The 69964-nt window shown below is 47.3% G+C and overlaps 3 protein-coding genes across 5 annotated transcripts in view; all 3 read left to right on the top strand.

Moving 5' to 3' along the window:
- The window catches only part of DMBX1 (diencephalon/mesencephalon homeobox 1), a 22378-nt gene extending 11963 nt beyond the window's left edge, over positions 1 to 10415 (top strand). Inside the window, 4 exon segments of the mRNA XM_051795965.1 lie at positions 2704 to 2869; positions 6961 to 7139; positions 8315 to 8669; positions 9131 to 10415. Of these exon segments, the coding sequence (XP_051651925.1) occupies positions 2704 to 2869; positions 6961 to 7139; positions 8315 to 8669; positions 9131 to 9531 (1101 nt within the window). The 3' untranslated portion in view covers positions 9532 to 10415.
- A 30404-nt stretch (positions 10416 to 40819) lies between these two features.
- On the top strand, positions 40820 to 49588 carry LOC127474654 (fatty-acid amide hydrolase 1-like). The gene is made up of 15 exons (XM_051795777.1): positions 40820 to 41066; positions 42191 to 42304; positions 43008 to 43151; positions 43481 to 43614; positions 44605 to 44811; positions 45214 to 45254; positions 45802 to 45926; positions 46111 to 46236; positions 46504 to 46601; positions 46983 to 47082; positions 47369 to 47409; positions 47984 to 48023; positions 48588 to 48696; positions 49013 to 49158; positions 49250 to 49588. Exons 1-15 carry the CDS (start codon positions 40899 to 40901, stop codon positions 49376 to 49378), a joined length of 1722 nt encoding a protein of 573 aa, XP_051651737.1. The 5' UTR covers positions 40820 to 40898; the 3' UTR covers positions 49379 to 49588.
- A 2360-nt stretch (positions 49589 to 51948) lies between these two features.
- On the top strand, positions 51949 to 63007 carry LOC127474631 (vitamin D3 hydroxylase-associated protein). Of its 3 annotated transcripts, XM_051795709.1 has the most exons (16): positions 51951 to 52520; positions 53524 to 53637; positions 53974 to 54117; positions 54459 to 54592; positions 54913 to 55119; positions 55653 to 55693; positions 56284 to 56408; positions 56774 to 56899; positions 57619 to 57716; positions 58176 to 58275; positions 58499 to 58542; positions 59139 to 59178; positions 60761 to 60856; positions 61289 to 61397; positions 62287 to 62432; positions 62727 to 63007. In XM_051795709.1, the coding sequence occupies exons 1-16, from the start codon at positions 52311 to 52313 to the stop codon at positions 62853 to 62855; spliced, it is 1863 nt and encodes a 620-aa protein (XP_051651669.1). In that variant the 5' UTR covers positions 51951 to 52310; the 3' UTR covers positions 62856 to 63007. The 3 variants fall into 3 exon arrangements, with proteins under 3 accessions (XP_051651688.1, XP_051651669.1, XP_051651679.1); XM_051795728.1 differs by lacking the exon at positions 62287 to 62432 and having other exon boundaries at positions 51949 to 52520; XM_051795719.1 differs by lacking the exon at positions 60761 to 60856 and having other exon boundaries at positions 51953 to 52520.
- Positions 63008 to 69964: the final 6957 nt, after the last annotated feature.

The raw sequence follows: 69964 nt of genomic DNA, 5'->3' as shown, positions 1-69964 counted from the left end.
GACGGCATGCAAGGAGGATTAGAAAAGAAAAACAGGCGTTTCTGTGAGTTGGGAGTCAAAGACACTTGGCCTCCCACGTATCTTCTGGCAAGGCTGAGCCCCGGTGTGGATTCTCCTGCATCTATTAAGGACAGAGGTCTGGCAGCAGCCCAGGGCAGTTAATAGGTTCTGTGTCCTCGAACGGTTTTCACGAAACACGCAGGAACTTAATAAGCTTTGAGACCTCCACCCCGCTGGCCAAAGCTGGTGGAACCAGCCAGCTGGTTCACAAGTTAGGGGGTGGGAGGGGAGGAGGCAAAACGAAGTTGCAAATCTCTGTTTTGCTGCCTGTGTTGGCCAGAAAAGGCAGTCCTGCTCTTGTCTGTGAGAGGCAGGGAACAACTTTCCACCCGGCTGCGGCGGACTTGCCGATGAGCAGGACTGGCTGAGCACTGCTGCCCTCTGAGCCAGCTCGGTGTGTGCTGGCACTGCCCTGCTGCAGGCTGGGGTGGGATGATGCTCTCTGGAAATAAACCACACCAAGGATGGGTGAGGCTGTGCCACAGATGTCACTGAAACCACCCAGAACAGTGTCTGAGTCAGAGACCTGCAGGTATTCATTCCCCAGGTGATGGGAGATGTCCTCTGTGGCCACGTTAAGGGGACATGTCACTGGGACACGCTCCTGTCCCTTAAGACATGCCACCAGCAGCAAAGCTGTGCAGTCCAGGAAAGCAATATCACAGATATAATTTCACTGTGAACCCAGTGTGGTTTATGGGAAAAATAAATATAAATGCTGAAAATCTGTTGGCGGGTAAAGTCCCTCACCTTGATCAGAGAACCAGCAAACAATTTTGGCATTGCTTAGGTCTTCCCTAGGCTGTGTTAGAGCAGAGCTATGGCATTTTTGTGTGAGGTTGGCATCTGAACAAAAAATGCCCATTTTCACATCTTAGGGTAAGGGGAGTGAATCCAGAGTGGGTGAATAGGTAGATACAAAGCAGATGAAGGGCATCAGGGTGTGTATTACATCTTTGTGGTGTCACCACACCTCGATCTGTCACCCTCCATCAGCGCTCTCAGTGCTGAAATGATGCAGTGGTGAAGCACAAGGGACTTGGGGAAACAGGAATTAGGTTGAGTGCTAGATTCCCAAATTAGGGATTACTGCAGCCTCTTTGAGAAGACAATCCCAAAAGCAGAACTCACGCTGCTTCCCCAAAATCCCTCAGTCAAAACAAACCCCAAACATCCTAGAGCAACAATGGTCATCCCTGAGCTGGCAGAGCATTTTACCCAACTCCAGCTGCATGGCTTCCCTCCTCCGATCCTGAGTGCCGTGACAGAGAGATGCTTGTGAGGGGGAGGTCACAAGATGCCCCAGGTCACTACCAGACCCTATAGTAAAAAATTCAACTGCTTTTCCGAGCAGCTACAGCTTGATCTCTGGATGTTAAACAGGGTCACTCCAAGTCTGTGCTTCCTATGTCAAGATGGAGAGAATGGGAGTTCGGAGCAGGAGGGGTAGTGGGACCAACTCATTTCCATCTCTCTCTCTTCACTCAGAGTCTGTCCTCCATGGTATAAATCATGGGCAAAAATGAAGGTGTTTTCTCAGTACAGAAAATACAACAGATTATTGTTCTTCCAGATTTTTGCTGTTCAACGCATCAGGTTTCTCCTGAAACCCAACCCTGGGTGTTGAACCACCTCCCCCCTCAGCGTTTTAATTGTTTTCTAAGAGGTTGCCTAAAAAAGACGTCTGCTTTCCTTAAGTTAGTCCAGCTGCCCCTCTTTCTCTGAACGTTCATTCATTGCGCTGACTTTCCAGATGATGACTTGCTGATGTAAAAGGCGGTTTAAAAAATTTATTTTGTGGCTAATGTTTCACAACTTCCTCTCTGATGTCTTACAAACTGCAGAAACGGCATCCTGGAGGCCCTCAGTCATTTACAGCGGGGATGAATGAAGCATCGCTTGGCTTTTGAGATCAATATTAGCTCAGTTTTACAGATGGTCTGTAAGGAAAAAGAGCTTGAAGTTTCATGCAGAGCCCACACTAGAAAAAAAAAAAAGCCATTAGTTTTCTGAAATAATTTCCTTGCTATTGAGCTATGAAATGTCAGTATTTATTGCAAACCTTATTCCCTCTTTAACCATAACATTTTTGGTGTGCTATTACGCTACAGATTTATTTTCTTTTACACCACATGCCTTTTTTTTTTCTTTTTCTTTTCTGTATCATTTGTGTTTTCTTAAGAAGAACCTTAAGAAAAATGAATGGGAACAAATTACACATGAGTGGGTTCAGATAGGGAAGATTATTTGATATTACAGCAATGGGATTATGAAACAGTCCACTGTAAGCAATGATAGGGACAAAATCCCAGCTAGTCCTGGGATAGAGCTAGGTCAGTTCATTAGAAGTCACAGTAACATGCTGAATTTTATTGTGGCGTGTGAAAAAACTTTCCCATCTTTTGATAAGCATATCTTGAGTGGGATTTAGTCAGGTGCCAGGCTTTAAGCTTGGAAGCCAGACTAGTGTTGGTATAGGAATTGATTCCCGTCCCAGAACCTGTTGGAGTTAAGAGGTTGGACATGAGCTTTGCACGCAGCAGCTTAATTTTGAGCTCAGTATTTCCAGGGCTCTGCTGAGACACCAGGATGCTGGGACAGCACATCCCTAAGCCCCTTTCTCCTCCGGCTGATGTTTTTCAGGTTTATGTCACCATGCAGCACTATGGAGTGAACGGCTACTCCCTGCACGCCATGAACTCGCTGAGTGCCATGTACAACCTGCACCAGCAGGCAGCTCAGCAAGCCCAGCACGCCCCCGACTACCGGCCCTCGGTGCACGCCCTCACCTTGGCAGAGAGACTGGCTGGTAAGAACAACTCATGGCTTTTGCTGTTCCCTGGGGGAAGAAAAAAAAAAAGAAACAAACCAGAGCCACAAAACCCTTGTTGCTTGCATTGAGGGAAACTCTTCTTTGTGAGTTGGTGTGTGACACAGACAGCTGGTACGGTGTGCTCCTCTGCACTGGCCATGTGGCCAAGCTCTGCAGGGGACACTTGCCCTGCACTGCTGGCTGTCAGAGGGCCACTGCACCTTGCTGCAGACCGGCCTCTGATGGCTGGGAGGCTCAGGGGTCAGGTGGGTGCAGCCCCACTATATGGGACTGAAAAGAGAGAATTAAAAAGACACTGAAATATGTTTTAAAAAGGGGACAGAAAATAGCAGAAAATTTTACTTTCTTGTTAGCAAATAAGAGCACAATGAACATGAACAAACAGTGAATTGTACTCCCCCACCAAGGGTCCAGATCTTGCCATCTGACAGCCATCTCTGGCCATCCCAGGCAATAGGTTGTTTTTCCATGTTGTCCTTTCAAGCAGGTATTTTCCACTTCTGTCCTACAAACCACTCTTTCCCTCTGGCAAACAGTCTTCATTTGGATCTTTTTTAGGTTTAACCTTGATCTATTTTTTCCTGGGGAATCCCAGACCTTGACTAGGGTGACATTTTCATGCAAGTCCTGCTGCCTTCCGTAAAAGAGCCTTTTAGGCTCCAATCAAGTCTGTGTGACTTTGCCCAGACTGTGTTATTAACACAGCACTGTCGATGGTGGGACAGTGGGACAGGAGCTGCTGGTCCAGAGCATCTGAGCTGTTTTTCTGTGTTCAGCCATGATTGTAACTGTCCTGCATCAATGCTGTCTTTAGAAGGAAGTGCAAAGTCCAAGTTGTATTTTATGATTTGGAAGGGGGAATTTTTCAAAAGTAATAGATGGAGACCTGAGAATATTTGGTATGGTAGGGCACATGTATCTGCTCTAAATTTCAACCTGTCACAAAACATCCAGACCTGGCTGAGATCATCAGAGGCTCCTGTAATGCAAGTGAGCAGCAGCTGCAACATCACTGTTTTGGTCAGGACTTGGATGCAGTGAGGTAGAGCAGACCTGACAACCAGGACACGGAAGCCAGAGCAAAAAGTCACTATAGATGTGATTCTAGAAACCACCTCAGAATGGAATAATCTTCCCTGACTGACTGAAAATATGCCTCTGTTCCAAGATAGCTTTCTAGTTGTCTGATATCAAAGAGAAAAGAAAAATGTAGGAAAAAAAAAGATGTAGAGTGAATCCTAGCCTAGAGTAGGTGAAATAAATTATCTATCCAGAAAACTTGTGGCCTAAATTTAACAGATAAGGGCCTACACCAAAATAAGGATGCACAAGTTTCAGGAAGGTCCTCCCAGGTGTGTAGTCCACAAAGACATGATGATAAAGGTCTCGGACTCTTCGGATCAGTGAACCACAGCTGACTGTCAAATCTTCATGCCAACAATGTTCCCTTATCCAGCTGTCAGTAGTGACCTCCTCAGACCACTGATTCCTCAGACCACTCCGTGGCTGTGGGATCTCTGTGGCAGCATAGGGGAGGGAAGGGAGTCATTGTCCTCATCGATAAACAACCAAAGAGGAATTAAGGAGACCTGGACTCTAATTCTGGCTCTACTGCTGGGCTGCAGAATGATGACAGGTGGGCACTTTCCTTGTCCTGGTCGTCCATCCCTTTATTCCCTCACCTTTTCAGTATGTAGGTGGTCAGGTGGGAGCAGAAGGCCCTGAACTCTGCAATGTGCCTTGCAGACCACGGATCTCAAGGTGCCCCTTTCCTGCTGCAAGGATCCCTTGAAAGGTTTTTGTGATCACCTGTGTCTTTTAGAGTAGAGCATGGAGGACTTAATGTCTTTGACCCTAACTAGGATAAAGCAGAGGAAGATAAAAAAAAGAATAAAAAAATCTATTCTCATATTCTTGACTGGGAGATTCAATTGGTTTCCTGACCTCTTATCTTTAAAATTAATAACCCACTTGGAAGACTTTCCAAATTAAATCCCACAGTCCCCTTGTCTGCTTATCATAGGCAGGGTAGGCATTATATACCTACGAGCTGTTTCCTTTGCAGTTGCCTCACATTCTGTTACTTCTGAATATCTTTCAGTGCAGGTTATAGATCTCATTTGCCTTCCAGGGACAGTCAGAATAAAGCAGCACAAAAGCAAATGACCTTAAGTCAGAAAACAGAGGTTTCTGATTGTAACTGCAGAGCCTCACCTGCAATTTATATTCTCCTTCTCGCACAAAGCCTGAAAACATAGTTAAAACATTAAAATAATTGCTGGTTGGCTCTCGTTGGAGTGGCCAAACTTAATGCATGAGCTGCTGCCTCTGGGGAGCTGGTAAGTCTAACCTCTACTCTAGAAATTCGGGAATATTCCAGCCTGCAGGTAGGGTGTTTAACCAGTGCCCTTTCTCCTGTTTTCATGCACTTGAAACACAAATGTTAGCTTTTTAAAATGTTTTGGGGCAGCTTCAGTTTCATTTCTTGTCTTGCAACATCCCCTCTCCTTGCCTGGCTGCACTGTGAGCTGTGCCTGGATGCATCAAGGATGGTCCCTTTGCCTCCAAAAGGGGCAGCTACCACCGGCGTTTGAACTCCCCGAGCTGCTCTGATACTTCGAGCACAAAAGTCCCTTGTATGCAACCAGCACTATATTGTTGAAGACCTTTAGCCTGATCACATCTTTGCCAGGTTGCCAAAACCACACGGCTTTGGCAATCCCCCAGAAAGGCACTGCAAATGCTGACCTAGAATGAAACAGCTGGAAATTTTGGAAGAGGAATGTTTGAGTGGTGCAAAGCTGATTTGCTACGCTCGTTAGCCAGCATATCTGGAACCTGGCTGTGTGGTGCTGGGGCTGGCCTGACAGCAGGTTTTGTTTTATTGTTTAGATTCATGTCACGATGCTCGTGACAAAAGCACAAGTAAACAGCAGCCAGAGCCTTCATCTGGCCCTGTGTTTGATAATGCCAACTTTTCTCCCTGTTAGGTTGTTTTCTTGTATGCTCATTCCTCTCCTCTACTGGAAGTCACATTCTTAACTGAATTAAAAATGATACCAGACACTGCTCTTTCTGCATTTCCTTTTTGAGAGCAAACCTCTCGCCAGACTGTTTCATTCCAAGGCTGTAGCACAGCATGTCCCAACTTGCATAATAAAGGGTGGGTTTTTTTCATTTTCAAGTAACTTATTTTCATTGATTTAAGATCTTTCTACTCCCACTAACTGTTGTGCAATAATAACGCCTCTGGTAAAATAATAAGCCCTTTACTCTTGGCCTCAGATTTTCCCCAGTCTGAATTTCTTCTCTGCCCTCAATTTTCCGAGCACAGTTTGCAAAGTCAGGCCTTGTGAGTAGATGCTCTACTGAGAAGAGCTCAGCACATGAGCTCTGGGCTTGCAATCAGTGGGGCTGGACGTGGTTCTGGCTGTTGTTTCCACCCCAGATGCTGGAGAGTGTTTGTGCTCAGCAAAGCTTTCAAGCTAAACGAACATAAGCACATGAGCTTAAATGCTTTGCTGAACTGGAGACCAAAACAGCTGTCCAGTATCATGCCTTGAATACTACAGTGAACTACATGTGAGTCACTACAGAAGTACAATGGGGGATCTTCCCACGTTGTTTTTAATTGTGTTTCTTAATGAAAGATGCTTAGGCCATGGTAGGGTCGGGGCATCTGTGTGTCCTGCCCCACTGATGTTGGAGCAGATTGACTTGCTTCAACCAAATTTAGCACCACAGTCTCAGCAGTTTCCACAGCTGTCATAGAAAGAGGTTCCCTCTCCAGAACAGACTTCCAGAATCACAGACTCATAAAATGGTTTGGGTCAGAAGGGACCTCAAACACCATCTAGTTCCAACCCCCCTACCATGGTTTTGCCTCCTCAGACACCTCAATTATCCAGCAAAATGTGTGTATGTGTCTTTTTAGCTCTAAAGCAAGAAAAAAAACCATTTTGTAGTTTCGTCTGATGTTAGCCAGTGCTTTATTCAACTGTCAACATACAAATTCCAATAATTAAATTGGCCACTTTTCTTGTCTTCCAACGGCTGTACATTTCAAGACATCATTTTGGAGGCACGTTATGGATCCCAGCACCGCAAACAAAGGCGAAGTCGCACGGCTTTCACTGCCCAGCAGCTGGAGGCACTGGAGAAGACCTTCCAGAAGACTCACTACCCAGACGTGGTGATGAGAGAGCGGCTGGCTATGTGCACAAACCTACCTGAAGCCAGAGTCCAGGTACTGCTATTTCGTGGGTTTGTGAGTGGGGATGTTTAAAAGAATATAGTGGGGTTCCCAGAGGGTTGACAGCTCCCTTGACCTTTCAGGGTTCTTCCAGTGCAACCTAAGATTTTGGGCAGTAAAGCTGTCGAAGGTGGGGGCAGGGAGGCTAAAATCATCCAAATTCATACATCTGTTAAAGAAACTTTTAATCCACATACACATTTTTTAAATTTAGGATTGTCTGAAGTGTACACTGGTTTTCATTTGTTCTTTCACATTTCTTTGGGGGAAATTTTAGAAACAGCAATAGAAGTCTACTAATTTATTTGCAAGGCTTTTCTGGCTTTCTCAGAAGAGTAGAGACCCAAGTAATTCCAGCTGCTCTTTTCCACCAGTGTCAATATTTGTAACATCTCAGGCCAAGGTTTGGGTTTAGTTTTCGGTTTTTGTTTGGTTTTGTTTTTTTTTTAGTTTCAACTAGTGAAATGTGCTAGTTCATAACCTGCTGGTGGGGAGGTTCTTGCATTGCTGAGCTTTAAAAGACAAATAGCAAGTTCTTCACTGTAAAGAGAAAAAATAGTGGGAAAAAATAGTTCTTTTATATAAATATCAAGACATTTTGATCTAAAAAATGTTTATTTCCTTATCTAACTAACCAAACAACACTAACAAGATTTGCAAATATATTTCTTCTAATCCTGTCTACTGATTTAGGCTGAAAAATGTAAGGATTCTCTCCTCCTTCCCTAAATTCAGTTCCCAGATAACAGCCTACACCAGTGACTTACTTTAAGTGTTGGCACCACCTATAACCAAATGGTTTTAGAAACTAACAGAGTGTAAGCCAATGTAATGTCATCAAACATTACAGCTACAAGACATTCTGTTTGGGTGCAACTGCCTAACAAATTCAGGAAGAAAAAAAATAACAAAACCAAAAAACCCACCAGCAATGGAGTGTCTTAAAGAATCAACACAGAGGCTGGATATTTTTTTTAAATGTGTTTGATGTGTTACTGGTAGGTGCACTGAAAACAGTAGGTGCAGCAAAGTGGAATGACCTTCGGGCACAGTGGGCTTGCAGTACATCATTGCTTGGGGTTCCTGAGCTCCCAGGCTGAATGATGCTGAATTTGGCACTAAGCAGGATTCTCACTGTTTTTTCTCACTTACTGTTTGTGGCACCGAAGGTCTGGTTCAAGAACCGGAGAGCCAAATTCCGGAAGAAGCAGCGGAGCCTGCAGAAAGAGCAGCTGCAGAAGCAGAAGGACTGTGAAGGGAGCCACAGTGAGGGCAAGACGGAGCCGCCTGTGCTGGAGACCCAGGCCACCACCCCGGACACCGAGAAGGTCCAGAGCCTCCCCAGCGAGGTTGGCACAGACCTCAACCTAACCCTGTCGGAGCAGTCGGCCAGCGAGTCGGCACCAGAGGACCAGACCGACAGAGAGGAGGAGTTTAAGAGCACCTTGGATGAGGCTAAAGTGGACAAGAGCCCTGGTGTGGACAGCAAGGCTTTGAACTGCAAGAGAGCGAGCCCAAAAGCAGGTGAGGGGGCAGCATCTTCGTGGGGGTTGGTGTCAGGACCTGGCGTTTCCAAGGGGGGTGTTGGTGGCTGGGTATAGTCCCACATTCCCTGTGGTGTGGGTGCTCACAGGTAGGCTGCCCACAGTTGTCTTCTTGTCCTCAGCACGAAACAGAGCCATCGTACTCACAGAGGGTATGATGATGTCTGTTGCAGAAAGAGCAAAGACCTTCTGCTCAGGTGAGATCTTGGGGAGAACAGTGCCCAGCAGCATCGGGAAAGGCAGAGCAAAGAGCTCAGCCTCATTTCTATACTGTAAGGTCCCAAGTATGGAACAGACACATGTTTAGCTCTCATGAGCTGTCACAACCCCTCTCGCTTGCCCACCAATACAAGAGAGCTGTCCCAGCTGTAATGGGGTGCAAATCAGCACCTGCATCCAGCCTGTAGGAATAACCCCCATCCCCTCTGTCTCCTGCTACAGAGTCCCCTATCAGCGCAACTGTGACGCCTTCATCCAGCAGTGGCTTGGCTCAGACTCACTCCTACTCCTCCTCTCCCCTGAGCCTCTTCCGCCTGCAGGAGCAATTCCGCCAGCACATGGCAGCCACCAACAACCTGGTCCATTACTCCTCCTTTGAAATGGGGACACCGTCTGCCATGCCCTACTTGGGCATGAACGTCAACATGGCACCACTGAGCTCTCTGCACTGTCAGTCCTATTACCAGTCGCTCTCCCACGCTCAGCAGGTCTGGTCCTCACCCATCCTGCAGGCCTCCAGCTCCCTTCCAAGCCTGAACAGTAAAACGACGAGTATTGAGAACCTAAGGCTCCGGGCAAAGCAGCACGCCGCGTCCCTCGGGCTCGACACCCTGCCCAACTGACTGCCAGAGGAGCTACCATTGCCCACGAGAAGATGCACCAGAGGTTGGCACTAGACATGTCACTCCTTGAATCCCCACGCACCCCCATCTCTTCCTGGAGTAAGGTGCTCCCTTTCAGGGAAGACTTTGCCTTTATTAACGTCTTACTAGAACCACGATTGCATCAGACATTGCTACCGGCCTGGTCTTCCCTAACTATTTAAGGAGGAAGGGGGAGAGGATTTATGTTCAGACAGATGAGCTGTCCTCTGGACTGCCATGAGTTAAGCCTGTAACGTTCAGGAGGAGCCCCCTCTCCTCATCCCCAAGATAAGGTGCCAACTGTGTTATATTCACCTTTTTTTGTTGTTGTTGCGTTCTTTGGGGAAAGAAAGAGCCCTGCTTTGTCTTGTATATAGTTTATAATGTTGACAGCACCCATCACCTGTGTGTTACTGTCAGTGTTACAGAACTGTGACCTCTTTTGCTTTTATTCCCCCTTCCTTCTCAGTTTTAGTAGCTAGTATCAAAGTTACAATCAGCCACCCTCCCAACCTCAGCTGGCAGCTAGTTGCTCTTCTTGGGTCAGCATCCTAAAGGTGTTTCTAAGGAAGAGAAATGATTGTGCACTTCACCACTCCACTTCTCCCTTCTCTGCTAAAGCTACTTTTCTGACAGCTGGGAAATGATCTGAAGGTGAATTTCCTGTTTAAGCACTTCCTACAAGGCAAGCATTTTTCGTTTACTTTTTAATAGCACTTGTTTAAAGAGGACAACATATTGGCTAAATGCTGCTGGCTGGGAGAAAATAAAGGCCAAATTCACAGGATTATTTTTGATCTATATTGTTTCCTCATTGATCTGCAGTGAAGTGTAAACTCTATTTACAAATTTCGGAGTTTTCTTTTTGGAGAGCATTTTGGTCTAACTTTGACAGTGGAGAATAATAAAAACTTTGTATGAACTCCTGGTGTGTTCATACGCCATGAATTACATGGATCTTTGACAAAAACTTGATTAACACAAGCTGTGTGTAGAAAAAAATCTCTGATCACCAAGTTCTATCCTCAATCCCTCAGCTCAAAACTGGTTATCAAGTGAGAATGTAACAAGTGAAAAATGCCGAACTGCTGGAGGCAGAGCAGGTGTAAACAGGGGCTTTATATTCTCTTTGGACCCGAGGGGGGATAGATGAACTTGCCAAAAATGCAGGGTTTGCAAGTAACCAAAATTCACCAGCTTCAAAATTACTGCATTGAACAGTTTCGATCTTATTGAAATGGCCCATCATTCACCCTTTGGTGATTTTCCTTGGGTTCTTTTACCTTAAATCACCTTTTTTTTTTTTTTTCCCCAAACCAAATAAATCTTTTGGACCCACTGCTATCATCCTGAGCATTAGGGAGGGATGATATCCAGATCTAATCTCTAATATTGCCTAGGACCAAAAAATCCAGACAGACTCTGGGGTAGGTGATAGGTTTGTATCCCAAGAGTGTCGACTGGGTCTGTCACCGCCAGACTGGGCAGAGCTGTGCTGTCCATGCAGATGATTTAACCTGAAGTGTAGACCCATAGCCTCTGGCTCCTCTTGCTCCCACCTTGCTTCATACCGGGGCAGCAGCCAGGGGTCAAATTACCTCTTTAAAACATGGAGGGAAAGAATGTTTTCAGCTACACTAATGCCTCTTGAAAAAGCATTTAACTCCTGCAAATAGAGGTGTAAGAAAAGCCAAGTTTCATGGGAAACAGTGTTTTATCCCTCATAAAGTTGTAGCAAGAGCAGACCTCCGGAGGGGGCAGCTCATCAGTTGCATCAGCTTCCAAGGAAAGTGGAGCATCTTCCTTAAATATTTCTGTTGTGCCAGACACTTCAGTTTGGGGCTTTTCTCTCATGCTTCAGTTTTCCTGACTGTGTCAAATCAGCCCCTGTGACCAGCAGAATTCTTCACTTTGCCAAAACCAAATGTATTTGTAGGAAGCAGATTTTTGGCTGCCGCTTTCAAAGGAGCCTGAATAAATTAAAACCACCAAAGCACATTTGCTCTGTCCAAAAACATCCTTTGAAAGTCCCAGCTTTCATTTTTTGTAGCCTGTCACCCAAACCAGGGGCACCCGAACAAAGCTTTAATTTTTCTCCTCCTTCCTGAAAAGGCTCTATTTACCTATATTTTTTCTGTCCCCTGCTAATTCCTGCACCTCTGTGGAGTTGCTTTACCAGAGCAGAGCAAATACAAATTTAATTTAACACCCCTTCTGATGTTGTTCATTGGTGCCAGCGAACAAACGGGGTAATTGGGTGTGAGACCAAATGTGGACTTCAGCTCTCATGAAAGTAATAAAAGATGTTCATGAAACTGCAGTTCATGTCAGGGGGTATTTCAGGCAGACAACAGAGTGTGGTAGTTGCTCTTGTACCACCCCAGGTGAGACAGGCATCTCTCCTTTGCCCATGGGGATGGAAAGGTGATGTCAGCTCAGACCAGGGCAGATACAGCCTTACCAAAAGCTCATGATGGATACCACAGAATCTGCCATAGGAAGGTCAAAACATGTGGATTTATGGCCTGCTTCTCCAAGGTGAGGACAGGGAGCACAGGAGATAAGCTTGCTTGATCCAGCATTAGATTTGCCATGATCCCCTGGAGGGAGACAAGACCTTCCCTACTGAGCCATGGAGGGGAACTTTCCCGTGCCACAGTGCAAAAATTCACTTAAACATTCACCATCTTCACACATCTCGACTGACCCTGGTGCCTGACCCTCTTCATCCCCTGTGTTACTGCTGATATCCTCACAGAGGCTTGGATCAGCTACTGGGATCTTCCCTGATGGAGCATCTGTCACACCATTAAAACCATGGACATCAGCTCAGAAAGCAAAGTAGGAGAGGAGACACCTGAATCTCCACCAGTCCATAGGGGTATCTCTTCAGTGCCATCCTCATCTGCCTTGTGAGGTGCAGCAGCTCACTGAGGTACAGCTGGTCCTGGACCAGGGCATGTGAATATTTCTCACCTGGAGAGTTTTTCTCCCACTCTGAATCAGGATGAAAATATCTAAAATTTAAAAATAAACAAAAGAAAAAAAAATTATTGCCTCAAATATATATGAGCCCCTGAGGTATTTTATGCAAAGTTTGGGGTTTATCTTCTTATAGTCAAACTTGCATGTCAGTGAGGGGAGTATTCTGACATTTAAAGCCAAAATTAATTTGCAAATGGACAAAAAGGCTTCCATCTTGCAAAAGTTTAATAATTATTTGTCAAAACTGACTTTGTCTTGCATATTGTTTTAGTGCCTCTGAGCTTTTGGGCTATTTTGGACCAAAAAAAAAAAACACACAAAAAACCCTAGGGAGAAACTCCCCATCCAATTTAATCCTGTGTATGTAGTGGAAAGACTGAAGGGAGTGATTCTGCATCATTCCTCTTTGAACTTTGCAAACCTGAATGTTTTTTCAGGTGAGAAGAACTCCTGTGAATCTCCCAGTTTGCAGTGTGAGGTCTGCTTGTTCCCTGTCCTTCCACCAGCCTCAGCTATTTAGGAAAATGAGGTCACTGATGGAGTCTCAGAACCAAAATGGATTGAGGTTCCCCTCCCCTCACTGTCCAGGCAGAGGTCTGACACATTTTAACAAGCATTGCAGTTGGATATAACGCAGTTTCTTCCATCAAAGGCATAACATTCTTGGAGCATCACCAGACAGAAGAACTATTATCAGGAAGAAAAAGAGATACCTCTCTTCTCTGGATGCTGTGCCAACCTGGTGCCAGGGTAGGGCATCCCTGTGACAGTTTCAGCCACGGGGAGGTAAATGTGAAAAGAGAAGCAGCATTCTGTGTTCCGTAATGCAGATGATCAAGTTGATTTTTTAATACATGAAGAGAATGCCAAACAAATGCACAGCGTAGCAGAGAAGCTGGAAAAATAATATGCCCAGTACTTTAAAAACAGTGGAGAGATTGGAAAAATTCTCCCTAATTCCTATTTGCAAACAGGTTATGTGTCTGGAGATTTCCTCTGCTGGTCTTTTCCCCTTCTTATGGCTTTTCTTACTTTGCCTCTCCTTGGTGAACCAGCTACAGCTCCAAACCCTGCTTACTGAATTTTTAAAGGTTTTATGTATGGTCCTTGTAGGATTAAGGCCCAGGAGAAAACCATTTACAATATTCAGGGTAAGAGTTTTCAGTTAAATTTCTTCCACTCTGCAAGAGAAGTCTGATAGGTATTAATAATAATAATAATAATAATAAAATAAAAAAATAAAATAAATTTTAAAGGGCATTTAAACAGTGCAGGAGAAATACTAAATGCTACCATTGAGAAAATATCCAGTAATGATGCTGGGAGGCTGAATGGAGACATCTTTTTTCCCTTTTCTTGTCTTTTTTACTTCTTGGCTAACAAAGGGAAATGTCCACGATGGTGAACATGGGAATAAAGAGAGAGAGATTTTTTTTTTCTGATATTTCCTCCATGAAAAATCACCATTTGCTGTGTAGGAAACACAAAAAAATGCTCCCAAATATGAAAATAACAATCAGCAAGCAGATCCCCCCCCACGTCTCATTTCTCATTTAGATATTCCACCATGTGAAGAACTTTAACCAGCTCTAGGTGTGTGTTGTCACTGCAGCCAGCCAAAGAGATGCTCATCTTTGCTGAAGAGACACCAAAGTAGGTGGACATAGAGGAGGGAACTGTAGTTATTTGTGTCCCTGTGTGCCACGTGTGGTAATTCCATTGACATGACAGTTTTGAATTACGTCAGGTCATTTCTGAAGAGTTCACACATAAAGGATTAAATAAACCTCTGTAGAAAAGAAATGCAAATTCAAATCCACCATATTCTATTAGTTTAATTACAGTAGCTATGAGACATAACTCAATTAAGCTTGAAAAAAGTCAATTACAGAACTTTCCTGCTGGTTTTTACAGGCTGTGTTGATTTTTCTTTTCCTCCCTGCTTATTCCTCCATGTGCCCCTTGCTGATTTTTTATGATCTGTTCTAGAGCAGCGTAATACATCTCCATTTTCTTTTTTTCAATTGACTGAGAAACAGCTATTTTTCTGCATAGATCTGCTCTCAGCCCAAATCCACAGTGGAAAGATAAGAAAAGCAAAAACCCAAACAAATTTTCAGCGGTGCAGGAACAAACAAACCAAAAAAAAATCCCCCGCTCTGGTGCGCGGCTGCGACTTTCCCCCCACGACGTTACAAAACAGCCCAGTAATGATTAACGTTCCCTGTTTTCCACAGGCTTTGCAGACACTCAGCTTGGTTCCCAGCTGCACAGATGACAGCATCCTCATTGTCCCCGGCTCCCTCTCTCGGGTTGCCTGGGGAAGAGATGCGAAAGCTGAGGTGCCTCCTCTGCCTGTGGGTGTCCCCACTAGCGAAGGCTCTCGTTGGTGCCAGTGCTGAGCACGGCCTCAGCACCTTGTGCAAAGTTCAGGGCGTGTCCCAGGTCATGCAGTCTGTGTGATTTGTAGAGTAAGACCCAGACACTACAAGAAGTAAGACCCTCATCACTGCCGTGGCGCCAGAGTGGAATAATTGCACCAACTTCAGAGGAACAAAGGACAACATTTAAGTCACAAATTGAGTTGTGAAGAATATATGATTTATCATATACTAACAAAAACATACAGTTATATTTTTAATAGTCTGGGTTTCTGGAAGTCCTCTGCAAAATCTAAGACACATATTAAATCCAAAGCAAGTTAAATGGTGCACACGGTGCCCTACGAGTGGCCAAAGCCCTTTCTAGCTGCTCTGGCAATTGAGAGGGTCCATCCCATACAGCAGAACTTCAGATGTGTCTGTGCGATGGAAAATAAGTTTTTGGTTTATTTTCTCATGCCAGGAGGAAACCAATTTATTCTTTTTTCCCAGGTTCTGACCCAAGGCATACAGTTAGCTCCAAAGTGTATCCGTGTTTGTGTGTCAAACCCATCTTGCAAAGGAACAAAGGCTTTTAAAGAACACAAAGGAAATCAAAGTAATATACTGTACAGATCGCTGTAAAATTGAGCTGTAGTGTAAGACCTTGTGCTTTAGAATTCACTACTGAGAAACTCAAATGTGTATCATATTTATTTATTCTGGTAGGTAAAAGAAGAAGAAGAAGAAAAAAAAAGAGTTTATATTCATTTCTGAAAAGCTGCAGCATGATGCTATGTACCGATTGTGCCAGTCCTGCTTTCTGTAAAATTATTGCCTGTTTTCATACTCCGCTAATAAAAAAGAAAAAAAAAAATCAAGGAAAATTTATTTTGCGAATCAGTCATTAAACACCACCTGGGGCTGGGACCTCATGGAAAAGGCTGCATGAAAAGGTGCAGAATAACAGCTTCTTGCTCCTGGGGTTGATGTCTCCAGCTGGAGTGGCAGCTGAAAAGTTCCCCTTGGCCACAAGACACTAAAGCAGTGGCTGCAGCACCTTGTGCAAGGCAAGCACAGGGGCTCTACTCTCTCATCACCTTCCAGCACAAGCCAGAAAAAAAATTCATGTGTGATGAGGTGATGATGGGAAAGACCTGACCAGAGAGTGCATCTTTAAACAGTGGTGCAGGATAAATTTGACCATTCTCAAATGACTAAGACTTCCCTGTGATTTTGAGAATGTTTCTGTTCTTTAGATGGAAGACCTGTCCCCTTTCGTAGGTCTAGCCATGGTGGGCTGTGCTGCAGAAGACGGCAGAGAAGCTTCTACAAAACTTGTTCCTCTACCTTGCTGCTCCCTCAGAGTTAGTTTGAACTTCTCCTGGAAGGTGAAACTGCTGCTTGGGCAAGAAGTTTCTAGCAATGTCAAGGGCTTTTCATCTTGGCTACAGGCCCAATCTGATGCCTGATGAAGCTGATGGAAAAAAAATTTTTGAGTTTATCAATATTTTCCTGAAGTCATAGGATAATGAAACTCTTGAAAAAAAAAAATGGTCAAATTATTCAATTTCAAAATATAATCCCACATCAATATGATTCCCTAATTTCTTTTCCCAAGTGCAGAAACATTGTAGAGGAAAAAACATAGAAGGGAAAAAAAGCATCTGGAAGGAAATGCAAGTGCATTTGTAACAATGATTAATAACTTTTCAGGCATTCTCAATAAAAGTGACTTTTTCCTAAACCAGGCAGAGAACCAGAACAGTGGGAACGTGGGCAGAGCCTGGGAACACCCCTGCCTGCAAGAATTTTGGTGCTAATGTGTTTGACCCAGTTCCATCAGTGTCTTTGAAGACTGTTTGATCACATGCACCCAAAATATCAGCCAGCCATTTGTCCCAGACTGCAACCACTGCTTTTTTCTTTCCACAATAAGGGGAATATTAATCATTAGATCTCCTTTTTCACTGCAGTTACAGGTCTGCTTTGAATATAAAAAAACCATGTGGGTAAGGAGTGTCTGTGACCTTCAAGGCCACCAAACAGCTCAGTAAATTCTTTCCTTCACAAAGAGGGAAACAAATGGATGAGCTGTGTTCATGTCCCTGCATGTGCTTATTTTCAATTAATAAGTCAATTTTCCCCTTTTACAAAGTTGATGAGGTAAAGTCAGCCACCTGCTAAAACTGGAACCCAAACCTGCAGGAAGTTTAAGGTGGTGTTTTGGCCCTGAAGACCATGTCTTAAAGTTATCAGGAGGTTTGTTCCAGAAAAATACAATGTGAGGGGAAAAATAAGATTTGAAAGAGCTCCACAGCTCAGTATTAACTGCACATGTGGCATTTTGATCCATTTCCATAAAGCATAACATAATATTTGCTAAAGAAGGAGGAGGAGGAAGGGGAAAAAAAAGGCCACAGTTAATATTCTCCTTCGGATTCCCCATTTGCTGATTACTCTGCAAGCTGTGTAATTGGGTGTCTCTGGCAATATGATGAAATGTGCCACAAACATCAAAAAACGGTGCTATATTAAATCTGCTTTTCATAATCTCTTCTCATTTCCCAGACCTGAGACATTTTATTCAATTTTTCCTGACTAAGTTGATATGTAAAGCCATATAAACATATCAATGCAAATAAATACATATATATTTTTCAAACGCTCATCGAAATGCACTCATTACAAAGATTTGCATCAAGGCTCTCTCACATGACTGGTAGCCAAAGAAACCAATTTTTTCTTAACATTGCATTATTTTTAAGAATAGTTTATGAAGCTACAGGCTACTTCTTTGTATTTCATTAACAAGCCGAACTCTATCTATCATGTTTCAGCCTTATCTTACCTGATTAGAAAATCATTTCCCTATTTGCATTAAGGGCAAAAAATCTATGCAAAGTCACCATAATGTTATTCAAGCCCCACAGCAGCGGTGAAGATCCTATTATACACTGGGGCTGCCTCTGTTTTCAGGAGCTGCAAGTCCAGCAGGGACCACGCTGGTCTTTTATTTTAACCCACTGCAAGGCACATGTCAGAGAAACCTATCTGTTAATAGTGCCTAAGTGACTTAAATACCTGCAGCTTCTGCCTGTATGTCACTTGTGGCTTTTGCATACATTTTACTTGGTGTCTTCATGATTTGTAGCCCCTTTCTGGATGAAAGCTGGCTTTTAGCTCAGCCCTGGGAAATTCTTCAGCACCCTTCCTCTATTCTCTCCCACTGCCAGGGACTGTCAGACCAGCATCCCCAGGTGAGTGTGACTCCCAGTGGGGTGAATCCCAGCCTCCCCACCATCAGACTGCAGTCTGTCCTTTGTCTTTTGCAGATGATGAAGGAGAATATTTTCATTCCTGTGGTGGCAGGATAGAAATGGTAGGATTGCATCTCACTTGCACTAGGCTCACCAGATTAGACACAGAGCCTGCAAGGTGTTTGACTGTCTGACTTCCACTGAAATCAACAGATGTCAGGGAAACAGTTTTCTCCAAGCCCTGATTTACCAAATACTCATCCAGGCAGCTCAGCCAAGACCAGTTAGGGCCAGACTCACATCCATGTTGCAGGACTAGGAGCAGGGTGACTGTATTGCACCCTTGCACCCCTAATCCTACTTCTGTTTCACAAACCTGCATCCCAATTGTTTTCCTCCTGGGAGCAGGACAGTGCTGGGACAAGCCAAGTCCATTTCAGCTGTGCTTTTCTGGAAGCCACGAGGCCAGAGACCATGCTCACTGACTTTGAGCTTCCAGCAGCATCCCCTCCCCATGGTTTTCCAAATCACTTTCCTGACAAGTGCCGAGCAGGGAATGCAGTGGCCTAAAGCGAAGTTAGTTCGCTCACACACAGAGGCAAAAAGCATATCCAGTCCACCAGCAAGGTACAGATTTCCTTCAGCTTGGCTTTCTTTCAAACACATTCTCTCTGCATTAGTAAGGCAAAATATCAGTGTTGGACTGCACCGTATCCACAAGAAAACACATGGACAAACTGATACACAGCAGTGTGAGGTTATTTCAACATAACTAAAGCTCCAATAAAAGGTGGTGTTGGTAGGACTTTTCATCTCCCTGGAGATCAAACTTCCTGCTTATGTTTTTTTTTATAGGCTTTGCAGTGGAAAAACATATCTCATAATGACGGGTCCACTGTAGGACTGGACTGAGAAACCTGGGTAGGGTTATAACAGCCAGCCTAAAATGATGTAAACTGACCTAAAGTGCTCCGTGTTGGTGACACTGTCTGTGCAGCACTGTTTTCCACTCCAACACACACTGTGACTGTCCACCTCCCAGCACTGCCCATGTGAGGTTTGCAAAGCCCCCCAAACCACGGGGTTGTTCCTCTTGCAATGGGGAGAACAAGGGCAGTGAATGAACAAACCCAAGGTCACGCCACCACCTGCAAAACAAACTAGGGAAGTCCCATTTACAGAGGGCATCCTTAGGTGAGAGAACTCCTTGCTACAGGACACTGGGAGGCTAGAAGTTACATGGTATTGGGCATGGAGATGAAATCTGATGGGGATGGAGCTCTTCCATATGGGAAGATGCCCATGAGGTGACCCAAGGGGTCACACTACCATCAAGAAGCTCGTTTGAGGCACCTGCTATTTCCAGACTGACTTTTTAGCTCTCATTGTTGTACAGTAAACTACACCATCCCTTACTGCAAAGGCAGCTGCAAGCACAGTTTAATCTGACATGCAATATTTCCGCTAATTTCTTCATTATTTCTTATGGAGTCAATTAATAGGTCACGAGCATCACAAAGGCTCTGTGAGTTAAGCCAAGTGTCCATCTCAGTGGTTTGGTGGCCATGGCTGGGGTGGCTGTTGGGGACAGGAGACCATCTCTCCAATGACACTGCAAAAAGAAGCAGAGAAACACAAAGCAGTTCCAAAGCCGGCTTAAAATCTCCATGCAGGTCCCCACAGCTGCCCTGGGAAACATATGAGAAAAACTGAAATCCACTGTGTTACCCTGGAAAAACCTTTGCTGATGGATTTTCATGTGTACAGTCTCGTTCTTTAGTTAAAAAATGAACTTTCCTCTAACAAGATAAATCACTCGCCTGGTGGAAGCAGCTCAGCTCCCTTCAGCTTGGGCTTGTTGAAAGGAAAAAAATACTCCAAAGTTGTGCCAGCTTCAGTTTTTCTTCGTGTCACCAAAAGAAAATCTCGTCTGATACTTTACAGAGTCCAGCCTCTCCTCTTCTCCAGGTAGAACTGGGAACCATCTAGTAAAAACTTCTTGTGGTTGCCCAGTGGAGACCACCAAAGATGAAACTCTGCCCCCAGGAGATTATCTGCTGCAGAGAGACCCGCATGTGGAATTAAGGACATATGTATTGCTGTGTCAAGAGAAGAGAGAAGCATCACAGCCTCCTGAAGATCAGCCCTGCTCCACCCCAGCCCTCCCACCCCAGCTAAGCTATCCAACGTATTTCCCTCACCTCCCCACAAGAGGCACCTTAAAGGAGAAAAAAATAGGCCTTCTGATCCAGCCTGAAACATGAGATATCTCTCAAACCCTCAATAACATCTTAATTTCCTCTCCTCACTCTCTGTGCTGGAGACAATTACTCAGGCAGGAATGTTTCTCAAGTAAGACAAAAAAAAATTACATTAGTGGGGAACAATGGAGGAGAGACCTGATTGAGCAGAAGAAGTGAATTAGTTTTGCCTTTGGAGACACCCACGGAGAAAAGGAAGGTGTCTGAGTTGCCTCAAAGTAATTCCTCTTTGCACAGAGCTCCTTTAAACAGCTTAAACAAAGAGAGACGAGAGATGGGCTTTTGAGTTCAGCCCCATTTCCCCAATTTTGTTTGTTTGCTTTGCTTCCACCTGCGTTTTTAAGTCCCTCCACCTCCCAGGACGTTTGCAGGGCTGTGTTACCTGCAGGAATGTGTCGTGTCTCCCCCAGGTCTCAGCACCAGTCAGGGATGGGAGGGGGCTTCACATCTGCCCATGTTCCTGAAGCTTTCTGCAAGGATAAGGAGAAGGAAGAGAAAGGAAAGTGTCAACTGAGACAGAACTGTTGTGTTTTCCAAATCAAAAATTTAAGAACAAATTGACCTGGGGCACCCAAAAGAAGCAGAGGAGGCTGCAGGGTAAGCAAGGGAAAACAGGAAAGCAAGGAAAGAAGAATAGTTTTTCACGTAGGGAGTCTGAAAGGGCTGAAATTCCAAATAGAATTTTATCTAAGTGCTCTTTAGGTCCAAGCAGATGATCACATATTTTTCCTCATTTCAGTTCATTTTTAACTGAAAAAACATATATTTCTTCTTGGCACTAAACAGAACATTTCTAGTAGACCAATCTTTTTTCTTTTCATTTCCCACCAGTACCTGAAAAAAATCTCTGAGGGAAAAAAACCAACAACAACAACAAAACCAAAAAACAAAACAAACCAACCAACCAAACAAAATACAAAAACAAACAAACAAAAAAATTGCTTTTCACTCATCTTTACTTGAAAAACTGTTGAGGTTAAGACCTCAAAGCTTGAATCGGGACCTCAGCTCGGCCCTTCCAATTGGCCTTTAAAACACCTCTTTTTGGCACATCTCTAGGGGCACGAGGGGCTCCCATGTCTGAACTTTCAGACTGTCAGGCCAAACAAAAGTGAGCGGGGCTCTCTTTTTCTTGGGGATGAAGTGGAACACGCACCAGCCAGGATGCCTGGTACACTGAAAAATTCCTGTGCTGTCACGCTTAACTAATAAATCGTTGAGCTATGTAAACAGGGCTGGGGATGCTATTTATTTATTTATTTGTTTAAAAGGGAGGGAAAAAAAGCAGCTTGTCCATAGGTTGCTTGCCAAATGCTTGTCAAGCGGTGGGGGAAGGAAAAATCAACAACAAAGGAGTTTAAAGACAAAATATTAAGAACCCCAAATTGGGTGAAAATTGCTTTCTGACAGATATCACCTATTGCAAATGAGACAGAAATACAAGTAATCTTGTAAAATGAAAGCCAAGGACAGACTTGTACCTGCCTTAGATGAATAAGTATCCCATTATCTTGAAGAATGAGGGCCCCAGGCTGTGATTATGCCACTATTGTATTCTAAACAGCGTGGTTTGTCAAATGGAATAAATCCTAGCAAAATCAAATAAAAAAAAAAAAAGGGGGGGATCCAATTTGAAGCCCAGCACACGATTTATTATTTTGTTTAATGTCGCCCTCTCGACGTTACCGATTATCGGGCAGATAGCGCCGTGTTTAAGCATGTGTTTAGAGTCACCCGTCCCCTGCGCGGGCTCCCCGCTGTCCCCTCGGCTGTCACCCAGTGCCAGCGAGCCATTTGCAGCTGCTGGCTGCCACCACCGAGCTCGACAGCCCCAGTGTGGCTTTAGGTGGCCGTGGTACAGGCCGGCGTGGTGGGGAAAGAAGCTCAGTGTTTGGGTTTCCGCTTGGAGGAGTCTGGTGGTGACACCGAGCGACGCGACGAGGGGCACTTTGCACCGTGCTGGCAGTGGCAAAACACACAGGGGCTAAGGGCACACAGCTGCATCATACATTTATGAGGTAGAAGCGAATCGTCCACCGACCTTCTTCTCTTTTATGGATTTGGGGTAACAGTCCATTTCCCGGCGATTCCTATAGATGTTCCTCCCCTTTCAAGGGTGCCATCTCTTGTTTTATGATGTCTTAAGCTTGACTGAAAAAAAAAAGAAAGGAGATTAGAAGGACCAAACAGATGATACAGGTTATTAGATGTTACATGAAATACTTGATTTTGCTTTACCTGCTCGAGTCACAAGGTAGGACTGGACATGAAGCTGCCTTTGCACAGGATGGAAGCACTACAGTAAAACTGGAATGATGAGTATTAAGGACCCACATCTAGAATCATAGAATCATTTAGGCTGGAAAAGACCTCTAAGATCATTGAGTCCAACCGTTAACCTAACATTATCAAGTCTAGCCCTGGTTTATATTCAGTTGACTTCCAAAAGCCGGAAAAAGTTTCCAAAGTTTGGAAAACTCCTCGGAAAGCCGACCCTGGCATCTCCCACTTGCACTCAGAAGAGGATGTTCAGGAGAAGCTGGTACAACCACAGACAAATGCAAAATGCTCGCTGCTCTCGGAATGTGCCTGGGGAGCAGTTTGCTGAGGAAGGAGCGTTCCTGGATCACCTCAGTGGAATTACTGCAATTTCTTGACATTTATTTGATGGTGCTCTGAGCTCCTCAGCTGTGAGAAGAAGCTAACAACACTTTTTAACTGGCCTAATCTATTCATGTGTTTTCATCTGTATAAATCTTTGAGTTACATAAAAAGCACTGACCCAGGAGCAAAATGGGAGAAAGAATATGTAAGTGATAAAAATGGAGATTGACCACAGAGCACCTTTTTTGTCTGAGCCCTTGTGATGGTCCCTCCTCCTCCCATAACCCCATCTCCTTGCATTTGCCATTAATGAGGAGTGGTTGCTCATATTCTGGTACTTTAAATGACTAAAGATTATTGGAAGCATAAGTTTTAAGTGCAAAAACACAGCAGCTTGTCAGGTCCTTGGGGCAGGAGCTCTTACAGCATGCAAGTAGATTGCCCTCACACAACAAGGGCTGATTGTAGCAGCGAGTGAGCTGACAAAGTCTAGGAGTAATAGCAAGGAATGATGGATTTAAAGAGTCAAAAAAAAAAGCGGGTACATTTTATTTAGGCAAAGTTACAATTGAAATCAATAAGAACTACAGAATGTAGCCTTGTAATTTCACTTGAAAGCATTATTTGTTAAGGACTATGAAAAACGGAGGAATTTTAAAAATCTAATTTATTTTACATTAAGTTTTTGTGGGCTATTTAACTTTCCTGAACCTCGTTGCTTTTGGACATGGTAATGGCACTCAGTCTCTGTTTCACTCAAGTTTCGAAGTATTGCCAGCCATTAGCATAAAGAAAGTTACTCTCGAGTTTTTAAAATAATTAATGAGATTTTGTCATGTAGATGAAGGACAACTTGACTTCAGTAGTTGGCTCCCACAGGGGAGAAACTAATTTAAAAGCAGAGGTGCTTTCATACTCCCAGATCTCTGGGAGCTGGATTCTAACCCCTCTGGCTTTCACCACCCTCAGTCCCAAAACAGGGCAAATTCTGAGCAAACAGTTCCTCTTGCTGGATTTCTGCAGCTTCTGCAAAGTTCTTATTCATCAATGGATCTCTTGACAAAGTTTTCTCGGTGCTTTAAATATAGAAAAATGCAACCCCTCACTATAGAATAGCTACAGGTAGACATTATCCAGAAAAGCTAATTTGTTCCTTTCCCCAGCTATTTTGAGCAGCCCAGAAATGACATTACCTGCAGGACTTCCTTTTCCAACACAAACCAGAAATGATGGCAAGGTTTCTGTTTGCTTTGTGCAGAACAAGTGAAAAACATTCCACACCCACATAGTCAAACGAAACCCAGATTTTCCTAAAGGAATATGAATATTTTACCAGAAACGCTTTTTTTCTGGTGAAACATACACATCCAAGAGGTCTCACATGGGTCCATCTGTCGTGTTTCAGGCTGGGAAAGGTGAGGACACCAGCCCCTTCAAAATCTCTCTCATAAGGTGCTAATCTGTAAAAAGACAAAAGCATCTTACAGGTGGGAACATCAAAAGCCTGCATGACCTTAGCTTTCTGAAATGAGCACACAGGGGAATTTAATACTACTTGATTCCACTGCCCAGGCAAGCTCAGTGTGTTTGTGTTTTTGTTTTATATGAAAGTAGCTTCAGAAGTTTCCAAAATTTTTTCTCTTTCGCAACTGTTTTTGCCTCTTGGTTTTGAAAACACACTTCTGGTTTTCAAAATACACTTTCTGTTTATTTCAAAATTCCTTATTTCAAAAGTCTTCTGCTTTTCTGGAACTTCTGTTTCTTATCATCTGGAACATTCAGAAGCAAGCCCCAAATATTTCCAATTAAATTCCCACCAGGATTCCAATCCCACCTTAAGAAAAGAGGGAGAAAAAGAAAAAACAGTAACTCATATGCCCAGTGAAAGCCATGAAATCCAACAAAAAAAAAAAAAAAAAAAGAAAAGAAACTGAGCTTGAGACTTTCTAAAGGGAATACTCTTCCCTTAATATAGAGATTTGCACCCAAAAATCTTCCAGCCGTTTCAGCACTGCTTTTATTGTAATTATTATTATTTTTTCCCAAGCTAACCGTGCTGCCTGCCCGTGACACCCTCAGCAATCCCCTGATCCCCTCTCCTGGCTTCTGAGCCATGTGGAGAAGCTCTCAAGAGCCCACCTCCCCATTCAGGGCCACGATTATGCTTTCCCCACCACGCTGAAAGCCCTGTGCAGAGGGGAGGGAAAAGAGGGGAGAAGAATCCAAAGGCATTCTGGCACCCCGGCCCGATAAGAAACTTTAGCCCTATTCAGCGACTGACAACCGCTTGTAGAATATGATCTTAATCCTGTTTCTAACATTCTTTCGCCCTTCGGCCGCCCTATTCCAGGCTGTATTCTTCCAACCGCCGCTTTAGCAAATCCCCCCGAAGAGAATTACTGGGGGGAGATAAACATCAAAGGGAAATTCAAGAAATCTACAGTAGGTTCACACAGTGGGGGAAAGAGGGGCAGGTGGGGGCCGGTGGAGAGGGCTGTCTCTGCCCTTGCCCTGGTTGCATTCCTCAGGGCTGCCTCGCTGGCTCTCTGCAGAGCAGCACCCCCCCTCCCAAACCTGCTCAGCAGAGTGCTATTTTTAGGATTTATTTTTTATCCTGCTTGAGGCTTTTTTTCTTTCCCTTGGGAGTATGAGAGCCCGGTGATGCAAAGCTCCGTACAGAGCCATTGTGTGTAAAAAAAACCACAACCTTTCCCCAGAGAGGTGCATCACCTAAATGGAGAAGATGGAGGTGGGAGAAGGAGAGGACATTTTCCTGGTAGGAGGCAGAAATTGGGAGACACCAAGGGACTTGCCCATCAGCACATCAGAAGGCTGCTGTAGAAATGAAATGAGTGAACATCATTTGGGAGTTCCCAGTAATTCCCATCAGAAGCAGGAACCTTCAGCACTCAGAGACACAGTCCCATGGTCTTTCCCTGAGGAGCTTCCAACACAGGTTATCATCTTTGGTCTGGAAGGAGCCTCCATCTGAGCCCATGAAAAATATTCATGTCTGGCACAAAACTGGAGTCTCCTCTGATGTGTAATTAAAACAGCACCAATAAGCTACCCCTCCAGCACTAAGGAACAGGTGGGATTCCGAGGACAATGCCAGTCTTTTGATCTTGTCTTACTACAGTCTTCTAGAAACCAGTGACCTTTCTGCTTAATGTGCAGCTGATGGAGAAGGATGAGCTCCTACCAACCCCAAGTTCACAAGCTGTCCAACATGACCAAGGTGACATATGGACCAGAGATCCTCCAAAGGCCCCTTCTAACCCAAATTACTGCTGTAAACACTATGATTCAAGAGGAACTGACTTACAACAAGGCACAGAAAAATCAGGTCATTAAAGAGAGTGCAGAAAATTGAGAGACCTAAGTTACCCCCAGCACTGCAAAAGCTTCCCCCTACTAATTCTCCCACGATCACCATCTTTCCTGCTTGCCTTAGTTCACAGATGTGTTCACACTAACTCCATCAGCACCTCTTTCCCAGCCCTTTCCAGCTGCAGGGAAACTTGGGTAAACACAGCTTGACTTGGTGCTGGCAACAGCCTTGATCCAGACAGGAGGTGGGTCTGAAGAGCTCAGAGGTGCCCTAATACCACCCAAGCATGCTCCTCAGTTCCCAAATGTTTAAAAAGCAGTTTTATTCTGAAAAAAAAAAAAAAAAAAAAAAGCTGTTGCAAGACGAGCACTATGAGCCTGTGTAGTGGCTTCCAGGAGGTAAAAATCTGATCAGCTAAAAAAGAATACAGAGGCCTAAAAACAGAGCTCCCACCACCCATGCTGAACGATTAACTTTCAGTTGGGAAACAGGACAGCCTTGACTTTGAGCAAGTCAAAGATGCCTGTCTCACTGCCACTGTCTCTGCTGCACCATTATATGTGGTTTGAAGAAAGAGCTTCACATTCTTGTTTCTGGTTTTCCTGTTTGTCAAAGGAGCCTGAATATCCCTGAACATTCATTGATGCTCTAGTTTCATAGATTTACCCCACATAATACTCCAGGACCCAGCTGAATCGACAAGGATCATCACCTGTTATCAGGGTATAAGCTATGGTGGAGCCCTTTCAGCTCTTTTCTCTTGCAATTATACATCCAAACTTGTTTTATTTGATGCAGAAAACCTTTGAATATAGCACACTGATGCAGAGGTTCACCTTACAATAGTTATTTTTCTTTCTTTTACCTCATTTTGTAGTTTTAGCATCTAACCTATGCAGAGAAAACTGGGGGGGATGGGGTGGGATGAGACACATTCCACATTTCCATCACATTCAACAAGAAAGAAAAATCACAAAAGAGTGTTCCATTTTCAACCTACACAACTGCTGTCACAGATTTTTGGTGTAACATCTTGATTAAAGCCATGCAACACCCATGAGGTACTTTTACAACCATGGACAACCCTGAGAGAGGCCATAAGATCCATCTTCTCTCTATTCATCTCTGGTTAAACCTGAGATAGAAAAACATGTCTGGTTTTGAGAACCAGTTCAAGAAGGATGTGAGTTAGCTGGAGAGAGTCCAGAGAAAAAAAATAACTGGAAAACAGCATTCATAAAGAAAAATTAAGACTATTGGTGTTGTTTAACCTGAAGAGAGAAAGCAAAGGGAGTTTCAGACACATGTGTGCTGTAACTACGTAAAGGGCTGTTATAGAGCAGGAACTAGTCCTTTCATTATGTCCTCAAAAACAAGGCAAGACCCAGGCTTAGAAATATAACCTTTGAATTTTGCTGATGAGAGTATATTTAGGGCTTTCTACCCTTTTAGCACTTCCTAGGTCTCATATCTCTTTGGGATACGCTCTCCCACATCATTTGATATGTTGGGAATAGTTATTCACTTCTCACAGTATGTGTGGCCTGAGGACTCAGATACTGCTAGACTGGTCCCAAAACCTCTCTTTCAGCTTCATAATCTAGTCTGTCACTCCGCACATCACAAGCCAAAGGACTTTGGTGAATTGACTCTCCCTTGAAGCAGCGAATCCATCCTCCAGTCTAAAGCCTGCCAACAGGGAGGTACCCCCCACCTCACCTTCAGCAAATAATTACTGTGGTTAATTACCCTCACAGCCCATGTTAATCTCACTATGAGATCCTGTCTCATCCTAAGGCTCCTACCTCCTTCTCGGGTTGCTTGAGATTTCACCCCTGATTGCTGATGGCATCCTTGGTCCTGATGGTTATGAAAAGCTCAGTGAGATCAGTTGCACAGGGAGGCTTAAGTGTTTCCAAGACCATAATGAAAATTCCTTTCTGTCGAAACTGTGACCCAGACATGAAACCCAACCCTCAGTGGGAGACTTCTGGTTTCATAGGAGACAAAGCCAAGCACACTAAAAAAATTGTCACTCTGTTGGAGAATGAGAATTTATCATTCAGGTGCAAAGTGCTCTATCAGCCTCCACACACTGGTTTACCTAGGGATGTTTTTCTTGGGATTTATTTTAAATCAACAGAATGAGTTTGGGAATGCTTTGTGTCTGCCAGGTCTGGACAACGGGACAACCAAAACATTGGGAGGTTTTCAGCATCCAAGACACCTTTATTGTATCATCCTGAAAGTGTTTATTTGGACTTGAGGGCTACTTTGTTAAAGATTTGGAAAATGTAGTGCTGACTACACATCACTCATCTAGATGGTTCTACTAGGCAGAGAAAAAAAACAGGGGGAAGCTCATCCTATCCATAGAGATGGAGTATTCAGCCACCCCAGCCATTAACTCCATGTATTGTTTGTCTGTTGGCAACTGCATTCACCAGAGTCTGCTCTGTATATCCAAGATGCATGTCCATGCCTGGCTTGATGTCAGGATGTATGAGCCCAGAACCAAAACTTCCATCACATGGAAAAAAGTAAAGATATCTGGGCATCCATTGTTATTTGATTTCACTCATGACAATGTCAGCTCTGACTTACATTTAAGTAGGAAAATATTCCCACAAAGTCTGTGCCTAAGATGAAAAGAGCACATAGAAATCCTCATCTCCACCCCAATGGGTTGCTACAATTTTAACAGAGAAGGAGAAACTAGTCAAGGGGAATGGTGGTGTTGCCCCATATTGATACTGCAGCTTTGAGTTTTAGAGTCCCAATTCACTTCTTTTCCTTGAATTTGCCCAGTGACATCTCTGCTTAAGTGGGGCAAGCAAGAATGTGTCCATGTTCAAAGTGCTGGGTTACAAATTCGGGCTTTCCCTGTGTCCAACAAAAGAGATGCTTTTGTACGGCCAAGCTCGGGGCTGATCCTGCATGTTCACGCTCAGTATGTTCAGGCCAGATGAGTCCCAGGATTCCACCATATTCCCACTCCCCTTTCCCAGGGTAAACAGTTGAAGAGGAGAGTTGGAGGAGCAGGATTTGTGGGCTGCAAAGCTCCCACGTGCCAAACAATGTGATCACAGCCGCAAGGATGTCCTCATGCCAGGGAGGCTCTCGCTCTTCCTCCATACCAGATCATTGCAAAATCAGTTTCTGGGAGGATTCTGCTTCTCATTTATTTCTCCTGGGTCTGTCCATGCTTTCCCCCTTTAGCTTTGCCAAATTTTAGCTCATTCTGAAAACAGTTCCAATTAAATGGCTTTTCAATCAGTTTGATCACAAGTGTTCTTGCCAGAAGTGCGGCACGTCCATGAAATCAGGAATTTCCTGCAGGACAGTTACTTTCTGAAAAAAAAATTTGGATTTTTTTCTTGGAAAATGATCAGTTCAAAAACTATTTGGCCCTGTAGCCAACATTTTTCTTTTTATTTCTTCCAGAATTTGGAGTATATTCTCCCCCTCCCCCTAAAATTTTGTTCTCGACAAAATATTTCATGGATAAAAAGCAAACCAAAAGTACTCTGTACTGGCTTGGAGTTCAAACAGGCGGGAATTTTCACACAGCCCAGACCTGGGGCTTGGAAATACTCTGGCTTCTTGACAAAGCCCATTTAGTAAAGTAGCTCAGAGTGCCCGTGTTTGTCCAAGGCACACCTCCAACCAGTTTAACACCGGGGAGGTAAACCTAGTTTGAATAATTTCTAATATAGATCTGCTGAGGCTTTCCTTGCCAGCAAATATTTATTTTTGTTAGCAGCAACTATGTGAGAGACATACTTTTGGGGTTGGCTCTCTTCCCCTTTCTCAGCTTCTTGAGGACCAAGTCGTGATTTTCTGTACATCATGTGTTTTTTTCCCCTCGTTCCACACTCACCAGTCTGGAGGATCGCTGTGATTTATTCAAGCAACAAGGGTGCACCCCGTGGTTATTCACCGGACCAGATTGATGCGAGATAGAAGAGCCAGGCTGTGCTCCCCCCCTGCTCCTGATGCAGAGAGATTAGATGAGGAAGCCTGATAGCCTGGCTCTGGAAGGGAGCAAATGAGCAACCCTAAATACCTTCCTAGACCCGGTGACCGTAAGTCCTTGGCGGTGACTGGTCCTTGTGGGATAATGCCAGGAATAGGCATATTAAGCACATGAATGTCAAGTCCTAATTCATCTCTCTAATGTTGTACAGTAGCAGGACTGTACCCCCCTGCTGTGGTGTAATTTCACGCTGAGGAGTCTGATGGGGCTTCCTGCAGACTGATCCTTTATGGATCAGAAAACTCACTTTCTCTTTGTGTTAGAGGGTCCGGAGATTATCTTATTAACCACCTCCGTGCCAGCACAGATTAAACACCAGGCTCTGCCTCTTCTGAGGGCTTCTTTTTGTGCAGCTTTTCCCGTCCCGTGGGCTCACATCGCAGAGGTGAAGATCGTTAAACACCCAAGCCTCTACCAGCCGGTTTCACACTTGTGTGAGCAGATGGACTGTTTTGCTCAGATTTTCTTGGCTCAGATGTGACTTGAACCCTACATCAGTTTAAGGAGCTTGGTGCATCCACATTAGGGTTCCTCCATCCCCTTTCCAGGTTCTTTTCTCCTCTCCTTTCCCCAAGAGGAGCAATGTTTAAACAACTTCAGGGCGATGCCCTGCAGGCACCACCTGCCCCAGAGCGGGTAGTTTGACTGCAGGAATGGGTCCACCTTGAGTGCTACACTCTGTGGGACCTGGCCACCTGGAGGAAGGGTTTCTTTTCCCCCATCTCAGTCCACCAGACTACCACTCCTGTACTGACTCCACAAACATCTCCAGACCACACCATGGGGACAGCAAAGTGTGGCAGTGACCATTTAGGATGTTCTTGTGGCCTCTAAAGGTGTCAGGCACTGCACATGGGTCAGGAAAGGCTGCAGGAGGGAAGGAAGAACCACATATATTCTCAGACACTCCTCAGGATGTGGGCTTTTCCAATCTGAGGAGACAAAAGCCTTCTACATTCAACACTAGACCACGGCTGCCTCCCTGAATGATGCCAGAGGGCCACCCTGTAGCCACATCCCAGCGGGTAACAAGGGATGATAGTTTATAATCTCATTTTCTAGGCTGGCTGCCCTTCTGGTGCCCCTCATGCTCCATGTAAATCATCTGGAGTCTGATTTCTTTGGCTCACAGGGCTGTTCTTTCCTCGTCTGCTTCTAACAGGCTCCTGGCTGAGCAGGGACCTTGTCAGTGAAGAAAATACCAGGACAGCCCCACCAAAACCAACTTCAATTCAGTCTTGATCGAACAAAACGCTGCAGTCAGAGCCAGGCTCCCATCCACGTGCAGTTTCAGCAGATTGGGAGTGGCTCCAGCATGTTCACATCTCCTGTTCAATGCATATGTACTTCCCAATCCATCAGCACTGTCTCTTGAATTAGGGTTATCCTATTCCTTTATTCCTTCACCTGATGCACTTTAAAAAGGCAGTTCAATGCAGCCCTCAGTGGATTTCAGTTATTTTTAGGATATTGCTCCTATCTGCTCGTGTTGTGTCGAGCTACAGACCTGGTGGCAAGTTTCACCACCACCAACAGGCTTTTTGCAGCTAATGAAAAATAACCTGCTTTTTATCTGCAGAAAATAGTATCGCCTGGGTCTCACCATGGCAAATTATTTAATAGCCCTCCAAGCATTAAATAGTTCTCCCCTGTCTATAGGGCTGTGTGAATCTCTTCCCAGCTGTTACCTTGCTGCATTGCTGAGCACCTCAACTTGCTGAGCAGAGCCACAAATTACAGCCATAGCTGTCCTGTCTCCTTCTAGGCAGGGGAACAGAGTTCTGTGTGTTTGCAGAGGAGGGAAAGCCACTGATCCCATCCCAGCACCTTGCACACAGCCACAGCACCCACAGAAGAGCCCAGAGCAGGATCCCAGCCTTCAGCTGCCTTGCCCTCTGCCATGAGCAGTGCCCTGGTGTCATGGTCAGGAAAAAGGGATCTATCAGAGGGAAATTGTGATGTCGGGGGCTGGTTTTAATAATTGGATCATTAATAGAGTGGTTGGGTTTTCTTTTCTAATGCAGGGAAATTAGCAAAGGTTTTGTTGTTTTAACTGTAATAGTCTTCTTGTTCTTATTTTATTTTCCCATGAGGGAAGAAACAAACCCCTCTGTTCTACCCCAGCTTCCCTTTACAGCAATATGACAAATGGACAGCAATGAGAAACATCTTCTCAAATTCCTCAGGAGGAACTGAACTATTCCTTTTTTTTGCAAACAACCTACTCAAGAAACACCCTTGGAGAAATGTGTTACTTGAATCCTTTATTTTTGCAGTTACAATCTGACAACTCTCTCTGCCCATGTGATCTGAGTCAGGTTTGGCTTAGGCTTGGGGCATTTAGGTTCTTTCCAGCCAAGCCTATGAAGGAGATGGCAAAGGACTTGGGAAGGTGATGGGAGAAGGCTTATTAAAGGTGATGGAGAAAGGTGTTTGAGGCTGTGCATGTCCTGAGATCCCACTGGGTGTGGGAAGCAGCTGGCAGCTAGAAGGAAGGTCTCCAGCCACAGAAGCAGAGCTGAAGCCATCACTGGCAGAGATCACTGCAGGTCACAAGGCAGCCCCCCAAAAGGACATGTCAGAGTGACCCAGTGTAGGCAGAGCTGCTCACTTGCTGTGGGGCTGGAGCAAAAGCCACGGGAGAGCTTTTGCCTCCCTGCATGGCGGGAGCAGAGCTGCAAGTCCCTGTGCTGCTACTGCCCACACAGCTGCAGGCAGAGTTAAGGGGACAAGGGGGGATGGCAGCATCCCTGTGGCACAAACAGAGGACTGCCTTCATCCTGCAAAGGAGAAGATTTTCGGCCTGAATAAATGCAAAGCCCCCTATTCTGCCTGGCACAGTGGGTTTCCCTGAGACTCAGCCCACGCCTTACCGAAGGACCTTTTCCAATCCGCGAGCTGTCAGATCCCAGAGCAGAAGGGAAGACTGTTTGTTTAGACCTATGTGGGTTAGGCAGCTCAGACTTTATTCTTGCACTTTGATAGGTTCCTAAATGAAAATCCAGTAATATTTTAAGCAGAACGAGTTTCCCATGAAAGTCATTTCTAAATCGCCCGGCTCATCCTACCTGTCGGCTGGATTCTCCATCCTCACTGGCCTAAGCCCGGTGTAACATCACTGGTCCCAGTGCTGTTACTCCAGGAGCTGAGTCTGGCCCTGCCACAGAGAGCATCGCTGCTGCCTGCCTTTAATGAACATGTAAATAGACGGGAGGCTTCGGAGCAGAGTAACCCTGCAGTCAGGAAGTTCTCCAAAGCAGCTCGGGAGAAATAATACTTTATTCCTGGCGGTGCAAATAACTGATAGGGACTGGCTAAGAAGGGTTCATGCAAATACTCCTGAATTAAGCTCCGTCTGAAGTTAGAAAGGAAAGATGATAAACACACCCGGCTTTAAAACTGCAAAATATGCTTTGCAGGCATGAAACCGGGGGAGTAACAAAACTATCTGACATCATATTAAACAGCAAAGCATTTCTTATTCTCAGGGATGCAGTTACCTAAACCAGAGTCCCATTAAAGAGTCCTAACTATTATTTACATTTCTAAATCTTAAAACCATTAACAAAAGCCACTTAATTCAATTACTTTCCCTGAGCACCGATGTTATTACATTATTGTCACGAAGCCGAGTTTTGGCTCTGAGTTTCTCTTTTTTTTCTTTTTTTAAATTCATTCCTCTTTTCTCCACGCCGAGTGCCTCCCTCCCACCTCCCTGTCTTCCTCTCTCCCGATGTCATTGTGTAGAACTAATGGGGTAAACTGAAATGGTATCTGTCCTCATTGACAGGTTTATGAGAATTTAATAAAGCGTGGCGCGGATAAAATGAGATATTACAAGGCCACACAAAGCTGATTGACTTCTCCACGTCAGCATTTTTATTTGGTTATTTATTTATTTATTTATTTTCAACACAGGGGTGATCTCACCAGTCCTTTGGTGGTGCTGGCCCGGGAGGGATGAGAGGGGAAGGGAAGACATGGGCAATGGGAGGGACCAATCAATTGATTGATCTGTTTGCTGCGAGCATGGGCCACAGTGCTTTGTGGCTTTCCAATAACTCTTGGAAGACGATATGGCAGGAGTCAGGAAGGACCTTCCTGCCACTGCCTGTACTTGTCCCTGCCTCTTGAACCTCCACAGTGCCCGGTGAACTCGCCAATAACTGTTTGGCACAAGTGTGGGTCCCCAGTTTTCCATCGTGGGGGTCTGACCAAGGGACCAGCTGCTGGTTGTACAGGACATTGCAGAGACACTCGGCATGGACGGAGCAGGGGGGGCCTCAGTGTTGGGCATGATGTGTCCCTATAGAGGTGACAGCTGTGGTGATGCTGAAATGGACCCCTATAGACCACCTGAGGACCCACCTGAGACACAGGGATGTTTACACAGATTAACACAGACCAATCACAGCCTGCAGCAGGGCCCAAGAGGTCACCAAGAAGAAGGATGTCACCAGCCAGATCCTTCAAGGCATGGTCCTGCTCCGTGCCTCAGTTCCCCCTTCTGCCTGATGCCCACCGTGCTTGTGTAAATGTAAATTGAAGGTGACCCGGGGGGGGCTGCACAGATCAAATCTCCCCCTGGGAAAATCAACATGTATGCCTACAGTGTGTTAGCTTCCATCCCGCAGCAAACAGGGCTAGTTGGAAATCTGGGCTGTGCAGTAACTGACTGTCTGTCTCCCTCTCCTGGCCTGTTCGAAAAGCAGGGATCTCAGAAAAAAAAAAGGGGAAGGGAAAGGAGAAAAGGAAGGGGAAGAGGAAGGGGAAGGGAAAGGCGAGGCAAGGAAAGGCAAGGAAAGAACTCAGTGTTTGTGTACTTTTTTTTTTCCAGGCAAGGAAAACCACAATGCCAGTGGCCAAGGAGGTTTGGATTCAGCCCAGTCACACTCAGAGATGTACAAGAGCTCAGGACCCTGCTATGACTCAGGACCCCACTTAAATCTTGACACCACCCTATGGAATAACATAACTTTGGGAGAAGACTGTCAGGATTAAAGTTGGGGCTGCCCCTGTTAGCCTCAAAGATTGGACTGTGGGGCTCCAAACACAAATAATATTAACCATTTCCCTTTCTCTGCAATGTGCATCCAGAGAGGGTGGAGATGCCCTGGCTCATTCAGTTTATTCCAATGTCAAGCACTGGAAGAGGCTGCCCAGGGAAGTGGCTGAGTCACAAAACCTGGAGGTATTTAAAAGATGTGTAGATGTGGCACTTCAGGACACGGTTCAGTGGTGCACTTGGCAGTGCTGGGTTAAGGCTTGGAGTCAGTGGCATCAGAGGTCCTTTCCAACCCAAATGATTCTATGATTCTACGCAAAGGCTCAGGCAGCCTGCCAGACTTGAGGCACAGTCCTGGTCATGGCAACAAACCCTGGCAGCAGCAGAGCTGCAGGTCTCTTGAGCACTAACAGGTCAGAGGATCAAGCCCTGCTGGGATGTCCTCCTTAGCAAAAACAATCTGGCCCAAAATGGACCAACAGCAGAACTCCCAGCATCTTAAGACAGCAAAAACCCCACCTGAAATCAAGGCACTGCTCCCCACAAAAGCTTGGTCCATCACCCGAGGGCCCGAAAAGGGCTTTTTGCATCGTACAACATTCTTTGTAAGTTCAGAGCATACAGAGCAGGGTTTTAGGATGCAAAAGCTTCCGAGCAGGAGATTCCTGTAAGGACAGCAGCTCAATCCTGCTCTCTGGTGGCTACAGTCGAAAGGCGGAACGCATCCAGCAGCCTCTTTCCTCGATGCAGCAAGAAACGCTCACCTGGTACTCCCCTTGGGCTGAAAAGGCTCTTTGGTCTTTATTTATTGATTTAGCTCAAGGTTCAGCTCAGAAGGCAGCTGTGCAAAAGAAGATGGGGATCACGGAAGGTTTTAGGTTCCCTGCTTCAGCAGAGCATGGGGCCATCACTGGAGGGGACCCATGGGCTCCATAAAGGGGCTGCAACCCACCACCCTTCCTTTAAAAGCCCCTCCAAATCCTTGGTATCATGGCAAGCATCCTGCTACTCTGTACAGAGTGCTCACAATCCCTGCAACAGCCTTTCCTGCCATGTCCCAGTCTGTAAACATCCCCCCCAGCGTTATGTGTCCCTTGAAGGGCCACAGGGTGGGAAGCAAGCTGGGGAGCATTTCTTCTACATTTCCTCACCCCATCCCTGCTGAGATGCACCCATGCTCCCAGCCCCACTGATGAGGTAGCACAACAGGCTCTCCCAAAGCACATGGCATGAGCAGATGTGCCTTGGGAACACCATCTCTACCACTCCCACCACCACCATCAGTCTCCCAGGTCTGGGCAATGACTGCCTGCAACCCCAGGGTTGGTTTTATCGGTTCACCACACCGTGAGGCAGCATCCTATGAAGAATGAACTCACCCCTTGATATTCTGAGGAGCGTTTAACCATCTTCTCCATACTGGCTTCGCCCTGTAAAGTTTTAAACACAGAAATCACCCCCGTTCTTCTCTCTGCAATGAACAACAAAGGAAAAGAAGGGGTGAAACTTGTCCCCCCATTCACCTGCTTTGCTGTCCTAGCTCTGCTTCCCCCTGCTCGAGCGCCAGAGCCGCTCGGTGTGTATGTAAATCTGTGTCAGTACCCACAACAGCCCCCATCTCCTGCTCTCTTCCTCTGAGCAGACAGAGTAATTACAGTGCAGCAGTGCCAGCACAAGGCATTTCTGCTGATGAATGCACTCAATCTAAGCACAGTTTTATGTATCATTAATTCCTTTAGCGTTCAAAAAAATAACTTTTTTGATGGCAGATAATACTGTAATCACTCACAATTGCCAATAAAATTATCTTCATTCAGCTGTGTAAAACAACTACATGAGTAATTTTACTCACTTAGAATTTCCTTTTTTTTAATTTATTTTTTAATGCAAAACTGTTTAGATTCAGATTGTTTTAACACAGACGCAACTAGAAATAAGTTCCCACTCCCCCATTTATATAGAAAGGAGGTTTTCAGAAGCTGAAACTAGTTGCTTAAGGTGTCTTGAGCAATCTTAGGGATCTCCCAAAGGGTCCCTTCCATCCTAGGGACCCCACTGCTATGATTTCTTCAGCTTTTCTGTACTCTCCATCAAGCTACCATGCAACAGCTGGCACGTGCACAAGTAGCAAGAGAGTTTGTGCAAGTGCAAGTTGCACATGCAAGTCATGGTCCTCTTGTAGGTCAACTCCTCCTCCACTCTGCTGGAAAACACGTGAGCACTCCCTAATCTGCTTCAGAACAGAGTCCACAAAGCTGGCACAAACCATGGGTTCAAACTGAGTGTGGTACCTCAGACACTCCAGTTTGAGGCAGCTTTGGAGCTGTCAGCCCTCCCACTGACAGACCTCTGTACCGCAGGCAGCAAGGAGAACAAGAATCTTCCACAGGCAGAAGTGACTACAAAACGAGCAACAGAAGTGTCAAGGAGTGAACAACTTGGTTGAAACATGCAATTTTCTTGCAGGGGCAAAAGGAATCACTCCCACGTGACGCTACCTCTTGCCCAAGCTGCTGGGCAACCTTCTCACAGGGGTTAAACTCCAGCTCTGAGAGTTGCTTCACCTTTTTGCAGATCATGTTGACTAATCCCACTTCAGAGTCAGGAACCTACAAGGAGAGGAGAAATTAAGCAAGAGGGACTATTGGCTGTTGTGAAGTGTAGCTTGGATCTTCTTCCAGAGGGCTAGATCATGGGAAGTGGGTGACTGGCAGCTGGTGGCAGGAGCAGGTTGTTAATCTCTGGGAAACAGTCCAAAACAGTAGGGTGAAATGGAAGAACAGAAGTGTAAAATTCCTGGGTGAACAGTTTCTGATTTCCTCTTTGAAAATAAGGGGAGTAAATGAAATTAACTGTGGGAGGCCAACAGGAGATGCTACTTCCCTCTAGGACACAGATAAACCGTGGATCTCCCTACTGCAGGAGGCTGTGAGTGTCAGAACTGTGTTGCATCACACAAGAAATATGTGTGTGAGTACACAGCTATTAGTCACTCTAACCTAACCTCTGGCTTGAGAGGCCACAGCATTCCGGACACCAGGAGACAGTGCTAAGGAAAACACTGCCGTGTGTTTGCCGTGCTCTTGGCACTGCTCTGGTGTCAGGTGAACAGGAACCAGCTGATCCTTCAGCCTGAGCCGGTCTGGCTGACTGTGTGTGATTTGTCACAGATAGGAGACGACGCCTTTCTGCCCCTCCTTTGGTAACTGCAGGGTTACAGCATCTCTGGGGTGTGGTGTCCCAGTCACAGCTCTATGGGGAAAGATGTTTTCATGGATCCAGCTGATCCTTCATCTATCCTTATCCACAGGCTGCAGCCCTGCCAGGCAGCGAAGGAGGAGCAGGGGTAGGATCAATCTTTGGTTCCAGCACCCCAGGATTCAAGCCCCTTTTTGCAGCAGCATATGGGCAGTCCTGTGGACATAACAGCAGAAAAGTTCACTTGCTTATCTGGCAAGGACACACCAGTGTCCCAGAGGGACATCAGGGTAGCACTTTCCCCACAAGCCAGCAGTTGGCCCCCACCCCAACCCACAAGGAGCAAGATCGGACCCCTTTAACCTCTCTTAGACATTCCCAGGCACATCCTCCTGGGCAGGGCACTCCCAGCCGCCACCTGCATACCCTGGAGCCCCCCATCCTCTGCTCTGTGTCATCCCCTGGCCCTTCTCTGCTTTACCACTGTCCTGCCTGATGCCTCAACCCCACTTATTCACCCCCATACGCTTTGCCAGGAAAGGGGAGGAAGAGAGTCTCTGGCAGCAGCTCCTGGCATAACACTCCTGTTTTGTTTTTTCCTCTCTTTCACAAGATGAACTGCAGAAGTTGAAAATTGTTCCTGCATGAAAGATTTCAAACAGGGTTTAAACTAGGGGGAAGAGGGTTGGAGAAGTAATTTTGTCTTCCACGAGAACTAGTTTTAACTTCTGTTTCTCCAAAGTTCCCCACCTTTCTTGTTCTCATGTTAAAACACCTCAGGTGCACATGGCTTTACAGCCTGCAAGGGATCAGCCCTGTTTTGGCACTGTGCTACCACGGGGTGAGATCAGTGCAGCTGAGGGTGAGATCGGTGCAGGAGCCTGAAGCCTCCAGGGTGAGAAAGAAGGAAAGATTGAGATAGGCATGGCAGACAACATCTGCTCTCACCAGCCTTGAGCTGATTACATGCTCCTGACTCAGTTCAAGGGCACTCCCACCAACCCAATCCCCTCACAGTTCCTTGTGAGTAGTCTGCGAGCATAGGACTGCAGCGTCCTTGGGAGTTTGCATTACTGTGTAACCCTCTGAGTCCCACGGTCTGAAAAGGGAGGGGAAGGGGAGGAAAAAAAAGAAGAAAAAAACCCAACTCAGCAGGGAAAGCCGCCATTCTTGCATGTAATTTCCTTGACCCAGATAACAGGCAGCTGCTTGTCCTCAGAACAAGAAGCCATAGGCCACAAGTTCAGGAAGGGCTGAGTATTTCTGAGGCTTCCACATTGTTCAGCAAAGAGCCCCAGGACATGGTGTACGTACAGTGCAGCAGTTCCTTCCGAGGCAGCCAGGCACTGGCACAAGTGGTTCGAGTGCTGCCAGAGCAGCCCTGAGATCCTGAAGACTGAAATAAAAAAAGCCAGTGGCCTGAGCAATAACGCCAGGAAAATCAAGTCTGGATGCATGTAACTCCATCACATTTTCTAGCTCAGCATCTGCCCGCGGGTGGGTTGGGCACAGCTCGTCCTGCTGGGAGGCAGAGAAAGTGAGAAAATATCCCAGATCCTTCCCAACAGGTTTTTCACAACCCTATGGGCAGCATTAAACCGGATAGCTTGAAATATTTGCTGACTAACTTTTGGGAGTGGTGAAGTTTTTTTTAAGGACAAGACCCCATGTCGGGCTGGTGGCCAAAGAAATTATTCTGGACTTTCCCTCTAAACGAAGTGCAAGGCAGCGGAGAGCAGGGATGCCAGAGTTCTTTTATTGGAAGCCGCGGCACTCAGCATAGCGCGGGCACACCCATGCTCTGCCCGTGACGAGCGAACTCCGCTGGCCACCTCCTGGGACATTTACTGTTTCTTTTTCCCACAGAGTTGCTTCGCTCTAAGAAATGCAAAGGAGTCAGGTATCTTTGGGACTCCCCTCGCTGCTGCTTTGATGCTCCAAGCCAGGACTGCCCCCAGAGGGACGGAAAAAATTACGGGGAGATCAAAGCCTCGCTGCGGGAACGGAAAAACGAATAAACCTCACCAGATAGAGACCACCCAGCACAGGGAGGGGCGAGCTGTCACCCAGGAACTCTTCCTGCTGCCGAACCTCCCCCTCCCTGCCCGCGCCGCGCCCGCACAGCGGCAGACGGGTGAAATCCCTCTCCGGCTCGGAATCCTGCCCAGGTTTTGCCTCGCTCTCCGCACCGGCGGGCGGGTGCCCTTGGCCGGGCCGTGCGGGCGGCGCCGGGCGCGGGCGGAGCGGGCGGTGGTGCCGAGCGGGGCGGTCCCCGCCGGGCCGGGGGTCCCCGCCGCAGCCCCGCCATGCGGGTCCCGCTGCCCGCCCTGCTCGGCGGCTCGGCCGCCCTCCTGCTGCTGCTGCTGCGATGGCGGCGGCGGCGGGGGCTCTGGAGGAAGGTGGCGGAGGCGCAGCAGCGGCAGGAGCGCAGCCTGGTGCAGATGGAGACGGCAGCGCAGCGCTTTCGGGAGCAGGTGAGTGCCGGGAGCCGCAGTCCTCGCTCCCAACACCCAGGCGGGTGGGCGAGCCGAGCCGCCTCTGCCCGCCGGGGGCTCCTCACCTGGGCGCTTTTCCCGTCGCACGACCCCCCCGTGCCGCCCTCCGTGAGAGGCGCGGCTGCTCCCGCAGGGCTGGCCCGGCTGCCAGGCGGTATCCCGGCTCCTCATATGGACCCACGGGGATTCGGTGTTGTTATTTTCCCTTTCTGAGCCAACGTGTGCATGTACCCGTCGGCATCGCAGCGATCGCCGCTGTCGTGGGGATGAGGAGGAAGCGCTACCTGGGGCAGCGGGGGATAACGGGATAAAGTCACCGGCAGCGAGGAAAGGAAAATCCCTGTCTGAAAGCTTTCCGGCACCTTCACCGGGGTGGGAGGCTCAGGCTGGTTGAGGGGGCAGCTGGAGGAGGCGAGAGGCGATGTGTTATCAGCAGGGGCCAAAGTGCAGCCGCAGCTGCAGGGGGAGATGCGTTTGTGCCCCGCGGTCCCGTTAGGCAGCCCAGCCTTAGGCTGGAGCAGAGCCATTCGGGTTCAGAGTCCAGCTTGAGGGGAGAGTTTTGACACGTTTTTCATGGTATTTAGTAGGTGGTGAGGAAATTTCTGCTGACCCAAAAGTGACCTGACTACTGCCAGCCAAGGGGCTCCCTGATTTTTGCACTTCCCTGTAGGATATCTTGGTGGTGCCAGAAGAGCTGGCTCCAGGTCCGGGTTTGTTCCGTGGCGTAACAATGTCTATAATCATGATGCCAGCTCCCACTCTGTAATTCAGCAGAGAGCATTGCACTAAGACGTTCCCCTAGGCCTGGCCATGACCTGTCAGAGCAAGGCTGTGTGAAAGGCTGTATTTTAATCAGCATGTGCTTGATGAGGCTGCTCTAGCTAGAAAGCAAGCCTGAAAAAGCCTGGGCTAGTACTGGCCCTGCAGGTTTCACACCATGCTCGCTGGTATCAGGTAGAGCAGGATGTGGTCTTGAGGCAGATTCTACATTTAGCTACTAAATCGAAGATATTTTTTTGTGTGGGTTACAAAGGGGACCAAGGAGAAAGCAACCCACCAGCTGAAGTAGAGGTGTAACATTGCCTGTTCAACCTTTCCCGTAGAATCCTTCCGTGAACGTAGTTTCCATCCTCTCTCTGCCTTTGCCGGAGTTGTCCAAGAAACTCCGTGATGGCTCCCTCCCTCTGGACCACGTCTTCTATGCCTACGTGGGCAAGGTGAGGAGCAGGGGTGGTGGGGCAGCATCTTACCCACAGTGAGGCTGGCTTTTTTTTGGAGAAACCCAGCACAAGGTTCAAACCTGGTTTAAATGCTGCCACTGCTCACTGGTTAGTGAGCCCTTCTGTGCTTTTCTGTGAGTGAGGAGAGAGCTGGGCTTCTGACTGCCATAGCTCTCAGCTTGGTTTGGAACAAAAAGTAGCAGCAAATTCAGCATCTGGAGAGCCCATACCTTTCTAGGTGACTCCACACCTTCCCTGGGCAGGTATACTCATAGGGAAGTCACAGAGTGCTGCTGTCTTCCCTCCATCTCCAAATGGATTGGTAAACCTCAAAGAGTCAGTGTTCTTGTTAATTCTCTACTTTTGCCATTATGTCCTGATCACCTCCTGGGTTCCCTCTTTGGGATTATCATTTTTGCCACCTCAGAAGCTCAATCAAGTCCACGGTATTCATCTGGGCTGAGTGTTTCCCTTCATCATGCACCAGCTGGTGCTATGGCCCACCCTGTGTCCAGAAATAATTTTGAAGTTTAGCATGAAAATGTCTTGAAAAGGAGCAGAAAGGGCTGCCCTGATACCGACTGCTCAGATGGGGAGATGGAAAAGGGGGAAGAGGGAGGTATTCCTTTGCAGAACAGAAGGCTGCTGTGCAGTACTGCAGGCTGTGTCTCACCTGTGGGCTTTGCCTGCTTTCCCCGAGGCCCTCCAAATCGCCACAGAAACCAACTGCATCACGGAGTACCTGCAGGAGAGCGAGACCCAGCTCCGGAAGGCGAAGCTGACGGGGAAGCAAGGTTTGCTCTACGGGGTGCCAGTCAGCATCAAAGACTCCATCGACTGCCAGGTACTGCCAACGTGATTTTGTGCGTATCCTGAGATCCATGTGGTTTGAAGTTTGGTGGCAGGGGGAGGTTTGACCTCGGCATCTGGCTTGACTTTGTCACAGCTGATGTGGGATGGCCTGCCCTGTCAGGTGAGGGGGTTTGCTGCCCTGTCTCCCGTATGAGCTAACGGAGAAGGCTGGTCAGATTTACTGTCAATGCACTAAGAAATGTGTGTGTGGTGGATGGGTTGTTGAAGGTGTGTGTATATGCTTAAATATATAGATAAAAATACAGGGGCAGGGGGAATTGTGCTCCTCCATTTGGAAACCTCGTTGTCCTGTGTTCCCAGGGTCACGATTCCACCATGGGTTTTATAAAGAACCTCAATAAACCCGCAGCAGAGGACAGCGTGGTGGTGCAGGTGCTCAGGAGACAGGGGGCAATTCCATTTGTCAAAACCAATGTTCCCCAGTCCCTCATCAGGTAGGTGGGTGCTCCATTCCCTCAGCATAGTGTTGGTACTCCCTTCCTCATCTCGAGGGAGGGTTTCTACCCAGTCTCGTTCTCATTTCCCTCATCTTTTTATGTAACAACACCTGGTCCCCATCCCTTATGTCTTTAAGTTTCACTTAAAGTAAACACATTTACGCTGAGGATGAAAATTAACTCTAGTTCCAAATGAAATAAAGAAGCAAAAGAGGACGAGAAGAGAAATTGTTGCTCTTCTTTCCTGTGCTGGGTGTTTTTAAATCACTTTTTTTCTTTTTTTAAATTAACCTCTCAGAGGTGATCCTACAGTACAAACACATATTCATGGAAGGGGAAGCTAGTTTAGCTAACAGCCTCAAATCATCCTGCCCCCAAACATCCTGATGTATCTGGCAAGACCACTCTTGGTGTCATTGATATGGGGTGAGCTCAGGTGTGCTCCGCTGCACAGTGTCCCTGCATCCTGCCAAGTGAGCTCTGGCAAAGCTCCTCTGTGGGTGACTATTGCCCAAGTCCTATGAAATGCCTTCCTTAAGGTGATGTGGCAATGGCTGACCATGTTTCAAAAAAGCCACACAGACAGGTTGCCTCAGGAATTATCAGATTTTGCACCAGTTCCTGGGGAAGTCCAATGTCAAATATCGCTGCAGTTGGCATTTGGCCTGTTCTCAAGCAGGGGCTCAGCTTTGGGTGTCCTGTGGCACTTGGGACTAGCTGAACAAGGAGACTTTCCAGAAGGCTTAATGTATTTGTGCTGCCAGAGGTTCTCTCTGGGGAAGGCTTAGTGACACTGAAATTAGCTGTCAGTGAATCCAGGTATTGGGACCACCAGGAAAAGCCCGGTGGTCTTCATGGGATCTTTAAGAAGCTCTGTCAGACTAAGTGATGTCAATGTAACAACCTTCTCACGGTCTTTTTGTTGTGACTGGGCTCCACAGCAGCAGATACCTGCATTCCTCATTTGCAGTCTCTCTCTCTGTTTAGCTATGACTGCAAGAACATAATCTTCGGTCAGACGCGCAACCCTCTGCTCTACACCAGAACTCCCGGAGGCTCCTCTGGTGGAGAAGGGGCCCTTGTAGGAGGTGGTGGGTCCATCTTGGGCATTGGGACGGATGTAGGAGGGAGCCTACGTTTTCCTGCTGCCTTCTGTGGGATCTGTGCACTCAAACCCACCGGGAACAGACTCAGGTACTGTGAGAAATGCAGCGATGTCTGTAGGTGGGACTCACCCTACCAACCACTGTGCTGGGATGATCCTACTCCTGTGGGCAAGGGGAAACTTGGGAGGAACTGGGAAGGGCTTGTTTATCACTTCTGCCTGGGCATTTTCTGGAGCTATATGGAAGGAAGCATCTGTTCTCCCAGAATGGAGATGGGGAAAGTTCTCCATCCAGATGCTAAGGGGGTGGTTGTTCCTGACTGACAGGACACTTGGGCCTAGGCTGGGGTCTTTCTTGGATTTCCCCTTGACTCTTCCTTCTGCCAGCCTTTGCATCTGCAATTTTAATTAATACTTGCTACTGCTTAAAGCCTTTACCTTCAACAAAAAGTACTCAGCTGCTGTACTGTGTGTGTCTCTTCTCTTTGCAGTAAAAGAGGAGTACTGTCTGGAGTCGTTGGGCAGAAGGCAGGTAGGAATTGACAGCTGTCCCCCAGGGAGGGCAGCAGGGCAGGGAAAAGAAGGACCCTCAGATGGTTATGGGGGGACTTTCTCCAAGACCCGTATATACAGGCAGATTCTCTTTCAGGGACTTTTTCAGAGAGCCACCCCCATACCATGATTTCTGAGAAACTGAAATATGCATGAGCCCAGTGGAGCCGTTTGGGTTACACATAAACCACAACACACCCTGTAACCCACAGGTCACTGCCGTGTCTGCCACTGCTTCATGGGAGGTGGGATTAGCAGTCAAAGGGGGTGTTTAATGTTGTCCTTGTGTCATTATTGACAAAGCTTTTTGTTTATTTGTTTTGTAAATCATTAAATGGAGACGCCAGGGCACATAATGATGGACCTGGTGGTGGGAAGACACTTGCAGGCATCCCCAGCCCCATTCTTAAAGAGGAACTGTTACCAACATTACACTAAAGACAAAATGATTCCAAAAGGTCCTGCTTTTGCAGAACATGCCCTTGAAAGATGCCCAGCCATGAATGTTCTCTTCTGGTCTCTTCCAGTGGCTGCAGCAGTGGGGCCATTGGCAAAAGACGTGGAGAGCCTGGCGCTGTGCCTGCGGGCGCTGCTGTGCGAGGACATGTTCAGCCTGGACAGCACAGTGCCACCCCTTCCCTTCAATGAAGAGGTACAGGACCTCAGAGGGGCTGGAGGTCTCTGGGAAGAGCTGCCATCACCCAGGGTGAAAACACCTGACCTGCGGGTGGGCACGTGGGCGAGAGAAGTGCTGCTTTCCAGACCTGCCCTGTGTCACAGGTGTGCTGCTGGCTGCCCTGGTATCCTTCCAGCTGGCGCTCTCCCTTGCTCTGCAGGTGTATTCCAGCACGCAGCCCCTCCGCATAGGGTACTATGAGACCGATTTCTTCACCATGCCGAGCCCTGCCATGAGACGTGCCGTCCGGGAGACGAAGCAGCTCTTGGAGGAGGCCGGCCACACGGTAGGAGCCGTGGGCTGCTTGGACGTCAAGGGGCCAAGCCCATCCTGTATCTTTTGACTCGTCAGTTGTTGCTCAAAGGGAAAACATAATTTTCAGGGAAGGATGGGTGAGGTGGGGAGGATGTGGTGACCTCAGATGCTAGAGGCTTTCCTGAGGGCTTGTCAGAAACTCCTCAACCCAGCTCGGCTCATTTTAACCCTCGATGGCTTCTCACGCACAATTTCCTTGTGCCTCTGCCACTGATTCCTTCCTCTCTTGTCCTTCCAGCTGGTGCCCTTCGAACTCACAAATGTGGACTATGTGATCTTTAACTTCTGCGTCAGGGGAATGTTTGCAGATGGAGGCACTTCCTTTATCAAGAAATTGTAAGTAATGCCTGGAGCAGTTTGGTAGGATTGGTGCCTGTCTATAAAGATCCTTCCTAGGGTCTGGCTGTCACATGGATACAGGTAGCAGATCTATCAGATGTAGGTAGCAGCTTATAGGCACTGGGATTTACTGGGGAGCTTAGCATCAAGTAATTCAGCTGAACCTTGGTTCTCTTTTGGATTGTTACTAGCCTTGATAGATGAAAGAAGACTGGGAGCTGACATCCTGTAAATACTGTGAGAATCAGAATTGCCCAGTGGAATGGAGAAAACCTCTTTGTCACTTAGATATGCTGTTCAGAGGGGTTGGCTTGAGAAAGCTGATCTGCTGTGATTGCTTTCTACCACTGCTCAGCTAAACAGTCCTTTCCCTTTCAGCAATGGGGAACTTGAGAAAGTCGGCGTGGGGCTGCTGATCTGCTTGGCAAAGTCACCACACTGGCTGAAAACTCTCCTCTCCTGGATTGCCAAACCTTTCGTAAGCTCCATTTCTTTCTAGCATAGACAGAATTAAGCGGTATGTGGTGAATAACTTGTCTCCCATTGCAATAAGGCTTTGTCATAGAGAAGTCTCTAGGCATTGCTTCCTGGCTGTGCTCAGACACAACTCCAAACTGGAGTGATGCTATTTCTGTTCATTCTCTCCCCACTTTGGGGAAAATCCACAAGTCCTGCCTGACCACTGAATAAATACCTTATATTTGTGACTGAGCTGTCTCAGGACACATCAATTATTTGCCTTTTTTTTACTTTCTCCTTCTCAGGTACCTCGATTTTCAAGTATCATAGCAAATATGAGAGCAAAGTGAGTAAATCTGAGCCCAACCAAGGGTGTGAAGATTTGGGTTTCTCTTCTGGGGAGTAGTGTTTGCTACATTAGGGACACTGCCACAGCTGCACGTGCCTGAGGGAATGCAAGGCAGAAAACACAAGGGTGGGAGCAAACTGAGAACAGTTTGTGTCAATGCCATAACCCTGCTGGGTTTGGGAAACTGTTCTAGTGTTGAGGTGGGAATGAGAGCAGGGGCTCACAGCCTCTTAGGAAGTGATGAAGCCTGTGGGAATGAAATACAGTGTTTGCTTCAGCACTGGTTAACGCATCCATCATGCCACAGGGTAGGGACCCCATAAGGCAGAAAAAAGGTGTATGCACAGGGAAGGAGACTTGCTCTGCAATGTCAGTGTTGGGCAGCTAGAGATAAAAAAGGACTCAAATTGTGTAGCAGAGAGGGTATGCTAAAGTTCTCTCTTCCCTTGGCTGCAGCTCCAGGGGCAGAGCTAACCTGTGCCCATCTGCTTTTTGCTGCTCTTCCCTGCCTCTAAAGATTCTCTTTGCAACACCTTTTGATGCCTTTCATTGGTTTTGTTTCCTTTTTCAGCACAGTGGATGAAGTCTGGAGTCTTCATCATGAAATTGAGGTAAAGTATTGCATTTTGGGGTTAGACAGTTTTTGTTTGATTTCTCTTTGGGGAAAAGGCAGATTCAGTGCCCACCAAGGTTAGGAGATGATCAGTGATGTAAGGTAGGAACATGTCACTCCTCAGCCGATCTCACTTGGACGTGCGAGTCCTCAGCACATTTAAAGATTAGGACAACATGTAGACAAGTTCATGATTCTGAATCAGGCCTGTATTTTTTACACCTACACTTTGAAAATGTAGGTCATCACCTGCAGCAGATTTGCCTTTGTTTCCATTCTTGTTTCCTCGAGACCCATGACCATGTCCCAGGTCACAATGTGCCCCTGCACTCAGTCGTTTCCCACCTCCAGTTTACCAGGGAGAGGGTGCTTTGTATGCTGAGCGGGCTGCTGGCCAGGCAGCAAAAGGTTGCTGGATTTTAGCAGAACCAGGCCTGATGTAGCCTGTTGGCTGATCCCAGAGAAGAGCCGAGAGCGTGGCTGGATGCCCAAGGAGAGCCTCGACCAGCAGCCATGGGATGGCACATCCACCCCACTGACCACCACCAAATTTCCTCCTCAGGAGTTTTGCCACCAGTTCATTGCCCAGTGGAAAAAGTTGAATCTGGACGTCATGCTCTGTCCCATGCTGGGCCCGGCCCTCGGCATCGGCTACCCTGGGAAGCTCTCAGGTAGGGCTGCCTCCAGCACAGCCCTGCTGTGGCACTCCACCAGTATCCATGAGAAGTGTTCCTCCCCCCCTCACATCCCCAGGGCGCTGGCCAGCATTGGGAAGGGCTTGTCCCTTGGGACAGATGCAGTCCCAGCCCATGGGGTACTCCCGGGACAGCCCCCCTGGTACATGTGGGAGCCCAGGGGCCGGTTTCTGTCCCTCAGCCCTTGAGTTCCCAGTGCAAGTGCCCTGCTTGGTGGAAGCTCACGTACACCAAGGGGGGTGGAGGCTTTCCCTGTGCCAGGCTGGCACTGTGAGCTCACCCTCTCCCCCAGTGGCAGTCAGCTACACCATGCTCTACAATGCCTTGGACTTCCCTGCTGGCGTGGTCCCTGTCACGATGGTGACAGATGAGGATGAGGAGGAGCTGAAGGACTACAAGGGCTATTATCGGGATTGGTGGGACCGGACCCTGGCAAAGGTGAGTGGTACCAGGATCCCCAGGGGCACGGGCACCCCCATCGCTTCCCCTGGACATCCTCATGCCCTCTCCCACTCTGTCTGTGCCCCAGGCCTTTGGTGGCAGCGTGGGGATGCCCGTGGCCGTGCAGTGCGTGGCCTTGCCGTGGCAGGAGGAGCTGTGCCTGCGGTTCATGAAGGAGGTGGAGAGACTCGCTCTGAAGAAGAACAGTTTCTTCTGAGACCCACGTGCTCGCCTGGAGCAGGATCCCAGCTCACATCAGCGTGGGTCATCCTTCGGTCTGACCCACAGGACTCGTGTTCCCCTCAGTGAGGATGCGGTGATGACTGGGATTGCTGCTGGCTTTGGGCTGCAAGGGGAAGGCAGGGTGAGCTCTGCAGTGGTGGAGTTCTGCAGTCATTGTCCTAATACAGTACCTTTTGTTATCTGAGTCTGTTATTTCAGATCTGTGTTTGTGTGTGGGGTTGGGGTGGATTTTAATAGCCCTCTCAACGCCCCCCAGGGAAACACAAGAACACAATCTTTCTCATACAAATGGGGAAACTGAGGCACAGGGACTGGTTTTGTCTGAGATGCTTGGGCTCCTACTTGGAATGCTGTAGGAACAGGGATTTCAGCTCCCTGAGGATGAAATCTGGTGTTTTCCTTAGCACAGACCAGCAATCTGAAGTGAAAGCAGACTCTGGCAAGCAAGAAGGGAGCTGGCCCACTTCCCACAGCACAGTGCTGCTGGCACCCTGCACACCATGAAGGAGAAATGAGTAGAATCACAGAATTGTTTGGGTTGGATGGGACCTTGGAGATCATCTAGTTCTGCCCCCCCTGCCACGGGCAGGACACCTTCCACTACACCAGATTGCTCAGAGCCCCATCCTACCTTGCCTTGAACACTTCAAGGGATGAGACATTCACAGATCTGGGCATTCTATTCCAGTGTCTCACCACCCTCACAGTAAAGAATTTCTTCTTACACCTTATCTAAATCCACCCCTTTTCAGTTTGAAGCCTGTATTGAGCAGCGTGCCAGGGTTGGATGAATGGCACAGAGCCTGCCCTGCACACCTTCTCCTCCCCTTTAGCCCATACCAGTTTTTCCAGCAGGGTTTACCAGCCACTGGCAGCCACTGGCACCAAGATTGGCAGGACTGGCTGCTCCCAGCAGGTTTCCAAGAGTGTTCCAGAAAGGAATACCAGAATGCAAAAGTGTTTCCACAATGCAGGAATGTCAAAAGCAGATGGTAACAAAGCTCTGGCAGGATTATTGTTTGGGTTTTTAGTGTATTATTGTTGTTTAAACCAGAGCTGTGCAAAAGCATAGAGTCTTTTCAAGGGCTGGGAGAGTGTTTATCACAGCCAAGGAGAAAGCAGTCCCCAGGACCCCCCATTCTTTATCAGCAGGCTTTGAAAACAGGAGGGAGGGAGCTTCAGGCATTCCATGACTGAACGCTATGTAAAGCAAAGCCCCAGAAGAGTCTGGGTGGGGTTTTCCACCAGTCACAGGTGCTCTCTGCCCACACAGAAGATGCTGGATGGGGTTATCTGTTTGTATTTTAAAATTCAAGCCCGGAGGATCTCGTGCCAGGAAAGGCAATGCCACCAGCACCCCTGCTCCCAGAGAGCCAAGCACTGTTGGTTTAACTGCTCTCTCCCTGGCATGGAGGTGGGCAGGGTGCAGGAGTCCAAACCACAGAGCCACCAGTGAACCTGAGCATATAATTATTCCTCACTGGAAGCCCTGAGTCTCTAGGGAGCCACGACCACGGGACAGTGCACCAGGCAGGGTCAAAGCTGCTGGGCGGCTCTGGGGACTTGAGGCTGCCAAAAGGGCCAGCTGCAGGCTGCTCCCAGCAGTCAACGGGGAGAGGTTGGTGACATACACCCCGAGTTGTTTGCCTCGTTCTTCAGCCTTCCCTGTCCAAACAGGGGTGATCCTCCTCACCTTTCCAGTCAGCAAACAATTTATGCTTCTCGCCCAAGCTCCCTCCCCTGCTGCCACAGGAATAATCCCACCGGGCGTGTCTCTAACAGGCAAGCAGGTAACAGGGTAGCAGCACAATCACTCACTTCGGTCCCCAAACCAGACCTCTCCACCAGAGAGCAATGGTTACCCTGGATGCAGTCCCCTTACAAGTTCTGCTACCCTGCTGCCTGGAGCAGGGCCAGCATCTCCTCAGGTGCAGCTGGGTTGCCTTGCATCTTGGCAATGAGCTCTTGGAGGCATGCCCTGTTCCTTCCCTGTGGGCTTGCAGATCCCTGAGGATCGAGAGAAGCTTAATTTTTTCAGCCCCTCCTTTCCACACTAAGCCACGGGACAGTCCTGGGCAGGGGCAGCACCCATGGCAAGGGGCAGCTCCTGGGGTTGGTAAGACTACGTGGTCCAGCTCCTTGCACCCTGCTGGCTGGAGGATGGCTTGGAAACTGGAGAGCACATAGGACTCTGCATCCACCAGAGGGGATTTCCCAAAAGTGCTCACCTTCTGATCCAGGTTGCCAAAAGGCTTTTCAAAGGGGCTTGGCTTGAAAATGATACAGAGGAGTCATACTCCTTGAAGGCATCTTCAGATGGCTCCTTCCACGCTGCATTTCCAGAGTCACCTGCATTCTCTTCATTCTCCTGAGCTCCCACCTCTCCACAGGGGCATTTTCACTCCCCAGAACTAGCAGAGCTACATTTTCCCAGGCTCAAAGGGCTGCAGGTGATGCTGCCTGAGGGACAGGGATGATGGCCAAGCACCTCTAGTTAATGAGTGTAAATGTTAATTAATTAATAGGTGTGGGTATGGTAGGGATAGCCCAGACCTGGGTTTTGCAGGCACTCAGCTTTGTGTGCAGCCAGGGACAGCAGCAAACAGTGGCTTGGGGAGACACAGAGTTGGGGGACACCCCAGCCTTGGGGAAGCCCCCCCAAACTGAGTAAGCTGAGCATATGGCTTTGCAGCCCGACCCACAGCACTGCTCCAGCAGGCAGACCCTTTCAAAGTCCATGGTCTAGAAAGTCCATTCCTGGACTTTGTTAAGGCAACTCTGCTTCAGAGCTGATCCTGCACAGCAGGGCAGTCACAGAGTCTGCATTTATCTGCCCTGCTGAGGAGAAGGTGGGAGACTCAGGTGTCTGTAGCTGGACCTGAACCGAAAGGACGGGGAGAGAAATCATGACCCAAGAGCGACTGTGGCAGGTCCTGGATCCATCGTGGGGGGACCCTCGTGCCCTCTCAGCTCTGCTCTGCAGTTCAGCTGCAGCTGTCGTGCTCCTGAAATGGCTGGGACGCAGGCAGGTCCAGCAGAAGATGCATGAGGCGAGGAGGTCTCGGGATCTGGCCCTGGAAAGGATGGAGAAGGCGGCTCGCAGGTTTAAGCAAGAGGTAAATTTGAGGGAAAATGTGTGTGGGAGGAAGGAGTTACATTTTGGATAACCAAAGAAATGGGGGAGCTCTGATCAGTCCCTCTCTGAATGGTGGTTAGGGCACATGCATGTTTTCCAGCATCACCAATCCAATGTTTTTTAGGGGTCATCACCCTCCACTGTCATGAAAACCCCTCCCATAACAGAGAGTGTAAAGGAAGTGTTTCTTAATACAGACCTGTTGAGGGAATTCTGAGTATGAAAGACAGATTGGAGCTTGGGACCTTCTCAATCAGATCACCACCCCAGACCTCCATATGCCCTTTCTCCTCATCCATCCCTACTGCCAAGCCTTTCCTCTCCCATCCTCCTTACCTCTCCCCCTCCATGGGGACCTGACTGCCCCATCACCCTCAAAGTACAAGGGGAGTTCACATCCTTCCAACATCTGCACATCAGTGACCAAAAGCTGTTTCCTCCTGCCCATGCCCAGGTAAAGAAGCACCTGGATTTTAGGAGATCAGGTACTTGGAATTGGGATTTGTCTTAGACCCATAATAAACACCTACTGCTGTTCTTCTCTTGGAGGGGAGGTTGCAAACAGCCCACACACTTTTTTTTCCCATGTTAATGATAAATTTTGTAAAACTTTAGCTGGTTGAACTGCTATTCAAGTTAGAGTTAGAGTCAGAAGAGGGGTGAAGGCCTGTAGGAGAGTAAACAGAGACAGGTCAAACCGCTCTTACAGGTTCACACAACTCTCCAGTGAAGGAGCAGTTTTCTCTCTGTTTTGATCCTGGTTTTATGAACTAAGACTCAACAAATTTCCCTGTCAGCAAATTCCCTGCTCCAGCACACACAGTGCTCTGTGGGAGGTCTGCATTTCTACAGGGCATGTCTTCTAAAATTTTCCGTTCAAGGTGATTGCTGGGCAGATGTTAGAACTGGGTATTTGCAGCCTCAACACCAGCCTTTTCTTTTGTTTTTTTTCCCCTCTGCACTCAATTTCCTACTCTTTTTAGAACCCAGGCACCCAGACCACACATATCCTCTCGCTGACAATGGTGGAGCTGGCGGAGAAGCTGAAGGAGGGGTCCCTGTCCCCAGAAAGTGTCCTCTACTCCTACATGGACAAAGTGAGTGATGCTTTCAGCATGGAGGACAGTGGGACTTTCAAATTAAAAACCAGCTCATTTTCTGAGAGAAGCAGCAATGCTGGGGATTACAATTTGTCAGTACTGTGATGTCTGAAGCATGGCTTACAGGTAAGTAAGTAGGACAGAGATCCAGGGCAGAAAATTATCCCAGAAAGAAACACCTGAAGTTTATAGATAAGATCTGAAAAATATATGCTGAAGGTTTGAGGAGATTGCATTTTCAGTATATACTTATATTCATATACTTATATGAATATAAGTAATGTCTCCTTCCACCCATTCTTCTGTCTTGCTGCTCCTCTCTGCTCTGGAGAGGCTTTGGAGGTGAATCGGGAGGTGAACTGTTTGACAGACTTCATTCATGGCTGTGAGGATCAGCTCCAGAAACTGAAGAAGCAGAAGGAAAAAGGGCTGCTCTATGGCATTCCCATCAGCATCAAGGACCACATTAACTGCAAGGTACACCACTGATTCCCCTGCCTCTTGGCTTGGAGCTGGAAACAGGCCAGGATGTCCCATCCTCACCTCAGGACTGGCTCAGAGTTCTCTCAGACAAGAATCTGGATCAAATATTGTGGGACCAGCAAACCTGCCTTTCTTCTGATGAAATCTTGTTTTCTTCAGAAATTTCTAACCCGCTCTGATCGGGTTTTCCCTGGGATAGTCAGGTCCTGTTCTGCCTCTGAGAAAACTTAGGTGGGAACTTTGGAACTGTAACAATAACAGACATAAATCATGATGCCTCCTGTGGCAAACAGGATTTCTCCTGTACGTAAAGAGCTTTGTTTCCCATCCCCAAGGGCCACATCTCCTCTGGAGGGATGGTGAAGTTTCTGGGCCAAGTGAAGGAAGAAGACAGTGTCATCGTCCAGGTTCTAAAGCACCAGGGGGCAATCCCCTTTGTGAAAACCAACATCCCACAGACAATGATAAAGTAATTGCATGTTTGCCTTCATGAAAACACTATGATACGTGACTCTTGCTATCACAGAGAGTGTGGGCAAGCTCCCCCCCTTGTCCAAGCTAATCATGCACGTTGAGTTAATTGCCTCCTTATTTCAATCTGAAATGATTTCTCTCATATTCGATGCCTCTTTCTCCTTAAATTCAGCTGTGCCAACAAATCTACTTCATGCTGATTCTACCTGCTGGGATTAATTCCTCTCTCATCCCTGTACAGATGCTCTGTGCCCTGTATTTATGGTTTGCAGAGGCAGAAGTACCTCACTCACCTGCTGATCTTCTTTTCCCCAGCTACGACTGCAGCAACCTCATCTTTGGCCAGACACTGAACCCTCTAAACCACCAGAAGAGCCCCGGGGGCTCCTCGGGAGGGGAGGGAGCTCTGATCGCAGGGGGAGGCTCCATCCTGGGCATCGGCTCAGATGTAGCTGGCAGCATCCGCCTGCCCTCCAGCTTCTGTGGGCTCTGTGGGCTCAAACCCACAGGCAACAGGATCAGGTACATCCCAACTTCTGTCCTCTTCTTCCACCCAGTGTGGAGACTGCAAGGCGTCCCCCAAAGTGCATCAAACTTTGCAGTAGTGTCCATGGTTTCCTCCAGGCTAAAGTTAGCACCTAACCTGCCCTCGTGCCAGCTTGAGCTAAAGGTTCTATTAATGATACAAGATAACTTCTACCTGTTAGCACAACAAAGACTTATTCAGTTTTTAATAGCCCTGACCAAGAAGCTGAAAGCAAATGCTACAGGGTCACCTCCTTTTCAGATATTTTCCAGCCCTTGCTTTGCTTGTAAGAGTTTTCTGTTTAGCAGAGGTGATTTGTCCATAGATGAGGAATTAGATGCACCAGGGAAAGGAGATGATTAGCCCCTAGCAGCTTACAGACCATGGAAGTTTTTCTAGCCTAGGAAGTGCAGGACCTTTTGCCCTACTAGACGTTGACTGAGGGCAAATGGGAAGTTTGCAGCTTAGTGTGGTGACCTGCCTTACAGCCAGAGGTGCTGCTAATCTGCTTCTCCCATTATGTTCCCAGCAAACAGGGTGTCGTTTCTCCTCTCGTAGGAATGCAATCAGGTAAGTCCATCCTGATGGCACGTCACTACTGTCAAACCTTTGCTTCTTACATCTCCTACAACTGAAAGGCCAGCAAGGGTGCTTGCTCAACGATGTGTCTCACGGCCAGTCAAACCAGTGACCTATTAGACCTGCCATGTGTTACTACCTTTTTACACCACTTACTCTCTCCTGGATGATGGCAGATGTTTGCTGAATCTGAGCAGAAAGGAATCAACACCTGTCCAGGCAATGCAACATGTAGCAGGAGAGGTGTGAGATGCACATCCCAAAGGCCTGGGATATTTCACTGGAGATGTGCCAGGAGACTCTGCCAGCTTCAGCTGCTGCTGGGCAGCATTGCTGTTGGCAAGAAGGCTGCAGCCCTTCCTCCTTGTGCCTGCAGAAGCCTGGCCCAGAAGGTCAGCCTTAGTAGGCTACCTCTGCTCTGAGACTGACAGGTTATCCCTGCTGGACCTCCTTGTACGCTACATTCATTCCTCATTCCTCTTCCCTGGCCTGACTGAAACTCTTCCCTGCTGGACCCCTACTGGTAACATGGGACAGCACCAGCCCACCTGCCTGCAGTGACAGGACCTTTGTCCTTGCAGTGACACCGATGCTGGGGCCAATGGCAAGGGACGTGGACAGCCTGGCCCTGTGCATGAGGGCGCTGCTCTGCGAGGAGATGTTCCGGCTGGACCCCACCGTGCCCCCCATCCCCTTCGATGAGGAGGTAATCCCATGTCTCTATGTTCCCAGCAACAAAGTGAGACCTCAGGAGAATCCTATCTGGTTTCATGTCCCAAGATAGCAAAGGATCCAGGGAAATACATGTCCATATGGATAGAGGACACCCAGCATGAGTGACCGAAAGAAGGAGCCACAGGGCAGGGTTGGCAGGCAGGAGTCAGCGTCAGAAAGACCATGCCAAGGACCACTGGTGCAGACCTGTGTTCTGGACAACACTGCTTTTGCCCAGCCCTATTGTTCCCATCATTCCCCCAGCCCAGGGGAGTTCAGCTGGTGCCTCCCTGAGCCCTGGGAATGATCCAGTCCCGCACGTGTGGTGTGTGTAAGTCGTGGCTCCTCCTCTCACAGGTTTACACCAGTTCAAATCCTCTTCGCATTGGGTATTATGAAGGAGATGGTTACTTCCAGCCCTCACCCAGCATGAAACGGGCCATCCAGCAGACAAGAAAGCTCCTCCAGGATGCAGGGCACACGGTGGGTTTCCATGCCTGTGGTTGCTTGGAGCTGTTACCCTGCTCCTTACAAAGTCTGGACAAATCACTTTCCATCTCCACTTTTCCTGCTCATAATAGAGGAAGGCAAATGCAATGGTTTATTTCCCAGACTGAAGTGATCTTGTTTATATTTCTGGCCTAGCAGACATGATAATTATTTTAAGATATCTCCAAGTCACCCCAAGCACTGTTTTTTTTCCGTCATGTTTGCTGTTCCCATAAATATCAAGCACAGCAATTTCCATGATCCCTCATCTACTAAACACAGCTTACAGATTTCTTGGTGGGTAAGTGGGAAGCGAGGTGGAGCAGTTAACCCCCCAGGGACTTCTTTCAGCCTAAATTATTCTGCAGTTCTACCAGTGGGGATTTCTATATGGGAGCTGTTCCAATGATGCAAATTAATTTTAAAAAATTGGTGTTTTGAAGCCTCTAATAATTCTTCTCTAACATGTGGAGGAGTGGAGCCTGTGCCAGGTCACAGTAAGTGGTTTTTGCCTTGGAAAGGACAGCAGGCAGATACTGCTAACCCAGCTCCCTTTGAAAATGGGGTCTTGCTGTCCTACAGCAGCGAGGAGGGTCTAAGCTTCCCACTACTTCGCTTCCCAGGCATCTCACTGGTGAGGCAGCAAGGTTCACAGAGGGCTCTGTGAATCATTCATCTTTGCTGCCTCTTGGACAGGGATGGTTTCCTTGCAGCTTGTTCCCTTTGCACCGCCCAAGATTGACTACATGGTAGATGAGCTGTTCACCAGAGGGATTTTCTCGGATGGTGCTGCTCACCTGGTGGACTGCTTGTGAGTAAAATCCCTATTTTGGTGTGGGCTGTGAGACTTGGCACTGTATACTATAGCCAGTGGCTGCATCCAGAGTGTTTATATTCTTGTGGGTGCAAACTGATACAGGAGCAGCAGAGGAGCAGTCTCTGGAAGGATGAATTTAGCGTGGGCAGCAGCCAGTTCACATGCATGGATAACATGGTAGATACCCAGCCAGCCACTTGCTCACTTCAGGGTGAAGCAGGCCCCACTGCAAAGCTCTCCAGAACTTTTAAAGCACTGATGACATAGGCAGTGAAGTACTGATTTATCTGTAACATTTGCTGTGAGCATCTATTGTTCAGTGTTTTCCTTAGAAACAGGCAGATTTGTCTTTTAGCGAGTCCCTTCCAAGACAAACTCTGCCTTGGAAGCAGCACTGCTATTGCTGTAGCTCTGGCACAGTGAATTGTCCTTTTTTACTCTCTGCCCTTCCAGCAAAGGAGACATCGTGGATCCCAACCTGAAATCCCAGTTCAATACTTACAGGCTTCCTGCTCTGGTGAAAAGGATCTTGGCTTTCCTTTTGAAACCCATAGTAAGTGTGTGTCTCATTTGTGTTATAAGAAATCAGCAAGGTGGGAAGGTTTCCATGTGCAGGGAGGTAGGGGAGTAAAACCACTTCACTGGAAACCTTACCAGTTCTTCAGAGCCAATTCTGCTAGGACGGGAAGTGTTTCCCAAATGCAGTCACATGGTAACCAGCTATTTCAGCTGTGTTGTTGTTGACTAACCCCAAGTTTTTCTCTTCTCTCCAAAAGTACCCACGAATTGCTCGAGATCTCAGTGCTCTCTGTGGAGTGGGGTAAGACACACTGAAGTAGGTCTAGAGAAAGTTGATGTGCTTGGATGTCTCCACCCATACGTGCAGGTAGATGCCAGGGCTGTGTGGCACAGGCTGAGCCAGATGAATATAGGCTTCCTCTGCACCACCTGGTCTCAGCACTGTGTTATCCAGGGCTGCTCAGCCAGAGGTTATTTTAAGAGCTTAAGGATCTTTTCAGTGACAGAAATCAGCACAGGGAGATATGGGAATCCACCATCAGGTGGATTCTGGTGCCCAGAGCATCACGTGCCAAGTTAATGCAGAGGTCCCTGCATGCACGTGCGGTGGGGTGTGAGGTACCTGCACCTTCAAAAGAAGGAGAGACACACCAAACTGGGAGCAAGTGAATTTAGGAGACTGCCATGATTTCTGTCTAGGTGTTCTGGCATACTCTAACATAAGCTCTTTCGATGCACCTGTAAGCACATGTGAACCCAGCTGAATCAGCTGGATGATGCCATAGCTTTTTCCCAGAATGGTCATGCAGTTTTCACAAAAATGGGCTGTCTGTGCATTTTCCTAATTCTTTTCTGTTACCACAGTCACAAAGCTGATTAATTCTGTCACTTTTCCAGATCTGCCAAAAACCTCTGGGATCAGCATGGAGCAGTGGCGGTAACGTGACTCTTATTTCCCTTTTTCCTTACTAAATGTTGTGAGAGATCTCTAAAGTTTCTAAGCAATTGCTTCACACTCAGCAATGCATTTGGGGTTGGAAACGAATCATCATCCTTTACCCTGCATTGTCTAAGCAAAAATAGCATAAGAACAGTCATTAAAAATGAGACTTCATTTTTTTTTTTCTTCTTTATGTCTCTCGGTGCAAATTCCTTATTTCAGACATTAGGTGATATTGTCAAGAGCTAAGGCCATGCTTGAACGGTCAAGCAGAGACAAAGCAGGAGTCAAAAACTGTGTTTGTGAACTCTGTGGAACCTAGGACAGGAAGCTTTCTCCTGGGCAGCTGTGTCCAGTGCTGCCCACAAACTGATCGGGTTCCTCTTTTAAACCGTTTGAGTTTTATGCTTGCGTTTGATTTTATTGACTGGTTCCTCTCCTCCCTGCTCTGATGGTTGGAAACTTTCATATTTCCCGTGCTCTTTATTCCCTTCCAGTTTATCCTTATTTTATTTCTGTCCTTGAGTGCAAATAGCACCTCTCCTCTCTGGTATTTTCCTCTGCCTCACTCCAACATCTATTTATAGAGAGCAATTGTATCCTCTCTCAGCTGGTGTTTTGCAAGGCTGAAGAGGCTGAGCTGTTTTAGTGTCCACCCTCAGGGCAGGATCTGTTTCCTGGGACACCCTCACAATCCTCCCTGAGGAGAAACATGCCCCCAGCCTGCACCACCCAGCCTCTATCAGTGCCAGTCACTTGATGGATGAGCAGGCTGCTCTGACAAATTAGAGGGCAGAGGAAAAACTCCTGCAAAGCTGCCTGGTCACTGGGCTGGTGGGATTGTTTGGAAGGAAAGGGGTTAGGGGTTTTTTTAAGGTGAAAACAGATTCCTCTCCCATCCCCCCCCCCAAAAAAAAACACAAAAAAACCAAAACCAGCACAAAAATACACATAAAAATACACATGAAAAACCCAAAGAAACCAACAAAAAACCCCACCAAACAAGCAAACAAAACAAAGGACCTCCCCCCCCCCAAAAAAAAATGAAAACTCTTTAGAAGGTTTGATGGCTTCAAAGATATTTGCCGTTGCTTTTGTTCAGTGAAACAATATTCACATGTTTTCATCTACTGCAAACAAGAGCCGATTCAAAACTTTTGGCTAGTGACCAGCTTTTTTCTCAGAAAAAAGAAAAAAATAGGGTAGCTACACTGCCAGTATTTCCTGGAAACCCATCTCATTTGTTGAACTTTCATCAGGAAGAATCTCAGACTGCAGGTGGAAATCGAGGTCAGGCTGAAAAATAGCTCCAAGGCCAGGGCTTTTGTGAGAGATGTGGAAGGCTCTTGTACAGAAAACTTGGAGTGAGACAGTTGTGCACAACAGGGATGGGACCATGGGACACATGTCTGTATGTAACCAGACTATGGCTGCAGAAACAACTGTGCTGTGGTCCATCCGTGTCTCTTTGCTAAGACAAAGTGGAACAGGTCTTTGAGGACGGATTAATTCGTTGCCTGATGTTCACCAAAGCTGTAGTAAACCAAACTACAAACCTAGGTCTCTCTTGGATCTGCAGGACAATCCTGAAGCTGTGCCTCCTGCATTGTGGGGGGATGTCCTGAGGCTTGCCTTGCTGTCTCTTGCTGCCTCTTTTCCTCGCCTGTATACCCAGGCAGAATGAAAGAAGTATTTGCGAAAATATTTTGGATTCATGTCTTTTAGAACTTTCTATTGAAATAACCAAATCTTTTAGGAAATGTGATTTTTAGTCAGCCAGACCTAATTCTTCAAACTGCTGTTGATCTCCATTCAATACAATTCAAAACCAAAACTGTTCATGGGAGGGATTGGGTTAATGCTTGACGAAATCAAGTGAGAAATGCACACCTAGCATTAATGTCTAGGTCTGGGCAGCACATGGTATTCTGACAGGAAACCTAAAGGAGGAAGAACAAGGGCCCTTTCAAAGCACAGCTCAGATTTTATCTTATTTTTTTAGTTGTATCCAGGAAGGTTTTTTCCCCTCCTTTTCCTATGTGTCAGCACTGACCTGCCACTGCTGTCCAACAGACACTTTTGTCATCTCCTCTATCTTTCCTCCCAGGTTTACCGCACGGAATTCATTGCCAAATGGAGGAAGCTGAGGCTGGATGTGATCCTTTGTCCTGCCCTGGGGCCAGCCTTTAACCACGGCTATGCTGGGAAGCTCTTTGGTAAATCTCCACTGAGGTGTCTCTGGGTGCATCCCTAGCCGCGTTTGTGGGCAGAGCTGGAGCAAGATATTTTGGTCTCTTGGACATTCCCCAAACCATGTACATTGCTCAGTTTCCCTCTGTGGAAGAAAGCAAGGGAGAGATCACCTCAGTGGGTCTTCTCATTCCCCCACCTCATCTGAGCTGCTGGTGTTGGATTATTATGGGGCAGCCATTAGTGGCACATCTGTCCCCAGTTGTACATCAGTGAGTTTCCCTTCATTGTCTGTCCTGTAGAAAGCCCAAGAGCTACTCTTGCAGCAGAGAGTGGCAGTGAGGAGTGGCTGTCAGAGGGGTGGTAGACTTTGGTACAGGGCCAGGCTCTTCTGAATGCAGCTGTCTCACATTTCCCAAGACTTTGCAAAAAGCAGAAAGGCCCATTGCATGTGACTGGCAGAAAAAGGCATTTTTCTGTAGCTGCCAGCAAACAGTCAGGGTCCTCCATCTCCCTAGCAATGACCTTTTGGGATCCAAAATCCCCAAGATGATGTTAACATAACTGGACATCAGGAATATCTTGAAAAGATAGCTGAGACTTTTCCCGGGGAGTAGGAGGTATAGATGCAGACTGTGAATCAGATCAAATACTCATGTCTGTCCCTCCCAGAGCAGATCTGATCTCCACATGACTGACAGGTGAAGGTGTGGGTCTCTCTCTGGTCTCAGCAACCATGTGGCCCTCAAACCTCTCCATCAAAAACGTCTCTTTGAGGCAGCATGTTTTCAGGGTCTCTTCAGGTCCAGCCACTCCAGATTACAATTCCTGCAGCCCAAATTATCATCTGAAAGCCACTGCTAGCCCTGCACACTGAATTTTGCCATTTTGCATGCTCTGTGTGATCTTTTCCAGCTGCAACCTCCTACACCAATTTATACAACGTGCTGAACTTCCCTGCTGGGGTGGTGCCGGTCAGCACGGTCACGAGAGCCGACGAAGAGGAACTGAAGCATTACCAAGGGCACTACAGAGACCCTTGGGATAAGAGGCTGAAAGAGGTCAGGGGGAAAAAGGCTTAAATCATAGAAGAAGGTTATGACTGACACAGTGACACCTCTGGGATATTGTCCCAAGGCTTGGCTACATCTCCTGATGAGAGTGGGAGCTGGTTTAGCCATGCAGCTGGCATTCTCTGTGTTACTACCCTGTGTGTGGCGCTGCAGCAAGGCTGGTGTGTGTCAGCCTGACAGCTGTTCCCTTGCTTGTCTTCCTCTGCCTTCTCTTCCCATAATGTCTCGTGCCTCCCCGGGCACTCTGGTGCTCTGACTCAGCACTGTCCTTAACTTTTGCAGGCTGTGGAAGGAGCTGTGGGGTTGCCAGTGGCTGTCCAGTGCGTGGCTCTGCCATGGCAGGAGGAGCTGTGCCTTCGCTTCATGAAGGAGGTGGAGATGCTTGCCCACAACACAAAGAGAAATGTGTGATTTCTGGGAACCAGCCTTCACTGTGATGACTTCTCATTGCCTGCCCTTCACTCCAGCCACCTTCTACCCGATACAAAAGTAGATAGCAAGGCTCTGAACTAACATTTCAATAAACTGGCACAAAATGCTGTTTAAAAATAGCAAAAATCTCACCCCTGTCTAAGTTGTCCTTCATTGTTAAACTGAGTCAAAAAAGCAAAAGAAAGCAATGAGAGTTAATGCTGTAACAAAGGAACCCCATGACAATAGCGAAAAAAATATCTGTTGTATGGTGTGAGACCAAACAGCTGTTTATTGCAATATTTGACTTCCAGCAGTGGAAAGGAGAAGACGATTGTGGGAGAGTATAACCTGGTAAGTGCAGAATTCCCTCTCTGGCTGTGCCATTGGTTGGCTAAGAGACTTTTTGGCAAAGACTTGCTGTCAGCCCATGGGTTTAAATAGCTGCCAGGAGAGCTCTCCTCCACAAACTTGTTGGTCCCCTTCCTGAACTCATTTGCTCCCTTGATCTCCACATCATCCAGCAGTTTAATTGTTCAGGGAGTAGTGGAAAGCTTAATATTCTGTGAGAAATGGTAACTGGTCTGTCTTCACTCCTGTTCCTCATCATTTCTTCCAGTTAAACAATGGGAAAAGATGTGGTTTTATTGCCTATAAACACTTCAGGGAAAACTGAGAAAGCATTTCTGTGTCTACGCTTAGGCCATTCACACTGTTTGGTGTTTCCAAGAACACTGTGACAACTGTGTGCTGTTTCTTGACCCATCCTTTGCTGTCAAGGTGAATGAAGACACTGGAGGGAAAGGTGGGAGTGATGAAGCAGATGCTTGGAATAAGCAAGCGTGTGTTGAAACAAGGTGTGTGTTGAAGCACGGCACGATCATTAGCAATGATCATTAGCAATGATTCCTTCTCCAAGCCTCCATATTTCTCCAGGCACCAGGGCTGGAGGCAGTAGTTTCCCAACAGGAGAGAACCAAGGGTGACAGTGCCCTTGTTATTCACCTGCCTCCCTGGGGTAGTGCAGGGATGCTGCAGTCATCCAGCCACCTCCCATGGCCACTGGGAGGTCTGAGTCACACAGTGAGTGTGACACAGTCACACAGCCTGACTCACCATCCTCTGATCCCCACACAGCCAGGAGAAGATCCATGGCACAGCCCTGCTCCAAGGAGATGCCCTGATTCTGCAGGACTGCTGCTGGGGGCACCACCCACTGAGATCCTACTGGATGACCTATCTCAGGCCAGGAGCAAAGGTTTTTAGCTGTCCTCCCATAGGGAGGATGGGAGCTCACCATTAAACAGGTAACCTGCCTGGGTAGTATTCCTGGATAGATCTGAGCATGCACAGACCTTGTTTTTCAAGGAAAGGATAATGTCCTTTGCTTGTCTATCCCTCTGTACCTGTGCAAGGCTGAGAGAATCCTATTTCTAAAAGGAATTTCCCCATGCATCCTTGCACTCTGCATTCCAGCCGCTCCTTGTGGATGGCTCTAGAAGGGATTTGCTGTTCCTCCCACTCTCCTTTCTCCTGCCTCCAGCCAGTCACTAGATCTCAGGAACCCAGAGCACTAGCTCCGAGGACACAACACCCAAAGGGAAGTTCTCATAGTGATCCAGCAGATGACTGAAGCAGAGTGCCTGGATGCTCTCACCCCCTGGTCTCAGCTCAGCTACAGCTCTCCTGGCACTGAAGTGGATGAGGTGGAGAAGACATGTCCAGAAGAAGATGGACAAGGTGCGAGGGAAACAAGATACAAGTTTGGACCTGATTTAGGGGTCTGGTCAGGAATTTAAAGGGCAGATAAGTGCCTCAGCTGGACAGAGAGTAAAGCACATTCCTGAGTAAAACTCAGAGCCCTTCTCAAGTCAGGTGGTCCATGATATCAGTTGTCATAAATGTGGGGGGAAAGTAGGGAGGGTGATGCTGAGAGCAATCTGGTGAGCTCAGGTGTTGAAACACAAGGAGAGAGAGGCCTGTAGTAGGGCAAAACTTCAGGTTTTCAGGACAGTTCTTCCTCCAGACTTCCTCCGCACTGGAGAAGGAATGTCAGCCCCTTCCCACACCCACCAGCAAAGTGTTATTGTGTTTTCAAGCCTTCTGCAGCTCCTCACCATGAGCTGTTGGCTCAGGCTGTGCAGCCCTCGCAGACCTGCGCTGTGTGTTTGCAGAGTGCTTGTTCAGCTGCCTGGCACTGACCAAAGTCCATGCTTTGGTCTGTCTCAGAGAATTATGTACGAATGCTGCTTGGGCCAAAAGAGCTTTGTTTTTACTAGTTTCTTTCATCTCCAGCACAACAGTCTGGCTGTGGTCTTTGCTTTGATTATTTTTCCTCCTCCCTCTTGATTTTGATAAAAATATAGATCTGCCCTCCTCAACCCATATTTCATTCTATGACTAGACAAATAACCAAGCAAGGTTGAGAGAATGAATTGTCAGGCAATCCAGCTTTTTTATTTGGTTTTACTTTACTTTGCAGGATTTTTTCTTTATTTAGCGTGTCACAATGTTATATAGTCACAGCATCAGGAGCAAATAAGACTCTCTAGAAAACTGATACCAGGAGGACATGAGTTGTTAGAACAGGTCAGTTGTCCCCTTGCAGTATCTGAAGCACACAGAGCTCTGTGATGTAGCAGGCAGTGACAGAGGACATGAGGGACACAAACATTTCCAGGATCCCAGACATTCACTTCAAACAAGTTTTGAGGTGGTAGTTGAAGTAGCTAAAAGCAAATGTTTAAAAAGGAGGTGAAGTGAAACACCTGAACATAGGAAAGCTCACCCTTGAAACACACAAAAACCCCCCAAAATTAGGATTGGTACATCCTTCAGTCTGAAACAGCCGTTTGCTGCACAAATCCTAATCTCGCCAAGCACAGTCAGTTTCGTTTTGTTCCTTTGTTTGTTTGTTTGTTTTTTCCTGCCACTGTTCTTTTCACTCAAATCATCCAGCTTCCCTGCTGCCCTGCTTGCTGAAGGCTCTGCTGTCACTCAGTGGGGACAGACGTGAGCAAGACACCAGACATGATGGAAGAAGTAGGAATGCTCCTGGACTTCTGGTGAAGAACTAACAGCTCTCTACAGCATCTTTGCTGATCATGTCTCTACCTTGCTGGAGAAGTTGTAAGTAGGATCCGTACAACCCACCTGGCTATGGAAAGGCTCAAGGAAAATAGTGCAATACTCACAAAAGTGGGAAAGATGTAGGGATGATTAGGAGAGAGAGCAGCCCCTGCTGTCAGAGGTGTCATGCTTGGTATGGGAGGTCTCTCTTCCCATCCTATTGCAGTTTATTCAGGGAAAGCCAACAGGGTCCTGGCTGAGCAACATGGAAAAGCATTGACAGAGACAAACCCTCACCTCTCAACTGATGTTCTTGATTGTTGGAGAGGTGCAGATTTGGTAGGGGCAAGTTTCTTACCAGCTGTTATGTTCTGTGAGTGCTGGTGGAGTTGGACTGAAATTGAGGAGAGTTTTATGCTCCAAATAGATATTCCAGGCTGAAATGAGTCAGAAACTGGAGAGTCCCCAGAAAACATTTATTCAGCCCTCTGAGCCAACTGCAACAAGTTCTCCAGAGGGGACCAGCCCAAATCACTATGATTTCAGTATTTTGTGAAATGTCTTTAATATTCTTTCAGAGCAGCATAGTTAACATGCCTCATTTTGTAAATCATTTCGAAAAAGAGCACCAGAGTGTTTGGTTACAAATACATGAACACAAGATGCAGCTGTAAGGATTTATTCTTCATCATTTTAATCAAAATGGAGTCAAAGTTGACTTAAAAATATTTATTACCAATTTAGAGGGAAGACAGCTTAGTTATAAACAATTTCTGTCAAAACCCATTCTGCTTAAGACCTGAAAGTGTTAATGGAGCGTGATGACAGTAAGTTGATGTAGTTTTTGCTCTTGCAAGCAAAGATGGTGCAGCCTTTCCTGGGCACAGGAATAGTCTGTCTGACTTTGTCTGACTGCCTTTTTCTGGGATAGTCCACAGTGAAGGAGATGTCGTGGGTGCTACAATGAAATCCCAGACCCAGCTGCTATGAGTTGACTCTTCTTGTGAAAAGGGGCATGCATGGCTTTCATCTAAACACCACTGATGGGTTTCACCTTGGACCTGGATCAATTCAAATGACAAAAACACTGTGGACAAGTGAGTGTTGACCTGAGAACCAGGTAGGTCTGTCTCCTCTGCTATGGACTTGAGATTTAACTTTGGATATCCCTTTGCTTCCTTGCTTTAGGTTCCCTTGGATGTGTGGCCTTGTGGTGGCAGGAGGAGCCCTACCTCTGGTTCACAAAGGATGCGGAGATGCTCACACATTGACAGGAAAAGGGGTTTCCTCAGCAGCATCCGGCCATCTGGAAATGCAGCTCTGCCTGCTGAAAATCTGCCCTTTGAAATGCCAAGTCAATCTGGACACAGCTGTCCCCGTGTCTGTTAAACATTTGCTAAGTGTCTAAAGGGCAGGATCAGAGCACAGGTACCAATGCGCAAGTGGATGTGGGAGGCCAATGCCCTGACACTTCCCAGCACAGGGAAAAAACCCTCCCACATCTGCTCAGCCCATCATAGAGGTTCTGGTGCTGTCACACAGGCAAAGAGCCCACCTCTGTCTCAGGAAGCGCTTGCGTGGGTTCCTGGAGGCTGGAGAGGGCTCGGTACTGTCGCGTGCTGACCCCATTCACATGCGCCTTCCAGAGGCACCTGCTGCAGCCAGCACTGTGGAGCAGGAGCTGGAGGGGCTGCAGGCATGTCCCCGTGCAGTGCCATAGCTGAGGAGGCATCCTCCAAGGAAGGTGCCACTGGAAGGGACACAGTAAAAGGCCGGCTTAATTTGTTACCACGCCGCTAACTCCCGTCAGCTCCAGACTGTTTCTGCAAGGACGCCAAAGACAATTTTGTTCAGAGTCCATAAATTTCTCTAGTTAAGAACTAAGCTCAGAACATTCCCTACTGACACAAATTGTGACAGAAAACAACAGTGAACTCTTATAACTGCTAAGAACGAACATGACAATGAAAAATTGAGCACTAGAGTGCTAGAGTGCTAGAGCACTAGAGGGCTAGAGACTACCTAGCCCTGAAGGGAGAGGGCTCTTCGGCTTCCTTTCCATATCCAGTTCCACACTCCTCTAGAATCTTGCAAAGTTTTGTAATGCACAATCCATAGCTGCCCAAATACTTTTTCGAAGGGGGAACCCATAGGGAGCACCCACCATCCAAAACCAACAGAGCAGACTGCAGACAGACCATGGCTGATGTTGGCTGGGTTGTTGCCTTCAGCTAAGTGTGAGGCTCCTAGTGTTTGTAGTGAGAGTCATCTCTGCTGGAAAGATGTCAGACACCAGCTATTCCAATGTCTGGTGGAAATACTCTGCTTCTGGCCTGCAAGCCTGTGGAATTTTCCACTCCTAAAGCAATACCAGCGTCATGGAGTGGAACGGCCTCTCCTGGTGCATGCAGACATCACGGCAGTGCCGAGCACGGACCTCCTGCAACAGCCTCTGGCCACCGTGGGAGCAGCATAAGGGATTTGGTGAGCTGAGGGTACCCCACAGCTATGCATCCCCTTGGCATACATTCCCCATCCCTGTGCAAGGAAGTCTTGCAATTTCAAGCTGTTTTTTCCCCTTTTCCCATTGTCCTCTCAGGCTACACAGGAAACAGGAGAACGGCTATTTCCTTGCTTCTTTTGTTCAGTTGATCCCTTAGCCATTCCCAGTGGAGAGCTTCCCACAGCCCAGAAAGCCCCTATAAACCCACCACCCCAAGATTCACTGACCAAACATCACCTTTTCCATTTCCTGGTTAATCATTCTCCCTTGCACACTCCACAGACGGCAGCTTTGCAGGGGTCAGCTTCAGACTGAACTAGTTGAACTATTTGCTGACCCAAGACAGTGGTGCTGAGAGGAGGGATGGGTCTGGGGAGGCAGGAAAGGTCTTCTGCTCCTGCCTTGCTTTTCTTTCTCACTCCATCCCTGCAGACCTGAAGGCCACATCATGATCCAGCAGCAGCTGAGGCAGCTCCTGCCAGAGAGGAAGGTGGATACTTCTGCTGCCCTCATGCTGCTTGGCGGGTCAGTGGCAGCTGTGGTGGTCTGGAAATGGCTGGGCAAAAAGATGATCCAGAAGGAAATGGAAGAAGCTTGGAAAACCCGGGATGAGGGTCTGAAGAAAATGGCAAAGGCTGTCCAGCAGTTCAGGGAGCAGGTAACCCGTCCTTCTGCAGGGTCTGAGTCCCACCGGGGTGTCTGCTGACATTGTCCTTCAGCTCCTCCTTCCAGCTCATGCCCCCATAGCTTTTATAACAAGGAGATGTGCCAGCAGCCCCCAGCAAGAGGAAAGTCTGTCTTGAGAGAAAGGGAGATCACTGCTCTCCTCGGGCTGGATGAGGTGAAGTGGGAGTCTACAGCCAGGGGGATGTGAATTACTGTGAGCTGGTTCTGGTCCTGAACTGAAGGCCCCGCTGTGCTATTCAAGTGTATTGGGAATATCTCCCAATTACTGAAATGCCAATATACTTCTTCCTTTTTTTCCAAAAGCCTGTCTGGAGTGACTGGCCCTGTCAATGGGATCCTGGCAGGTACAAGAATTTTTAATTGCTTTTCTCTGTATCCTGTGAAAAGCCCTATGTCCTCCTCTAGGCCAGAGGAAAACCTGAGACAACCAAGACCTATCTGGAGTCCATCTGAAACATCCCACCTCATTGCCTGCCCACCCCTTGCACAGCTTCTTTAAGGGTCCAGTTGTCTTTACAGTACTGGTTTCCAGTAACATAGCTTTCTTTGAGGGCACAATTCCTAATTACTAGGGGGAAAAAATGGGCTAATCAGTAGTTATCCTGTCTGCCTCCTCAGTGGGCATGTAGCTTATCAGATTGAGAGAACACAGAGAAGAGTGGAGGAGGAAGGCAAACAGCTGAAGGAACAAACAGCTGAAGATTTTTAGGGGAAGATGAGACAGGATCAGAAACTGCTGCAGCAAATAACTGAGGGCATTTCCTTTCCCTCTGCTGCAGACCAACTTCAGAAGGTTTTTTCACCTCTGTCCTTTGTAGCAGTGATTGAATCTACTGGTGTAGAGAGGCTG

Source organism: Manacus candei, unplaced genomic scaffold, assembly GCF_025592945.1.
Source record: "Manacus candei isolate 608988 ecotype Guabito, Panama unplaced genomic scaffold, ASM2559294v1 h1tg000005l, whole genome shotgun sequence".
Lineage (NCBI taxonomy): Eukaryota > Metazoa > Chordata > Aves > Passeriformes > Pipridae > Manacus > Manacus candei.
The sequence above is the reverse complement of the archived record's forward strand: the minus strand, read 5'-3'. Positions and strand labels throughout refer to the sequence as shown.

Coding starts and splice junctions, on each gene's coding strand:
- LOC127474654 (XM_051795777.1), top strand. CDS start 40,899: ATGCGGGTCCCGCTGCCCGCCCTGCTCGGCGGCTCGGCCGCCCTCCTG. Junction 44,812..45,213: donor CCCACCGGGAACAGACTCAG/GTACTGTGAGAA, acceptor TTCTCTTTGCAG/TAAAAGAGGAGTACTGTCTG. Junction 48,024..48,587: donor GTCTTCATCATGAAATTGAG/GTAAAGTATTGC, acceptor TTTCCTCCTCAG/GAGTTTTGCCACCAGTTCAT.
- LOC127474631 (XM_051795709.1), top strand. CDS start 52,311: ATGACCCAAGAGCGACTGTGGCAGGTCCTGGATCCATCGTGGGGGGAC. Junction 54,118..54,458: donor AGGACCACATTAACTGCAAG/GTACACCACTGA, acceptor CCCATCCCCAAG/GGCCACATCTCCTCTGGAGG. Junction 62,433..62,726: donor GGGATAAGAGGCTGAAAGAG/GTCAGGGGGAAA, acceptor TAACTTTTGCAG/GCTGTGGAAGGAGCTGTGGG.